We start from the raw sequence: 72,089 nt of genomic DNA, 5'->3' as shown, positions 1-72,089 counted from the left end.
GGTGAGCTGCTGGATGATGGCAGTAGGAACATATGGTATATTATTGATGAATGAGGTGACTGTGAAGAATCTCCGGAGGAGGACACGGGAGAGCACAATGACATGAGTGATTGTCCTGCTTGGTTAGGAAAGGGAAATGTAACGTTGTGAAATTCTGTTGATGATGGATGTGAGAGTGGTGAAGCCCTGCGGGATGATGTAGAGTACTTCCACATCCCTGGTGGGGAGCTGACCCTTGGGTCTGAGTTTCTGGGAGGGGAGAGGGAGAAGCTGGGTGAGGCGGGCATGAATCCTGAGGCGTCAGGGACGGGGGACCGCTCACAATCTCCCGAAACCTGTGAGTCTCTGGGGGACTCCTGGGTGCATGGGGCTGACTCCCGCAGAAACCTGGGGATGGCTGGAGAGTAAGTGGGAGACACGGGAGAGTCCCTGAGGCCTGGGGTTGAAGAGATGAAAGACATAGGGGAGGAGCACCGTGAGGCCCGTGAGTTTGTAGGTGATTCCTGGGTGTGGGGGGCTGACTCCAGCTGAAATCTGGGGTTGTTTGGAGAGTAGCTGGGAGACACAAGAGTCTCCCCGAGAGCTGCTTGTGAGCTGCTGGGTGATGGCAGTAAGAACATGTGGTATATTATTGATGAACCTGGTGACTCTAAAGAATCCCCAGAGGAGGACACGGGAGAGCCCAAAGGCTTCATTGATTGCCCATCATGGTGAGGAAAGGGAAATGGGAGCTTGTGGGATTCTGGTGATGACAGAGGTGAGTGTGGTGAAGCCCTAGGGGATGGTGAATGGTAGCTCCGGATCCCTGGTGAGGAGCTTCCTCTTAAGTCTGAGTTTCTGAGAGGGGAGAGGGAGAAGCTGGGTGAGGCTAGCATGGATCTTGGGGAGTCCGGGCTGGGGGACCGTTCATAAGAAGAGGCAGACAAGACCCTACTGTTCTTAGGTGCAGACATGACTAGGAAACCTGTAGCTCCCACGGACCCCTACCAATTTACTAACCCGCAGAATGAACGAGTGTGTGTGTGTGTGTGTGTGTGTGTGTTTGTGTGTGTGTTGTGAGGTATGTGCTCCTCAAGAAAATGGAAATAAACCAACCAATGAGACAGACAGACAGACAGACAGACAGACAGACAGACAGAGATACACTTACCCAAGTGTTCTGTCCTGTCCTCTGAATCCGCTTCCAGGTCGCAAGACGCTGTAAGCTCCAAGTCCACGCAGAGCCCGCAAAACGCTCCGGCCGCTGCTCCGCTCTGCGAAGATCTGAGTACAGGCCCGCCAGGGTGGGTTTCAATAGCCTCGGGCGCAGCCTAGCAGCGGAAAGGGCGGAGCTTCGCTCCTCCTTTCCATCAGTCACCTCCAACTTTCCCAGGCTACACCTCCTAGGAAACTCTTCTCCTGATTCGATTTCATGCGCCACATTTGGGACAATCTAAGAACTTACAAGTTTTCTTGGCCAAATATATTATGAATTAAATGCACTGAAACACTGAAAACCAACTAGTGGTTCTGTGGTTCTCACCTTGTGGTTTTGACACCAGCAGCGTCCTTGCAACCCTCAAACCCCGGAGATCCACAGGTCTGTGTTGTAACAAGCCCTCCCCCTGACCCTGATGCATGGCAGTTGAAGAATTACCCGTGGAAGCGAAAAGACTTTGAAGAAAACGTGGAGATATGCCTTGTATAAACATTCCTTTGCTCTGGAACCACGTAGAGACTTGGGAGCCAGTTGGGTGGAGCATTCGTTGGATGAGGGTGCTCGGGTTAGGAACATCAAGGTGTGGCTCCGGATAATTCAATCACCTAATTAAGTTTCCAGCTATGCTAATCTCTTTTAAAATTCCGTTCATGTAAATTCCTTTACTCAGACTGAGAATGGGAAAGCCTCAACCCCAATTTCCAGGGAGGGTTGAGAGCCTCAGGTTGAGTTGCTCACCAATAGCCTATGGTTTAACCCATCATGCCTATAGAATGAGGTCTCCATAAAAACCCGAAAGGACTGGGTTTAGAGGGCTTCTGGATAACACTTCCTGGAAGGTAGTGCGCCCCTCCCCACATGCCGGGCCCAAAGTCTTTTTTCTGAATTTTTGGCAACATCCGCTATAATAAAATGGTAAATGTAAGTGTTTCCCTGCGTGCTGTGAACTCTTCCAGCAAATTAATGCAACTAAAACTGCGAGTGGTGGAAACCCGATTTATAGCCAGTTGCTAAGAAGCAGAGGTAAAACAACGCTGGGCTTCCCATTGTTAATAGAGTGGGAGGCCAGTCTTGCGGGACTGAGCCCTTTGGAATCTAATGCTGTGTCCCGGTAGATAGCGTCATCCTTGAATTAGAAGACACACATATGTTGAGAATAACTTTTCTAGTCATTTGCTGTATGTCTTATTTACAATATGTAACCAAATTCTTTATCCTGACCTTATGGCACCTGGGTTGAGAACCATGATTTGAACCAAAGTGGGTCCGTCACATTCTGAGTTTGAAACTTTAGTTTGCCGCTAGCCTTTTGTTATTGTGTTTCCGTTTCGTTTCGTTTCGTTTCTAAGTTCTGGGGTATATGTGCAGGATGTGCAGATTTGTTACAAAGGTAAACGTGTGCCATGGTGGTTTGCTGCACCTGTCAACCCATCACCTAGTTATTAAGCCCGGCATGCATTAGCTGTTTTTCCTAATGCTCTGCCTCCCGACAGGCCCCAGTGTGTGTTGTTCCCCTTCCTGTGTCCATGTGATCCCATTTTTCAGCTCCCATGATAAGTGAGAATATGGTGTGTGGTTTTCCTTTCCGGATTACTTTGCTGAGGATAATGACTACACATCACAAGTGTTTTTTTTCTTTTTCTTTTAAAAAATAGTATTTTATTGAATAAGATTTACTCGCAGAAAAATAAGCTTTAATCTACAATGAATGCCAGACTCTACAGCAGAAAGTAATTTTCTCAGCTTTCCGCACACAAAGGTTCCTACTAAGTGAAAAAAGCCATAAAATTTCGTTCACAAATGTACTACTCTGTCTCAAAACATTTCACATAATCATTCACCGTGCTAATACAATTAGATCAGATATTCAGTCAGGTTAAAGTATCCCTCTAATAACTGTTTTTTAAAGTGCTATCAAAATCCACTCCCCAACAGTCTGCCACTGTTAATGGTGTACAGCATTATTGAATACAATGGAATTGATGAAGCCCATATCCACGGACAAACCGTGACTTATGATGGTTTGATTTATGATTTTTCAATTTTGTGATGGGTATATTGGGATATTAGATGAGTTTTTGAGTTACACAGTGTTTTTGAGTATGTGACCCTGTACTCCAGAAATGGCTGTAGAAAGAAAAACAGGCGTACCTAATTAAAATATACTTAGTGACTCGGGAAAAACCAATAGAGGTTTACAATTGATGGAGAATCATGAATGAGAGACAGCGGTAAATAGTAACAATAACACAATTTTCCGGAAACTGCCGAGGATTTCCCAAAAAAAACGCAGAACGTAGGATGCAGCTAAGGCCTATGAAGCAGAGAGGGCAGAAAGTGTAAGAGAGAAATAGGAGGAAGGAAGGAAGGAAGGAAGGAAGGAAGGAAGGAAGGAAGGAAGGAGAGAAGGAAGGAAGGAGAAAACACCCGGTGTTACTAAAACCAAAAAGAAAGAAAATGGTTTCCCACTGTGGGTATGGCTAGAATGTGGATGAATCTTGAAAATATTGTGCTAAGTGTAAAGTCAGCCACAAAAGCTCACATATGGTGCAATTGTGTTTATATGAAATGCCCACAATATGGAAATCTATGGATATGGGGTTGATCGCTCTATGTAGTTGTTACCTAGGGCTGAGGGTCAGGGAGAGGGTTTGAGAGAGAATGAGGAGTGACCAATGTTTACAGGGTTTTTCTCTGGTCGGTGGTGATAAAATGTTCTAAAATGGATTGCGAATTAAAATGGAATGTGCACAACCAGAAATACAGTAAAAGCCACTCAATTCATGACTTTTAATGGGGGAATCTTATGTGGCACACTCTCATCGAGACCACGGCAGACATAGTGAAAGAGAAAAAGGTGAGTAAATATCTGAAACGGAGGCAGAAACAGAGAGAATGAATAGCCCTGTGAATGGAAGAGAGAGAGAAAAGGGGAAACGGCCTTACGTACAAATGACAGATCTGCGAGTGGGGCTCACATCAACAGTGCCACTGCCAGGGAGGAGGGTCATGCTAGCCATGTCACCGGTAGTGTCGCCCGCAGGGACGCCGACACGCTGGAGGTTCGTGTCCGCATGGGCTCTGGCAGCCAGGTGGGCCAGCAGGAGGGTCCCGCTGCACAGCTGTGGGGTGAGGATAGCCTGGGTGGTGATATCGGCCAATACAGGGGCCTCTTCTGCTGGCAAGAGTGTGACAGTAGCAAGTAGATGGACAGGCCTGTGTGTGAGGACGGAATGCAGGAGAGGCTCTTCTGCGGCTGGGTGTGGGGCCCGCACCAGAAATGTGGAGAAATGGCCAGGTAACTGCGTCATGTTGGCTAGTAGATTGGCCAGGGCTTCGAACTGAAGGACAATAACGGGGAGTAGCTGTCAGGCCCTGGGAGTGTCTGAGTGTAAGTGGAGATGGGTTTGGGGTCACTGAGGGATAGGTGGGAGCCATCCCTGTATAGATACAGGTCATAGGGAGATAGTCTCGTGAGGCCTGTGAGTGTCTAGGGTTCTCCTGGGTGCCTGGGGCTGACTGCGGCAGAAATCTGGGGAAGGCTGGAGAGAAGCTGGGAGACGCAGGAGAGTCCCTGAGGGCTGGGAGTGAAGAGGTGAAGGAAATGGGGGAGGGATGCAGTAAGGTCCGTGAGTCTGCAGGTGATTCCTGGGTGTGGGAAGCTGACTCCAGGTGAAATCGGGAGATGGTTGGAGAGTAGCTGAGAGAGACAGAAGAGTCCCTGAGGGCTGGAGGTGACAACATGAGCGAGAATGGGGAGTAAGTCAGTGAAATTGGTGAGTTTGGTGTTGTGTCCTGGGTGCCTGGAACCGACTCCAGCTGGAATCTAGAGAACTTTTGAGAGTAGCTGAAAGAGACACAAGAGTCCCTGTGGGCTGAGGGCAAAGACCTGAGAGAGACCAGGGAGGATCTCAGTGAGGTGTGTGAGTCTGTAGGTGACTCCGGAATGCAGGAGGCTGACTCCCGCTGGAATCTGGGCGTGGCAGGAGAGTAGCTGGGACAGACAGGGGAGTCCCAGGGGGCTGGGGGTGAAGACATGAGAGAGACCGGGGAGTAACTCAGTGAAACTGGTGAGTTTGGTGGTGACTCCGGGGTGCCTGGAACTGACTCCCGCTGAAATCTGGGCGTGGTTGGAGAGTAGCGGGGACACACAGGAGAGTCCCTGAGGGCTGGGGGTGAAGACATGAGAGAGACCGGGGAGTAACTCAGTGAAACTGGTGAGTTTGGTGGTGACTCCGGGGTGCCTGGAACTGACTCCCGCTGAAATCTGGGCGTGGTTGGAGAGTAGCGGGGACACACAGGAGAGTCCCTGAGGGCTGGGGGTGAAGACATGAGAGAGACCGGGGAGTAACTCAGTGAAACTGGTGAGTTTGGTGGTGACTCCGGGTTGCCTAGAACTGACTCCAGCTGACATCTGGGCGTGGCTGGAGAGTAGCTGGGACAGGCAGGAGAGTCCCTGAGGGCTGGTGAAGACATGAGAGAGACTGGAGAGTAATTGAGTGAAACTGGTGAGTTTGGTGGTGATTCCGGGGTGCCTGGAACTGACTCCCGCTGAAATGTGGGCGTGGTTTGAGAGTAATTGGGACCCACAGGAGAGTCCCTGAGGGCTGGTGAAGACATGAGGGAGACTGGGGAGTAATTGAGTGAAATTGGTGAGTTTGGTGGTGATTCCGGGGTGCCTGGAAGTGACTCCCGCTGAAATGTGGGCGTGGTTGGAGAGTAGCTGGGACAGGCAGGAGAGTCCCTGAGGGATGGTGAAGACATGAGAGAGACTGGGGAGTAACGCAGTGAAATTGGTGAGTTTGGTGGTGATTTCTGGGTGCCTGCAACTGACTCTCGCTGAAATGTGGGCGTGGTTGGAGAGCAGCTGGGACAGACAGGAGAGTCCCTGAGGGTTGGGGATAAAGACGTGCTAGAGACTGGGGAGTAACTCAGTGAAAGTGGTGAGCTTGCTGGTGATCCCTGGGTTGCTGGAACTGACTCCCGCTGAAATGTGGGCGTGGTTGGATAGTAGTTGAGAGAGACAGGAGGGTCCGTAAGGGCTGGGGGTGAAGACGTGAGAGAGACTGGCGAGGATCTCACTGAAGTCTGTGAGTTTGTAGGTGCTTCTGGGGTGTGGGAGACCGACTCCCGCTGAAATCTGGGCGTAGTTGGAGAGTAGCTGGGACAGACAGGAGAGTCATTGACGGCTGGGGGTGAGCTGCTGGATGATGGCAGTAGGAACATATGGTATATTATTGATGAATGAGGTGACTGTGAAGAATCTCCGGAGGAGGACACGGGAGAGCACAATGACATGAGTGATTGTCCTGCTTGGTTAGGAAAGGGAAATGTAACGTTGTGAAATTCTGTTGATGATGGATGTGAGAGTGGTGAAGCCCTGCGGGATGATGTAGAGTACTTCCACATCCCTGGTGGGGAGCTGACCCTTGGGTCTGAGTTTCTGGGAGGGGAGAGGGAGAAGCTGGGTGAGGCGGGCATGAATCCTGAGGCGTCAGGGACGGGGGACCGCTCACAATCTCCCGAAACCTGTGAGTCTCTGGGGGACTCCTGGGTGCATGGGGCTGACTCCCGCAGAAACCTGGGGATGGCTGGAGAGTAAGTGGGAGACACGGGAGAGTCCCTGAGGCCTGGGGTTGAAGAGATGAAAGACATAGGGGAAGAGCACCGTGAGGCCCGTGAGTTTGTAGGTGATTCCTGGGTGTGGGGGGCTGACTCCAGCTGAAATCTGGGGTTGTTTGGAGAGTAGCTGGGAGACACAAGAGTCTCCCCGAGAGCTGCTTGTGAGCTGCTGGGTGATGGCAGTAAGAACATGTGGTATATTATTGATGAACCTGGTGACTCTAAAGAATCCCCAGAGGAGGACACGGGAGAGCCCAAAGGCTTCATTGACTGCCCATCACGGTGAGGAAAGGGAAATGGGAGCTTGTGGGATTCTGGTGATGACAGAGGTGAGTGTGGTGAAGCCCTAGGGGATGGTGAATGGTAGCTCCGGATCCCTGGTGAGGAGCTTCCTCTTAAGTCTGAGTTTCTGAGAGGGGAGAGGGAGAAGCTGGGTGAGGCTAGCATGGATCTTGGGGAGTCCGGGCTGGGGGACCGTTCATAAGAAGAGGCAGACAAGACCCTACTGTTCTTAGGTGCAGACATGACTAGGAAACCTGTAGCTCCCACGGACCCCTACCAATTTACTAACCCGCAGAATGAACGAGTGTGTGTGTGTGTGTGTGTGTGTGTGTTTGTGTGTGTGTTGTGAGGTATGTGCTCCTCAAGAAAATGGAAATAAACCAACCAATGAGACAGACAGACAGACAGACAGACAGACAGACAGACAGAGATACACTTACCCAAGTGTTCTGTCCTGTCCTCTGAATCCGCTTCCAGGTCGCAAGACGCTGTAAGCTCCAAGTCCACGCAGAGCCCGCAAAACGCTCCGGCCGCTGCTCCGCTCTGCGAAGATCTGAGTACAGGCCCGCCAGGGTGGGTTTCAATAGCCTCGGGCGCAGCCTAGCAGCGGAAAGGGCGGAGCTTCGCTCCTCCTTTCCATCAGTCACCCCCAACTTTCCCAGGCTACACCTCCTAGGAAACTCTTCTCCTGATTTGATTTCATGCGCCACATTTGGGACAATCTAAGAACTTACAAGTTTTCTTGGCCAAATATATTATGAATTAAATGCACTGAAACACTGAAAACCAACTAGTGGTTCTGTGGTCCTCACCTTGTGGTTTTGACACCAGCAGCGTCCTTGCAACCCTCAAACCCCGGAGATCCACAGATCTGTGTTGTAACAAGCCCTCCCCCTGACCCTGATGCATGGCAGTTGAAGAATTACCCGTGGAAGCGAAAAGACTTTGAAGAAAACGTGGAGATATGCCTTGTATAAACATTCCTTTGCTCTGGAACCACGTAGAGACTTGGGAGCCAGTTGGGTGGAGCATTCGTTGGATGAGGGTGCTCGGGTTAGGAACATCAAGGTGTGGCTCCGGATAATTCAATCACCTAATTAAGTTTCCAGCTATGCTAATCTCTTTTAAAATTCCGTTCATATAAATTCCTTTACTCAGACTGAGAATGGGAAAGCCTCAACCCCAATTTCCAGGGAGGGTTGAGAGCCTCAGGTTGAGTTGCTCACCAATAGCCTATGGTTTAACCCATCATGCCTATAGAATGAGGTCTCCATAAAAACCCGAAAGGACTGGGTTTAGAGGGCTTCTGGATAACACTTCCTGGAAGGTAGTGCGCCCCTCCCCACATGCCGGGCCCAAAGTCTTTTTTCTGAATTTTTGGCAACATCCGCTATAATAAAATGGTAAATGTAAGTGTTTCCCTGCGTGCTGTGAACTCTTCCAGCAAATTAATGCAACTAAAACTGCGAGTGGTGGAAACCCGATTTATAGCCAGTTGCTAAGAAGCAGAGGTAAAACAACGCTGGGCTTCCCATTGTTAATAGAGTGGGAGGCCAGTCTTGCGGGACTGAGCCCTTTGGAATCTAATGCTGTGTCCCGGTAGATAGCGTCATCCTTGAATTAGAAGACACACATATGTTGAGAATAACTTTTCTAGTCATTTGCTGTATGTCTTATTTACAATATGTAACCAAATTCTTTATCCTGACCTTATGGCACCTGGGTTGAGAACCATGATTTGAACCAAAGTGGGTCCGTCACATTCTGAGTTTGAAACTTTAGTTTGCCGCTAGCCTTTTGTTATTGTGTTTCCGTTTCGTTTCGTTTCGTTTCTAAGTTCTGGGGTATATGTGCAGGATGTGCAGATTTGTTACAAAGGTAAACGTGTGCCATGGTGGTTTGCTGCACCTGTCAACCCATCACCTACTTATTAAGCCCGGCATGCATTAGCTGTTTTTCCTAATGCTCTGCCTCCCGACAGGCCCCAGTGTGTGTTGTTCCCCTTCCTGTGTCCATGTGATCCCATTTTTCAGCTCCCATGATAAGTGAGAATATGGTGTGTGGTTTTCCTTTCCGGATTACTTTGCTGAGGATAATGACTACACATCACAAGTGTTTTTTTTCTTTTTCTTTTAAAAAATAGTATTTTATTGAATAAGATTTACTCGCAGAAAAATAAGCTTTAATCTACAATGAATGCCAGACTCTACAGCAGAAAGTAATTTTCTCAGCTTTCCGCACACAAAGGTTCCTACTAAGTGAAAAAAGCCATAAAATTTCATTCACAAATGTACTACTCTGTCTCAAAACATTTCACATAATCATTCACCGTGCTAATACAATTAGATCAGATATTCAGTCAGGTTAAAGTATCCCTCTAATAACTGTTTTTTAAAGTGCTATCAAAATCCACTCCCCAACAGTCTGCCACTGTTAATGGTGTACAGCATTATTGAATACAATGGAATTGATGAAGCCCATATCCACGGACAAACCGTGACTTATGATGGTTTGATTTATGATTTTTCAATTTTGTGATGGGTATATTGGGATATTAGATGAGTTTTTGAGTTACACAGTGTTTTTGAGTATGTGACCCTGTACTCCAGAAATGGCTGTAGAAAGAAAAACTGGCGTACCTAATTAAAATATACTTAATGACTCGGGAAAAACCAATAGAGGTTTACAATTGATGGAGAATCATGAATGAGAGACAGCGGTAAATAGTAACAATAACACAATTTTCCGGAAACTGCCGAGGATTTCCCAAAAAAAACGCAGAACGTAGGATGCAGCTAAGGCCTATGAAGCAGAGAGGGCAGAAAGTGTAAGAGAGAAATAGGAGGAAGGAAGGAAGGAAGGAAGGAAGGAAGGAAGGAAGGAAGGAAGGAAGGAGAGAAGGAAGGAAGGAGAAAACACCCGGTGTTACTAAAACCAAAAAGAAAGAAAATGGTTTCCCACTGTGGGTATGGCTAGAATGTGGATGAATCTTGAAAATATTGTGCTAAGTGTAAAGTCAGTCACAAAAGCTCACATATGGTGCAATTGTGTTTATATGAAATGCCCACAATATGGAAATCTATGGATATGGGGTTGATCGCTCTATGTAGTTGTTACCTAGGGCTGAGGGTCAGGGAGAGGGTTTGAGAGAGAATGAGGAGTGACCAATGTTTACAGGGTTTTTCTCTGGTCGGTGGTGATAAAATGTTCTAAAATGGATTGCGAATTAAAATGGAATGTGCACAACCAGAAATACAGTAAAAGCCACTCAATTCATGACTTTTAATGGGGGAATCTTATGTGGCACACTCTCATCGAGACCACGGCAGACATAGTGAAAGAGAAAAAGGTGAGTAAATATCTGAAACGGAGGCAGAAACAGAGAGAATGAATAGCCCTGTGAATGGAAGAGAGAGAGAAAAGGGGAAACGGCCTTACGTACAAATGACAGATCTGCGAGTGGGGCTCACATCAACAGTGCCACTGCCAGGGAGGAGGGTCATGCTAGCCATGTCACCGGTAGTGTCGCCCACAGGGACGCCGACACGCTGGAGGTTCGTGTCCGCATGGGCTCTGGCAGCCAGGTGGGCCAGCAGGAGGGTCCCGCTGCACAGCTGTGGGGTGAGGATAGCCTGGGTGGTGATATCGGCCAATACAGGGGCCTCTTCTGCTGGCAAGAGTGTGACAGTAGCAAGTAGATGGACAGGCCTGTGTGTGAGGACGGAATGCAGGAGAGGCTCTTCTGCGGCTGGGTGTGGGGCCCGCACCAGAAATGTGGAGAAATGGCCAGGTAACTGCGTCATGTTGGCTAGTAGATTGGCCAGGGCTTCGAACTGAAGGACAATAACGGGGAGTAGCTGTCAGGCCCTGGGAGTGTCTGAGTGTAAGTGGAGATGGGTTTGGGGTCACTGAGGGATAGGTGGGAGCCATCCCTGTATAGATACAGGTCATAGGGAGATAGTCTCGTGAGGCCTGTGAGTGTCTAGGGTTCTCCTGGGTGCCTGGGGCTGACTGCGGCAGAAATCTGGGGAAGGCTGGAGAGAAGCTGGGAGACGCAGGAGAGTCCCTGAGGGCTGGGAGTGAAGAGGTGAAGGAAATGGGGGAGGGATGCAGTAAGGTCCGTGAGTCTGCAGGTGATTCCTGGGTGTGGGAAGCTGACTCCAGGTGAAATCGGGAGATGGTTGGAGAGTAGCTGAGAGAGACAGAAGAGTCCCTGAGGGCTGGAGGTGACAACATGAGCGAGAATGGGGAGTAAGTCAGTGAAATTGGTGAGTTTGGTGTTGTGTCCTGGGTGCCTGGAACCGACTCCAGCTGGAATCTAGAGAACTTTTGAGAGTAGCTGAAAGAGACACAAGAGTCCCTGTGGGCTGAGGGCAAAGACCTGAGAGAGACCAGGGAGGATCTCAGTGAGGTCTGTGAGTCTGTAGGTGACTCCGGAATGCAGGAGGCTGACTCCCGCTGGAATCTGGGCGTGGCAGGAGAGTAGCTGGGACAGACAGGGGAGTCCCAGGGGGCTGGGGGTGAAGACATGAGAGAGACCGGGGAGTAACTCAGTGAAACTGGTGAGTTTGTAGGTGATCCCTGGGTGCCTGGAACTGACTCCCGCTGAAATCTGGGCGTGGTTGGAGAGTAGCGGGGACACACAGGAGAGTCCCTGAGGGCTGGGGGTGAAGACATGAGAGAGACCGGGGAGTAACTCAGTGAAACTGGTGAGTTTGTAGGTGATCCCTGGGTGCCTGGAACTGACTCCCGCTGAAATCTGGGCGTGGTTGGAGAGTAGCGGGGACACACAGGAGAGTCCCTGAGGGCTGGGGGTGAAGACATGAGAGAGACCGGGGAGTAACTCAGTGAAACTGGTGAGTTTGGTGGTGACTCCGGGGTGCCTGGAACTGACTCCCGCTGAAATCTGGGCGTGGTTGGAGAGTAGCGGGGACACACAGGAGAGTCCCTGAGGGCTGGGGGTGAAGACATGAGAGAGACCGGGGAGTAACTCAGTGAAACTGGTGAGTTTGGTGGTGACTCCGGGGTGCCTAGAACTGACTCCAGCTGACATCTGGGCGTGGCTGGAGAGTAGCTGGGACAGGCAGGAGAGTCCCTGAGGGCTGGTGAAGACATGAGAGAGACTGGAGAGTAATTGAGTGAAACTGGTGAGTTTGGTGGTGATTCCGGGGTGCCTGGAACTGACTCCCGCTGAAATGTGGGCGTGGTTTGAGAGTAATTGGGACCCACAGGAGAGTCCCTGAGGGCTGGTGAAGACATGAGGGAGACTGGGGAGTAATTGAGTGAAATTGGTGAGTTTGGTGGTGATTCCGGGGTGCCTGGAAGTGACTCCCGCTGAAATGTGGGCGTGGTTGGAGAGTAATTGGGACCCACAGGAGAGTCCCTGAGGGCTGGTGAAGACATGAGGGAGACTGGGGAGTAATTGAGTGAAATTGGTGAGTTTGGTGGTGATTCCGGGGTGCCTGGAAGTGACTCCCGCTGAAATGTGGGCGTGGTTGGAGAGTAGCTGGGACAGGCAGGAGAGTCCCTGAGGGATGGTGAAGACATGAGAGAGACTGGGGAGTAACGCAGTGAAATTGGTGAGTTTGGTGGTGATTTCTGGGTGCCTGCAACTGACTCTCGCTGAAATGTGGGCGTGGTTGGAGAGCAGCTGGGACAGACAGGAGAGTCCCTGAGGGTTGGGGATAAAGACGTGCTAGAGACTGGGGAGTAACTCAGTGAAAGTGGTGAGCTTGCTGGTGATCCCTGGGTTGCTGGAACTGACTCCCGCTGAAATGTGGGCGTGGTTGGATAGTAGTTGAGAGAGACAGGAGGGTCCGTAAGGGCTGGGGGTGAAGACGTGAGAGAGACTGGCGAGGATCTCACTGAAGTCTGTGAGTTTGTAGGTGCTTCTGGGGTGTGGGAGACCGACTCCCGCTGAAATCTGGGCGTAGTTGGAGAGTAGCTGGGACAGACAGGAGAGTCATTGACGGCTGGGGGTGAGCTGCTGGATGATGGCAGTAGGAACATATGGTATATTATTGATGAATGAGGTGACTGTGAAGAATCTCCGGAGGAGGACACGGGAGAGCACAATGACATGAGTGATTGTCCTGCTTGGTTAGGAAAGGGAAATGTAACGTTGTGAAATTCTGTTGATGATGGATGTGAGAGTGGTGAAGCCCTGCGGGATGATGTAGAGTACTTCCACATCCCTGGTGGGGAGCTGACCCTTGGGTCTGAGTTTCTGGGAGGGGAGAGGGAGAAGCTGGGTGAGGCGGGCATGAATCCTGAGGCGTCAGGGACGGGGGACCGCTCACAATCTCCCGAAACCTGTGAGTCTCTGGGGGACTCCTGGGTGCATGGGGCTGACTCCCGCAGAAACCTGGGGATGGCTGGAGAGTAAGTGGGAGACACGGGAGAGTCCCTGAGGCCTGGGGTTGAAGAGATGAAAGACATAGGGGAGGAGCACCGTGAGGCCCGTGAGTTTGTAGGTGATTCCTGGGTGTGGGGGGCTGACTCCAGCTGAAATCTGGGGTTGTTTGGAGAGTAGCTGGGAGACACAAGAGTCTCCCCGAGAGCTGCTTGTGAGCTGCTGGGTGATGGCAGTAAGAACATGTGGTATATTATTGATGAACCTGGTGACTCTAAAGAATCCCCAGAGGAGGACACGGGAGAGCCCAAAGGCTTCATTGATTGCCCATCACGGTGAGGAAAGGGAAATGGGAGCTTGAGGGATTCTGGTGATGACAGAGGTGAGTGTGGTGAAGCCCTAGGGGATGGTGAATGGTAGCTCCGGATCCCTGGTGAGGAGCTTCCTCTTAAGTCTGAGTTTCTGAGAGGGGAGAGGGAGAAGCTGGGTGAGGCTAGCATGGATCTTGGGGAGTCCGGGCTGGGGGACCGTTCATAAGAAGAGGCAGACAAGACCCTACTGTTCTTAGGTGCAGACATGACTAGGAAACCTGTAGCTCCCACGGACCCCTACCAATTTACTAACCCGCAGAATGAACGAGTGTGTGTGTGTGTGTGTGTGTGTGTTTGTGTGTGTGTTGTGAGGTATGTGCTCCTCAAGAACATGGAAATAAACCAACCAATGAGACAGACAGACAGACAGACAGACAGACAGACAGACAGAGATACACTTACCCAAGTGTTCTGTCCTGTCCTCTGAATCCGCTTCCAGGTCGCAAGACGCTGTAAGCTCCAAGTCCACGCAGAGCCCGCAAAACGCTCCGGCCGCTGCTCCGCTCTGCGAAGATCTGAGTACAGGCCCGCCAGGGTGGGTTTCAATAGCCTCGGGCGCAGCCTAGCAGCGGAAAGGGCGGAGCTTCTCTCCTCCTTTCCATCAGTCACCCCCAACTTTCCCAGGCTACACCTCCTAGGAAACTCTTCTCCTGATTTGATTTCATGCGCCACATTTGGGACAATCTAAGAACTTACAAGTTTTCTTGGCCAAATATATTATGAATTAAATGCACTGAAACACTGAAAACCAACTAGTGGTTCTGTGGTTCTCACCTTGTGGTTTTGACACCAGCAGCGTCCTTGCAACCCTCAAACCCCGGAGATCCACAGATCTGTGTTGTAACAAGCCCTCCCCCTGACCCTGATGCATGGCAGTTGAAGAATTACCCGTGGAAGCGAAAAGACTTTGAAGAAAACGTGGAGATATGCCTTGTATAAACATTCCTTTGCTCTGGAACCACGTAGAGACTTGGGAGCCAGTTGGGTGGAGCATTCGTTGGATGAGGGTGCTCGGGTTAGGAACATCAAGGTGTGGCTCCGGATAATTCAATCACCTAATTAAGTTTCCAGCTATGCTAATCTCTTTTAAAATTCCGTTCATGTAAATTCCTTTACTCAGACTGAGAATGGGAAAGCCTCAACCCCAATTTCCAGGGAGGGTTGAGAGCCTCAGGTTGAGTTGCTCACCAATAGCCTATGGTTTAACCCATCATGCCTATAGAATGAGGTCTCCATAAAAACCCGAAAGGACTGGGTTTAGAGGGCTTCTGGATAACACTTCCTGGAAGGTAGTGTGCCCCTCCCCACATGCCGGGCCCAAAGTCTTTTTTCTGAATTTTTGGCAACATCCGCTATAATAAAATGGTAAATGTAAGTGTTTCCCTGCGTGCTGTGAACTCTTCCAGCAAATTAATGCAACTAAAACTGCGAGTGGTGGAAACCCGATTTATAGCCAGTTGCTAAGAAGCAGAGGTAAAACAACGCTGGGCTTCCCATTGTTAATAGAGTGGGAGGCCAGTCTTGCGGGACTGAGCCCTTTGGAATCTAATGCTGTGTCCCGGTAGATAGCGTCATCCTTGAATTAGAAGACACACATATGTTGAGAATAACTTTTCTAGTCATTTGCTGTATGTCTTATTTACAATATGTAACCAAATTCTTTATCCTGACCTTATGGCACCTGGGTTGAGAACCATGATTTGAACCAAAGTGGGTCCGTCACATTCTGAGTTTGAAACTTTAGTTTGCCGCTAGCCTTTTGTTATTGTGTTTCCGTTTCGTTTCGTTTCGTTTCTAAGTTCTGGGGTATATGTGCAGGATGTGCAGATTTGTTACAAAGGTAAACGTGTGCCATGGTGGTTTGCTGCACCTGTCAACCCATCACCTACTTATTAAGCCCGGCATGCATTAGCTGTTTTTCCTAATGCTCTGCCTCCCGACAGGCCCCAGTGTGTGTTGTTCCCCTTCCTGTGTCCATGTGATCCCATTTTTCAGCTCCCATGATAAGTGAGAATATGGTGTGTGGTTTTCCTTTCCGGATTACTTTGCTGAGGATAATGACTACACATCACAAGTGTTTTTTTTCTTTTTCTTTTAAAAAATAGTATTTTATTGAATAAGATTTACTCGCAGAAAAATAAGCTTTAATCTACAATGAATGCCAGACTCTACAGCAGAAAGTAATTTTCTCAGCTTTCCGCACACAAAGGTTCCTACTAAGTGAAAAAAGCCATAAAATTTCATTCACAAATGTACTACTCTGTCTCAAAACATTTCACATAATCATTCACCGTGCTAATACAATTAGATCAGATATTCAGTCAGGTTAAAGTATCCCTCTAATAACTGTTTTTTAAAGTGCTATCAAAATCCACTCCCCAACAGTCTGCCACTGTTAATGGTGTACAGCATTATTGAATACAATGGAATTGATGAAGCCCATATCCACGGACAAACCGTGACTTATGATGGTTTGATTTATGATTTTTCAATTTTGTGATGGGTATATTGGGATATTAGATGAGTTTTTGAGTTACACAGTGTTTTTGAGTATGTGACCCTGTACTCCAGAAATGGCTGTAGAAAGAAAAACAGGCGTACCTAATTAAAATATACTTAGTGACTCGGGAAAAACCAATAGAGGTTTACAATTGATGGAGAATCATGAATGAGAGACAGCGGTAAATAGTAACAATAACACAATTTTCCGGAAACTGCCGAGGATTTCCCAAAAAAAACGCAGAACGTAGGATGCAGCTAAGGCCTATGAAGCAGAGAGGGCAGAAAGTGTAAGAGAGAAATAGGAGGAAGGAAGGAAGGAAGGAAGGAAGGAAGGAAGGAAGGAAGGAAGGAAGGAGAGAAGGAAGGAAGGAGAAAACACCCGGTGTTACTAAAACCAAAAAGAAAGAAAATGGTTTCCCACTGTGGGTATGGCTAGAATGTGGATGAATCTTGAAAATATTGTGCTTAGTGTAAAGTCAGTCACAAAAGCTCACATATGGTGCAATTGTGTTTATATGAAATGCCCACAATATGGAAATCTATGGATATGGGGTTGATCGCTCTATGTAGTTGTTACCTAGGGCTGAGGGTCAGGGAGAGGGTTTGAGAGAGAATGAGGAGTGACCAATGTTTACAGGGTTTTTCTCTGGTCGGTGGTGATAAAATGTTCTAAAATGGATTGCGAATTAAAATGGAATGTGCACAACCAGAAATACAGTAAAAGCCACTCAATTCATGACTTTTAATGGGGGAATCTTATGTGGCACACTCTCATCGAGACCACGGCAGACATAGTGAAAGAGAAAAAGGTGAGTAAATATCTGAAACGGAGGCAGAAACAGAGAGAATGAATAGCCCTGTGAATGGAAGAGAGAGAGAAAAGGGGAAACGGCCTTACGTACAAATGACAGATCTGCGAGTGGGGCTCACATCAACAGTGCCACTGCCAGGGAGGAGGGTCATGCTAGCCATGTCACCGGTAGTGTCGCCCACAGGGACGCCGACACGCTGGAGGTTCGTGTCCGCATGGGCTCTGGCAGCCAGGTGGGCCAGCAGGAGGGTCCCGCTGCACAGCTGTGGGGTGAGGGTAGCCTGGGTGGTGATATCGGCCAATACATGGGCCTCTTCTGCTGGCAAGAGTGTGACAGTAGCAAGTAGATGGACAGGCCTGTGTGTGAGGACGGAATGCAGGAGAGGCTCTTCTGCGGCTGGGTGTGGGGCCCGCACCAGAAATGTGGGGAAATGGCCAGGTAACTGCGTCATGTTGGCTAGTAGATTGGCCAGGGCTTCGAACTGAAGGACAATAACGGGGAGTAGCTGTCAGGCCCTGGGAGTGTCTGAGTGTAAGTGGAGATGGGTTTGGGGTCACTGAGGGATAGGTGGGAGCCATCCCTGTATAGATACAGGTCATAGGGAGATAGTCTCGTGAGGCCTGTGAGTGTCTAGGGTTCTCCTGGGTGCCTGGGGCTGACTGCGGCAGAAATCTGGGGAAGGCTGGAGAGAAGCTGGGAGACGCAGGAGAGTCCCTGAGGGCTGGGAGTGAAGAGGTGAAGGAAATGGGGGAGGGATGCAGTAAGGTCCGTGAGTCTGCAGGTGATTCCTGGGTGTGGGAAGCTGACTCCAGGTGAAATCGGGAGATGGTTGGAGAGTAGCTGAGAGAGACAGAAGAGTCCCTGAGGGCTGGAGGTGACAACATGAGCGAGAATGGGGAGTAAGTCAGTGAAATTGGTGAGTTTGGTGTTGTGTCCTGGGTGCCTGGAACCGACTCCAGCTGGAATCTAGAGAACTTTTGAGAGTAGCTGAAAGAGACACAAGAGTCCCTGTGGGCTGAGGGCAAAGACCTGAGAGAGACCAGGGAGGATCTCAGTGAGGTCTGTGAGTCTGTAGGTGACTCCGGAATGCAGGAGGCTGACTCCCGCTGGAATCTGGGCGTGGCAGGAGAGTAGCTGGGACAGACAGGGGAGTCCCAGGGGGCTGGGGGTGAAGACATGAGAGAGACCGGGGAGTAACTCAGTGAAACTGGTGAGTTTGTAGGTGATCCCTGGGTGCCTGGAACTGACTCCCGCTGAAATCTGGGCGTGGTTGGAGAGTAGCGGGGACACACAGGAGAGTCCCTGAGGGCTGGGGGTGAAGACATGAGAGAGACCGGGGAGTAACTCAGTGAAACTGGTGAGTTTGGTGGTGACTCCGGGGTGCCTGGAACTGACTCCCGCTGAAATCTGGGCGTGGTTGGAGAGTAGCGGGGACACACAGGAGAGTCCCTGAGGGCTGGGGGTGAAGACATGAGAGAGACCGGGGAGTAACTCAGTGAAACTGGTGAGTTTGGTGGTGACTCCGGGGTGCCTAGAACTGACTCCAGCTGACATCTGGGCGTGGCTGGAGAGTAGCTGGGACAGGCAGGAGAGTCCCTGAGGGCTGGTGAAGACATGAGAGAGACTGGAGAGTAATTGAGTGAAACTGGTGAGTTTGGTGGTGATTCCGGGGTGCCTGGAACTGACTCCCGCTGAAATGTGGGCGTGGTTTGAGAGTAATTGGGACCCACAGGAGAGTCCCTGAGGGCTGGTGAAGACATGAGGGAGACTGGGGAGTAATTGAGTGAAATTGGTGAGTTTGGTGGTGATTCCGGGGTGCCTGGAAGTGACTCCCGCTGAAATGTGGGCGTGGTTGGAGAGTAGCTGGGACAGGCAGGAGAGTCCCTGAGGGATGGTGAAGACATGAGAGAGACTGGGGAGTAACGCAGTGAAATTGGTGAGTTTGGTGGTGATTTCTGGGTGCCTGCAACTGACTCTCGCTGAAATGTGGGCGTGGTTGGAGAGCAGCTGGGACAGACAGGAGAGTCCCTGAGGGTTGGGGATAAAGACGTGCTAGAGACTGGGGAGTAACTCAGTGAAAGTGGTGAGCTTGCTGGTGATCCCTGGGTTGCTGGAACTGACTCCCGCTGAAATGTGGGCGTGGTTGGATAGTAGTTGAGAGAGACAGGAGGGTCCGTAAGGGCTGGGGGTGAAGACGTGAGAGAGACTGGCGAGGATCTCACTGAAGTCTGTGAGTTTGTAGGTGCTTCTGGGGTGTGGGAGACCGACTCCCGCTGAAATCTGGGCGTAGTTGGAGAGTAGCTGGGACAGACAGGAGAGTCATTGACGGCTGGGGGTGAGCTGCTGGATGATGGCAGTAGGAACATATGGTATATTATTGATGAATGAGGTGACTGTGAAGAATCTCCGGAGGAGGACACGGGAGAGCACAATGACATGAGTGATTGTCCTGCTTGGTTAGGAAAGGGAAATGTAACGTTGTGAAATTCTGTTGATGATGGATGTGAGAGTGGTGAAGCCCTGCGGGATGATGTAGAGTACTTCCACATCCCTGGTGGGGAGCTGACCCTTGGGTCTGAGTTTCTGGGAGGGGAGAGGGAGAAGCTGGGTGAGGCGGGCATGAATCCTGAGGCGTCAGGGACGGGGGACCGCTCACAATCTCCCGAAACCTGTGAGTCTCTGGGGGACTCCTGGGTGCATGGGGCTGACTCCCGCAGAAACCTGGGGATGGCTGGAGAGTAAGTGGGAGACACGGGAGAGTCCCTGAGGCCTGGGGTTGAAGAGATGAAAGACATAGGGGAGGAGCACCGTGAGGCCCGTGAGTTTGTAGGTGATTCCTGGGTGTGGGGGGCTGACTCCAGCTGAAATCTGGGGTTGTTTGGAGAGTAGCTGGGAGACACAAGAGTCTCCCCGAGAGCTGCTTGTGAGCTGCTGGGTGATGGCAGTAAGAACATGTGGTATATTATTGATGAACCTGGTGACTCTAAAGAATCCCCAGAGGAGGACACGGGAGAGCCCAAAGGCTTCATTGATTGCCCATCACGGTGAGGAAAGGGAAATGGGAGCTTGTGGGATTCTGGTGATGACAGAGGTGAGTGTGGTGAAGCCCTAGGGGATGGTGAATGGTAGCTCCGGATCCCTGGTGAGGAGCTTCCTCTTAAGTCTGAGTTTCTGAGAGGGGAGAGGGAGAAGCTGGGTGAGGCTAGCATGGATCTTGGGGAGTCCGGGCTGGGGGACCGTTCATAAGAAGAGGCAGACAAGACCCTACTGTTCTTAGGTGCAGACATGACTAGGAAACCTGTAGCTCCCACGGACCCCTACCAATTTACTAACCCGCAGAATGAACGAGTGTGTGTGTGTGTGTGTGTGTGTGTTTGTGTGTGTGTTGTGAGGTATGTGCTCCTCAAGAACATGGAAATAAACCAACCAATGAGACAGACAGACAGACAGACAGACAGACAGACAGACAGAGATACACTTACCCAAGTGTTCTGTCCTGTCCTCTGAATCCGCTTCCAGGTCGCAAGACGCTGTAAGCTCCAAGTCCACGCAGAGCCCGCAAAACGCTCCGGCCGCTGCTCCGCTCTGCGAAGATCTGAGTACAGGCCCGCCAGGGTGGGTTTCAATAGCCTCGGGCGCAGCCTAGCAGCGGAAAGGGCGGAGCTTCTCTCCTCCTTTCCATCAGTCACCCCCAACTTTCCCAGGCTACACCTCCTAGGAAACTCTTCTCCTGATTTGATTTCATGCGCCACATTTGGGACAATCTAAGAACTTACAAGTTTTCTTGGCCAAATATATTATGAATTAAATGCACTGAAACACTGAAAACCAACTAGTGGTTCTGTGGTTCTCACCTTGTGGTTTTGACACCAGCAGCGTCCTTGCAACCCTCAAACCCCGGAGATCCACAGATCTGTGTTGTAACAAGCCCTCCCCCTGACCCTGATGCATGGCAGTTGAAGAATTACCCGTGGAAGCGAAAAGACTTTGAAGAAAACGTGGAGATATGCCTTGTATAAACATTCCTTTGCTCTGGAACCACGTAGAGACTTGGGAGCCAGTTGGGTGGAGCATTCGTTGGATGAGGGTGCTCGGGTTAGGAACATCAAGGTGTGGCTCCGGATAATTCAATCACCTAATTAAGTTTCCAGCTATGCTAATCTCTTTTAAAATTCCGTTCATGTAAATTCCTTTACTCAGACTGAGAATGGGAAAGCCTCAACCCCAATTTCCAGGGAGGGTTGAGAGCCTCAGGTTGAGTTGCTCACCAATAGCCTATGGTTTAACCCATCATGCCTATAGAATGAGGTCTCCATAAAAACCCGAAAGGACTGGGTTTAGAGGGCTTCTGGATAACACTTCCTGGAAGGTAGTGTGCCCCTCCCCACATGCCGGGCCCAAAGTCTTTTTTCTGAATTTTTGGCAACATCCGCTATAATAAAATGGTAAATGTAAGTGTTTCCCTGCGTGCTGTGAACTCTTCCAGCAAATTAATGCAACTAAAACTGCGAGTGGTGGAAACCCGATTTATAGCCAGTTGCTAAGAAGCAGAGGTAAAACAACGCTGGGCTTCCCATTGTTAATAGAGTGGGAGGCCAGTCTTGCGGGACTGAGCCCTTTGGAATCTAATGCTGTGTCCCGGTAGATAGCGTCATCCTTGAATTAGAAGACACACATATGTTGAGAATAACTTTTCTAGTCATTTGCTGTATGTCTTATTTACAATATGTAACCAAATTCTTTATCCTGACCTTATGGCACCTGGGTTGAGAACCATGATTTGAACCAAAGTGGGTCCGTCACATTCTGAGTTTGAAACTTTAGTTTGCCGCTAGCCTTTTGTTATTGTGTTTCCGTTTCGTTTCGTTTCGTTTCTAAGTTCTGGGGTATATGTGCAGGATGTGCAGATTTGTTACAAAGGTAAACGTGTGCCATGGTGGTTTGCTGCACCTGTCAACCCATCACCTACTTATTAAGCCCGGCATGCATTAGCTGTTTTTCCTAATGCTCTGCCTCCCGACAGGCCCCAGTGTGTGTTGTTCCCCTTCCTGTGTCCATGTGATCCCATTTTTCAGCTCCCATGATAAGTGAGAATATGGTGTGTGGTTTTCCTTTCCGGATTACTTTGCTGAGGATAATGACTACACATCACAAGTGTTTTTTTTCTTTTTCTTTTAAAAAATAGTATTTTATTGAATAAGATTTACTCGCAGAAAAATAAGCTTTAATCTACAATGAATGCCAGACTCTACAGCAGAAAGTAATTTTCTCAGCTTTCCGCACACAAAGGTTCCTACTAAGTGAAAAAAGCCATAAAATTTCATTCACAAATGTACTACTCTGTCTCAAAACATTTCACATAATCATTCACCGTGCTAATACAATTAGATCAGATATTCAGTCAGGTTAAAGTATCCCTCTAATAACTGTTTTTTAAAGTGCTATCAAAATCCACTCCCCAACAGTCTGCCACTGTTAATGGTGTACAGCATTATTGAATACAATGGAATTGATGAAGCCCATATCCACGGACAAACCGTGACTTATGATGGTTTGATTTATGATTTTTCAATTTTGTGATGGGTATATTGGGATATTAGATGAGTTTTTGAGTTACACAGTGTTTTTGAGTATGTGACCCTGTACTCCAGAAATGGCTGTAGAAAGAAAAACAGGCGTACCTAATTAAAATATACTTAGTGACTCGGGAAAAACCAATAGAGGTTTACAATTGATGGAGAATCATGAATGAGAGACAGCGGTAAATAGTAACAATAACACAATTTTCCGGAAACTGCCGAGGATTTCCCAAAAAAAACGCAGAACGTAGGATGCAGCTAAGGCCTATGAAGCAGAGAGGGCAGAAAGTGTAAGAGAGAAATAGGAGGAAGGAAGGAAGGAAGGAAGGAAGGAAGGAAGGAAGGAAGGAAGGAAGGAGAGAAGGAAGGAAGGAGAAAACACCCGGTGTTACTAAAACCAAAAAGAAAGAAAATGGTTTCCCACTGTGGGTATGGCTAGAATGTGGATGAATCTTGAAAATATTGTGCTTAGTGTAAAGTCAGTCACAAAAGCTCACATATGGTGCAATTGTGTTTATATGAAATGCCCACAATATGGAAATCTATGGATATGGGGTTGATCGCTCTATGTAGTTGTTACCTAGGGCTGAGGGTCAGGGAGAGGGTTTGAGAGAGAATGAGGAGTGACCAATGTTTACAGGGTTTTTCTCTGGTCGGTGGTGATAAAATGTTCTAAAATGGATTGCGAATTAAAATGGAATGTGCACAACCAGAAATACAGTAAAAGCCACTCAATTCATGACTTTTAATGGGGGAATCTTATGTGGCACACTCTCATCGAGACCACGGCAGACATAGTGAAAGAGAAAAAGGTGAGTAAATATCTGAAACGGAGGCAGAAACAGAGAGAATGAATAGCCCTGTGAATGGAAGAGAGAGAGAAAAGGGGAAACGGCCTTACGTACAAATGACAGATCTGCGAGTGGGGCTCACATCAACAGTGCCACTGCCAGGGAGGAGGGTCATGCTAGCCATGTCACCGGTAGTGTCGCCCACAGGGACGCCGACACGCTGGAGGTTCGTGTCCGCATGGGCTCTGGCAGCCAGGTGGGCCAGCAGGAGGGTCCCGCTGCACAGCTGTGGGGTGAGGGTAGCCTGGGTGGTGATATCGGCCAATACATGGGCCTCTTCTGCTGGCAAGAGTGTGACAGTAGCAAGTAGATGGACAGGCCTGTGTGTGAGGACGGAATGCAGGAGAGGCTCTTCTGCGGCTGGGTGTGGGGCCCGCACCAGAAATGTGGGGAAATGGCCAGGTAACTGCGTCATGTTGGCTAGTAGATTGGCCAGGGCTTCGAACTGAAGGACAATAACGGGGAGTAGCTGTCAGGCCCTGGGAGTGTCTGAGTGTAAGTGGAGATGGGTTTGGGGTCACTGAGGGATAGGTGGGAGCCATCCCTGTATAGATACAGGTCATAGGGAGATAGTCTCGTGAGGCCTGTGAGTGTCTAGGGTTCTCCTGGGTGCCTGGGGCTGACTGCGGCAGAAATCTGGGGAAGGCTGGAGAGAAGCTGGGAGACGCAGGAGAGTCCCTGAGGGCTGGGAGTGAAGAGGTGAAGGAAATGGGGGAGGGATGCAGTAAGGTCCGTGAGTCTGCAGGTGATTCCTGGGTGTGGGAAGCTGACTCCAGGTGAAATCGGGAGATGGTTGGAGAGTAGCTGAGAGAGACAGAAGAGTCCCTGAGGGCTGGAGGTGACAACATGAGCGAGAATGGGGAGTAAGTCAGTGAAATTGGTGAGTTTGGTGTTGTGTCCTGGGTGCCTGGAACCGACTCCAGCTGGAATCTAGAGAACTTTTGAGAGTAGCTGAAAGAGACACAAGAGTCCCTGTGGGCTGAGGGCAAAGACCTGAGAGAGACCAGGGAGGATCTCAGTGAGGTCTGTGAGTCTGTAGGTGACTCCGGAATGCAGGAGGCTGACTCCCGCTGGAATCTGGGCGTGGCAGGAGAGTAGCTGGGACAGACAGGGGAGTCCCAGGGGGCTGGGGGTGAAGACATGAGAGAGACCGGGGAGTAACTCAGTGAAACTGGTGAGTTTGTAGGTGATCCCTGGGTGCCTGGAACTGACTCCCGCTGAAATCTGGGCGTGGTTGGAGAGTAGCGGGGACACACAGGAGAGTCCCTGAGGGCTGGGGGTGAAGACATGAGAGAGACCGGGGAGTAACTCAGTGAAACTGGTGAGTTTGGTGGTGACTCCGGGGTGCCTGGAACTGACTCCCGCTGAAATCTGGGCGTGGTTGGAGAGTAGCGGGGACACACAGGAGAGTCCCTGAGGGCTGGGGGTGAAGACATGAGAGAGACCGGGGAGTAACTCAGTGAAACTGGTGAGTTTGGTGGTGACTCCGGGGTGCCTAGAACTGACTCCAGCTGACATCTGGGCGTGGCTGGAGAGTAGCTGGGACAGGCAGGAGAGTCCCTGAGGGCTGGTGAAGACATGAGAGAGACTGGAGAGTAATTGAGTGAAACTGGTGAGTTTGGTGGTGATTCCGGGGTGCCTGGAACTGACTCCCGCTGAAATGTGGGCGTGGTTTGAGAGTAATTGGGACCCACAGGAGAGTCCCTGAGGGCTGGTGAAGACATGAGGGAGACTGGGGAGTAATTGAGTGAAATTGGTGAGTTTGGTGGTGATTCCGGGGTGCCTGGAAGTGACTCCCGCTGAAATGTGGGCGTGGTTGGAGAGTAGCTGGGACAGGCAGGAGAGTCCCTGAGGGATGGTGAAGACATGAGAGAGACTGGGGAGTAACGCAGTGAAATTGGTGAGTTTGGTGGTGATTTCTGGGTGCCTGCAACTGACTCTCGCTGAAATGTGGGCGTGGTTGGAGAGCAGCTGGGACAGACAGGAGAGTCCCTGAGGGTTGGGGATAAAGACGTGCTAGAGACTGGGGAGTAACTCAGTGAAAGTGGTGAGCTTGCTGGTGATCCCTGGGTTGCTGGAACTGACTCCCGCTGAAATGTGGGCGTGGTTGGATAGTAGTTGAGAGAGACAGGAGGGTCCGTAAGGGCTGGGGGTGAAGACGTGAGAGAGACTGGCGAGGATCTCACTGAAGTCTGTGAGTTTGTAGGTGCTTCTGGGGTGTGGGAGACCGACTCCCGCTGAAATCTGGGCGTAGTTGGAGAGTAGCTGGGACAGACAGGAGAGTCATTGACGGCTGGGGGTGAGCTGCTGGATGATGGCAGTAGGAACATATGGTATATTATTGATGAATGAGGTGACTGTGAAGAATCTCCGGAGGAGGACACGGGAGAGCACAATGACATGAGTGATTGTCCTGCTTGGTTAGGAAAGGGAAATGTAACGTTGTGAAATTCTGTTGATGATGGATGTGAGAGTGGTGAAGCCCTGCGGGATGATGTAGAGTACTTCCACATCCCTGGTGGGGAGCTGACCCTTGGGTCTGAGTTTCTGGGAGGGGAGAGGGAGAAGCTGGGTGAGGCGGGCATGAATCCTGAGGCGTCAGGGACGGGGGACCGCTCACAATCTCCCGAAACCTGTGAGTCTCTGGGGGACTCCTGGGTGCATGGGGCTGACTCCCGCAGAAACCTGGGGATGGCTGGAGAGTAAGTGGGAGACACGGGAGAGTCCCTGAGGCCTGGGGTTGAAGAGATGAAAGACATAGGGGAGGAGCACCGTGAGGCCCGTGAGTTTGTAGGTGATTCCTGGGTGTGGGGGGCTGACTCCAGCTGAAATCTGGGGTTGTTTGGAGAGTAGCTGGGAGACACAAGAGTCTCCCCGAGAGCTGCTTGTGAGCTGCTGGGTGATGGCAGTAAGAACATGTGGTATATTATTGATGAACCTGGTGACTCTAAAGAATCCCCAGAGGAGGACACGGGAGAGCCCAAAGGCTTCATTGATTGCCCATCACGGTGAGGAAAGGGAAATGGGAGCTTGTGGGATTCTGGTGATGACAGAGGTGAGTGTGGTGAAGCCCTAGGGGATGGTGAATGGTAGCTCCGGATCCCTGGTGAGGAGCTTCCTCTTAAGTCTGAGTTTCTGAGAGGGGAGAGGGAGAAGCTGGGTGAGGCTAGCATGGATCTTGGGGAGTCCGGGCTGGGGGACCGTTCATAAGAAGAGGCAGACAAGACCCTACTGTTCTTAGGTGCAGACATGACTAGGAAACCTGTAGCTCCCACGGACCCCTACCAATTTACTAACCCGCAGAATGAACGAGTGTGTGTGTGTGTGTGTGTGTGTGTGTTTGTGTGTGTGTTGTGAGGTATGTGCTCCTCAAGAAAATGGAAATAAACCAACCAATGAGACAGACAGACAGACAGACAGACAGACAGACAGAGATACACTTACCCAAGTGTTCTGTCCTGTCCTCTGAATCCGCTTCCAGGTCGCAAGACGCTGTAAGCTCCAAGTCCACGCAGAGCCCGCAAAACGCTCCGACCGCTGCTCCGCTCTGCGAAGATCTGAGTACAGGCCCGCCAGGGTGGGTTTCAATAGCCTCGGGCGCAGCCTAGCAGCGGAAAGGGCGGAGCTTCGCTCCTCCTTTCCATCAGTCACCCCCAACTTTCCCAGGGTACACCTCCTAGGAAACTCTTCTCCTGATTTGATTTCATGCGCCACATTTGGGACAATCTAAGAACTTACAAGTTTTCTTGGCCAAATATATTATGAATTAAATGCACTGAAACACTGAAAACCAACTAGTGGTTCTGTGGTTCTCACCTTGTGGTTTTGACACCAGCAGCGTCCTTGCAACCCTCAAACCCCGGAGATCCACAGATCTGTGTTTTAACAATCCCTCTCCCTAACCCTGATGCATGGCAGCTTAAGAATTACCCTTGTAAGTGAAAAGGCTTTGAAGAAAAATTGGAGATATACATTGTATAAAGATTCTTGTACTCTGGATCTCCGTAGAGACTCCGGTGCCAGTTGGGTGGAGCATTCATTGGATGAGTGTGCTCGGGTTAGGAATATCAAAGTGTGGCTCCTGATAATTCAATCATCTATTTAAGTTTTCAGTTATGGTAATTTGTTTTAAAATTCAGTTTGTGTAAATTCTTTTACTCAGGCTGAGAATGGCAATTGCTCAACCCCAATTTCCAGGTAAGGTTGAGATCCTCAGCGTGAGTTGTTCACCAATAGCCTATGGTTTAACTCTTGATGCCTGTATAATGAAATCTCCATAATAACTGAAAAGGACTGGCTTTTGAGAGCTTCTAGGTAAAACTTCCTGAAATGTAGTGCGCCCCTCCTCCCATGCCGAGCCCCATGAATCTTTTTTCTGAAATTTTTGCCATTTCCGCTATAATAAAATGGTAAATGTAAGTGTTTTCCTGCTTGCTGTGAGGTGTTCGAGGAAATTTATGCAGCTAAATCAGGAGTGGTGGAAACCTGATTTATAGCCTGTTGGTCAGAAGCACAGGTAAAACAACCTAGGACTTGCCGGTTGTATCAGATTGGGTGGCCAGTCTTGTGGAACCGAGCCCTGGGGAATCTAACGCTATGTCCAGGTAGATAGCCTCATAATTGAATTAGAAGACACCCAACTGATGTCGAGAGCAGAATGCATTGTGTGCTTGATTGACCGAGAGTAATCCCCAGACCTGTTGACACAGAAATCTTTGTTAATTGTGATATGAGAGTGGAGGAAATACAGTTTTTGTTTTTTTCACTCAGCCTAAAATGTAAACGGGTCTATTTTCTCACACTATTGAGGTTCACTTGATTTACAATAAAAATGTTTAATCTTTGATATATAAAACGGATTTTTTTTTCATTTTATTGCTAACAATCAAGGTGATCATATTTGATGTCTTTTTCTCATTTTTCTTTTCACTGCCTTGTCACGTCTTTCACCCACTTTTTAATTATTTAATTTTTAATTAAAAAAATCTTTTGTGCCGGGCGCACTGGCTCACACCTGCAATCCCAGCACTTTGGGAGGCCGAGACGGGCGGATCACGAGGTGAAGATATCGAGACCATCCTGGCCAACATTGCGAAACCCCGTCTCTACTAAAAATTCAAAAATTACCTGCGTGGTAGCTTGCGCCTGTTGTCCCAAGTACTCAAGTGGCTGAGGCAGAAGAATAGCTTGAACCTGGTAGGCAGAGGTTGGAGGGAACCGAGATGGCGGAATTTCACTCCAGCCTGGCTACAAAGCTAGACTCCGTCTCAAAAAGAAACAAAAAATTAGAGACAAGGTCTTGCTGTGTCATCCACGCTGAACTGTAGTGGTCCAATCACAACTTACTATAGCCTCCAAACCCTGGGCTCAAAAAATTCCCCTGCAACAGCCTCTTGAGTAGCTGGGACCACAGGCACACACCACCAGACCTAGCTGTTCGTCCATTTTCAAGTGTTCATTGTCCCCCATTCATTGTTTTATGACCATTTCCTCTTAAGGAAATTAGCTACTAACCGTCATATGTGTTGAGAATAATTTTTCTAGTCATTTGCTGTATGTCTTAATTGCAATATGTAATCAAATTCTTTGTCTTTACTTTATGACACCTGGGTTGAAAACCATTATTTGAACCAAAAATTGGTCTGTCACTTTTTCATTTTGAGACTTTATTTTACCACTAGCGTTTTGTTTTATTTTTAAGTTCTGAGGTACATGGGCAGGATGTGCAGATTTGTTACATAGGTAAACGTGTGCCATGGTGGTTTGCTGCACCTGTCAGCCCATCACCTAGGTATTAAGCCCAGCATGCATGAGCTATTATTCTTAATGCTCTCCCTCCCCCAACCTCACCCCATGACAGGCCCCAATGTGTGTTGTTCCCCTTCCTGTGTCCATGTGTTCTCATTTTTAAGCTACCACTATAAGTGAGAACGTGGTGTTTGGTTTTCTGTTCCTGGATTTGTTTGCTGAGGATAATGACTTCACATCAGTAGTGTTTTCTTAAATGTCGGCATATTTCTGGGACTTCATTTCTCTTTTTGCTAATGCAAATTACATGCATGTTTAAGATAATATTTGCTTATGTTTTAATTTTTTTAAGTTAAAATGGATGTCCCCATTGCTATATCAACCTCTTCTATCTTGTTACTTTCTTTTTCCTCCCAAAATCACTGTTATTAACAATTTCACCTCAGTTGTTTCAGATCGGTTTCTATATATTTACACACATATTTGTGTATAGTTAGGAATAGAGCTTGGGGTTTGTGTGTTTGTTTTTGCTTAAGTGGTGGACGCCTGTCATCCCAGCTACTTGGGAGACTGGGGCAGTAGAATTGCCTCAACCTGGGAGGTTGAAGTTGCAGTGAGCCAAGATCACATGCCACTGCACTCTATCCTGGGTGACAGAGCAAGACTCCATCTCAAAACAAAAACAAACAAACAAAAAAACCTGGCTCTTATTAATCCTTTTAGTCTTTTTCCATCAAGCGAACAATTATGGCATTACATTATGTTAATTTTTCCAGGTAGGAGATATTGGCCATCCTCTTATTTTTTGAGACAGGATCTCACCCTGTCTCCCAGGCTTGACTACAATGATACAATTAGAGCCTCAGGCGATCCTCAGTCTCTTGAGTAACTAGAACTACAGGTGTGCACCACTGCACCTGATAATTTTCTTTTAAATTTTTTGTAGAGTCGAGGTCTCACTATGTTGCCCAGGCTTGTCTCAAACTCCTGGGCTCAAGCTCTCCTCCTGCCTTGGCCTTTCAAAGTGCTGGGATTACAGGTGTGATTCATCTCTCCCTGCCTCTTCATCCTCTTATAAGCTTATTCCTTTGTATTCCCCTTGCTATTTACTCCTTGTTTCTTTCTGTTTAGGTATTCATCTTATTTATGAACGCTTTGTGTGTATTTTTTTCTAGGTTTTGATCTTTTTTCTTCTGTTATATGTATTAACAAGAAATTTACTTTTTACCTGTTGATTGACATTTGTTTTCATGGTGATATGTTTTAGAAAGTAATATTTCTTAATAAGATGAATTATATTGCTAAATGAAGTAATGATGAATTTCCATGCATTACTGTTGTACTGTAATAATTTTAATATGTTGATGGATTTTGTTTGCTGCTTTTCATAAAATTTTTCAGTTCTATTCATTGAGACATTTTCCTTTAGTTTTCTGGCTTTTTTTGTTGTTATTGTTGTTGTTATTGTTGTTTTGTTGTTGCTCTGTTAGGGTATAATTTGATTATCAAGATTATACTAGGATTTGTGGAAGTAATATAATAAGTTAAGAAGCTCCTAACACGTTCTGCTCTCTGGAAAAGTTTATTCTAATAATCACCTCTTTGTAGGTTTGTGTTATTTATCTCTTAGAGCATTCAGAATGGATTTCCTATTTGGGGATGAACCTTAGGTTTCTTCTGAGGTTGTTGTTTTATTTAGCCTTTATACTGATTCTTAAATATATTTGCATTCTCTATATATTCTCTGAGTATTATATTCTTCATTTCACCTCTGTTTCTTCTGTATTATCTGCTTTCCACTTTCTCTGGTTTTGTTTTGCTGCTGTATATCTGAGACATAGGTAGTTCTGTGTTAAGAGCATGGGGCCAGATGCAGTGGCTCATGCCTCTAATCCCAGCACTTTGGGAGGCCGAGGCAGGTGGATCACGTGAGATCAGGAGTTCAAGACCAGCCTGACGACCTTGGTGAAACCCCATCTCTACTAAAATCAAAAAATTAGCGGGGTGTGGTGGCTCAGGCCTATAATCACAGCTAATTGGGAGGCTGAGGAAGAAGAATAGCTTGAACCCAGGAGGCAAAGGTTGCACTGAGCTGAGATAGTGCCATTGCACTCCAGCCTGGGCAAAAAGATCAAAACTCTGTCAAAAAAAAAAAAAAGCTTGAGCTCTGGAAACTTCCTCTCAGTTTGTTGTACTAGATTGTTTAGTAATTGGTCTGTCTTTTACTAGACATGCTGTTCTCTGTACCTCAGTGTCCTCATCGATAACCTAGCAATATAAAAGTGCCTATTTTATAGCGTGACATGAGAATTAAATGAAGTAATACACATGAAAGGCTTAGAACACACAAACCCTCAATGCATATCAGCTACCACTGTTATTACCACTTTCTTGAAGTGGAAGTTAAGTTAATTTATTTTCACTCTTGTGTTTCATAAATTTAACCAATGTTACAAGTTTTCCTCTGAGTATGATTTTAAGCTATTTTCCATTGTTTTGGATATGTACTTCTTTTGTTTTTATTTATTTTCAATAGTATGTGACTATTATTTTGATCTCCTCTTTAATCCAAGCCTGCATTTAAAGAGTGTCCTCAGGTTCCTTTCAATCTTGAGGTGAATAAATAACTTACAGACCACTCTTTATGTCCTTTTGTGAATTTAATTGCATTATGATCAATGAATGTGACCTACATGGTTTCTGTTCTGGGACATATGTTATCTATTGCATTCAAAAACTACCATTTGAGCCAAGCGAGTTGGCTCAGGCCTTTAATCCCAGCAGTTTGGGAACTTAGGCAGTGGAGGACGAGACCGGTCTGGGAAACATGGCAAAACCCTGTCTCTACAAAAAATACAAAAATTAGCTGCATATGGTGGCATGCATCTGTAATCCCAGCCACTTAGGAGGCTGAGACAAGAGATTCCTTGTCTCAAAAACAAACAAACAAACAAAAAACAAAACCTACTATGTGTTTAACTCATGATTCTATAAATCAGTAGTTTGAGTGTGCCTCAGCCAGGCTCACGCATGCATCTGAGTCCACTTCTAAGTTAACACTGCATAAAATAGAACTCACGCATCCTTGTCAACTGCACCAGCTGGGTCCTGGGATGGGGTGGGGCCCTCAACTGGGATCTCTGCCCCACTTGGTCTTATTCTCCAGCAGGTTACATGCTCACGAAGTCATAGCAGTCACAATGGCCCAAGAGACTGAACAGAGGTGTGCATTCTCTCAGATAAAGCAAGTCACAATGCCAGCTTTCAAGGGATAGGGGAATAGACTTTAGCTCTTGAAGAAATAAGGGGCTACAATGTCACATTGTCAAGAGTGAAGGATTTGGTCACTTCTGCAATCTCCCACAGAAAATAATTCTTGAGCTGTCATATGTAGTCTATATTTTGTTCTTCATCTTAGTTTCTCAGTGCTTTTTAATGCATGTTTGAAATCTATATTAGTTTCCTCAGGCTGCTGTAACAAAGTACCAGAAACTGGGTGGCTTCAAACACAGAGATTAATTATCTCACAGTTCTGAAGAATAGAAATCTGAAATCAAGATGTCAGCAGGGCCATGCTCTCCCTAAAAGCTCTAGAGAAGAATTCTTCCCTGTCTCTTCCTAGCCTCAGTTTCCAGCAATCTTTGGCATCCCCTGGCTTGTATCACTCCAGTTTTTGCCTCCATCTTAAAGTGGCAGTTTTCCCTCTGGGTGTGTCTGTGTCCAAAGTTTCTTCTGTTTTTTAGGACAGAAATCATTACATTAAGGTCCACCCTAAGCTAATGTGGTCTCATCTTAACTTGATTATATCTGCAAAGATCCTGTTGGTCAATAAAGTCATGTTCATTGGTACTGGGTGTCAGGACTTGAACATATTTTTGGGATGGGAGGGCACACGATTCAACCCACAACAAAAGCCATACATTTTTTTCTGGTCTTTGTGATATAAAAATTACATATACATGAATATTTACAGCATTTTGTATTTCAAAACCTTTGTATCCTTTCATTTTATGTCAATGTCTCTGTCACTTTTGGAAAGCAAATGATGTTCTTCATTCTATCGCATTCATCCTACTCCACGGCCATTCACTAGTCCTTATTTAAAAAAAAATCAATACCTCAGTTTCCATGATCAATCTGCAACCCCATACCTGAAGTTTATGCATCCTTCCCTCTAGTATCCCAACTCCAGCAATACCTTGTCCTGAGGGAAACTTCAGTTCATAAACCCATGAATTTCTATGACTTTATCACACACCTCATGTTCACATTTTTTTCTCCATACCCAATCCATGGTGCATTATAACCACAACATTTTATATATCCTGAGTTTTGTTTCCATTATCTCTGTTGCTCTTGTCGCAAAACTCTTATCCTTATTAAATGCAAATTTTTATAACAAACTTGTTGGACATGGTGGCTCATGCCTGTAATCCCAGCACTTCTGGAGGCTGAGGTGGGTGGATCTCCTGAGATCAGGAGTTCGAGAACAGCCTGGCCAAAATGGTGAAATCCCATCTCTACTAAAAATACAAAAATTAGCGGGGCATGGTGGTGGGCACCTGTAACCCCAGCTCCTCAGGAGGCTGAGACAGGAGAATGGCTTGAACCCAGGAGGCAGAGCTTGCAGTGAGCCGAGATCACAGCATTGCACTCCAGCGTGGGCAACAAGAGCAAAACTCTGTCTCAAAAAATCAAAATAAACTACAACAGCAAGAAAATGTATCACAAGCTTACCTGAGCAGTGGCCGGAGAAAAAAACACACAATTGTGCTACCTGGTCTTCCTCTAAATTTCAGGGCACAGACAATGAGCCAGTGCTCACTGCTTCCAGGCAATCTCCCTTCTAGCTCATGACCTTGCTTCTCCTTTCACTGAGAAAGTAAAATCAATCAGGAAAAATATTCCACCTTCTACCAAGAAATCTAGCAAATTTCTTGCACTGAATCCCCATATGCCTTCATGTCACCATGGCTGGGCTGTGCCTCCTTCTAACTGTAATCCCCTCAGCTTGTGCCCAATATCCTATCTCTTCTTGCCTGCTCAAGTACTCTGTTCCTGCTGCTGCCCCTTCGATTCTCCAGCATCAACAGCTTCACTCTCTTTCAGTGCATTCCCATCAACTTAGGAACTTGGTTAACATCTCCAGTCTTGGTAGGCATGGAATGGTATTTGATTCCATTAGCCTTCCTAGCTACCCTCCCTCCTTTCACTGCTGTTCTTGACCACAAGTTGTCAAGAGACACTGCCTCAGCTTCTCTCATCCAATTCTTTTAAAACTCACTCCATTCATGCTTCCCACAACCTCCGCATCATCTTATCGGGCACACACATTTCCCCATAGCTGCTCTAGTTAAGATTACATCGCCAAATCCAGCAGTCAGTTTTCAGAGTCTCTCATCTTACTTCACCTACGAGTAGCATATGACACCACTTGTATCATTAGTGTGGATGATTGTCTTCATTAGTATAATGCAGCATTGTCTCAATCAGTATAATTATATTAATATGCATTAATATAAATTCTATTAATATTATTCACTATAAAACCATGTGGGAGGTTATGATTCTACTACCACTCATACAGTTTTTGTTTTCCTGGTGTTTCTAAATGCTTTTTGGTACATTATATATAGTTATTATTTCTCCGAGTTTTCAGTGTTTCAAATATGCTCTATAATGTATGGAGTCTACTTTGTCCAGATTCCAGCTTCCTGGATCCCCCATCTTTATCCTTCCTTGAGGGCTGATTACCATCTTGGCCTGATTACTGTCTGGTTCAGTCTCCTGGGACTTCCTTTCGCTGTGATCCAGCAAAAAATCCAGGGTCGAATTTCCCACTCCCTAGATGCTAAGTCTTCCTCTTTATTAAATTATTACCTCATTTGCTGCAGCACACAATCAAGTAACAGCATGAGGGTTACTTCTCCTAAGAGTACATAAAGAGTACATAGGAAGTACGTTTTCTGAATCCCAGTATTTTTCCATTTAGGCAATTTATAGTTTGCATAACTATTACTGGGTCTAAGTTGACAATCATTTTATTTCAGAATTTTAAACAAAAATATGAATTGATGGGCAGAATAATGGATGCATATTGCTGAATGTGCAAATTAGTGAGCTGGAAGATTAGGCAAGGGATTATTCCAGAGAGTAATGCAAGAAGATGGCACATTAGTATATATGATGGGTATATGATGGATATAAGGAGACATGAAAAAAGGAACCAACATATTGATAATTAGAGTATCACAAAGGTAGCGAATATACAATAATGGGGAGGAAAACCTCAAAAGAAAAAATAAAATAAAATATCCCAGAGCTGGAGGAGAGATTTGAGATTCTTATTGAAATTTCGTGCTGAGTGCTTAACAGGAAGAAGCAAAAACCTCATCAAATTAAATTATGGTAAAATTTCAGCTGATAAAGAAAAAAATCCTAAATGCCTCAAGAAAAAAAGTAAAACCCAAATATTACCTATTAGAGATTGAAGAATTAATTTGGTATCATAGTATTCATCAGTAATAAAAACTAAAAGAGAGAGAGATAATGTTTCAAAGTTATGAAGAACTGTAACTTGTGTCTAAGTATTATATGCCCAGGCAAGCCAACATTTGCTGTGAGGGAAGAATGAAGACATAAGACAAAAGGACGCAATGAACTTACCAACTTCAAACTGTCTGAAAAAACTTCTTAAGAATACTGTCCAGAAAAATAAATAAATTCAAGTTAGAGGAAGATGTACAGTATGTACAACAAGCAAGAATACACAGTACATCTTAAGGTTAAATCTAAATAATTGTTATATGTGAGGAAAAAAGAAAATTTAGTGTTAAGATTCTAGGAGACATAAATATGGGAGATGAGAGGGGAAGAAAGGAAGAAAGCTTATTAAAAATAATTTTCTGGGCCAGGCCTGGTGGCTCACACCTGTAATCGCAGCACTTTCTGAGGAGAAGGTGGGCGGATCACGGGGTCAGGAGATTGAGACCATCCTAGCTAACACGGTGAAAACCCATCTCTACTAAAAATACAAAAAATTAGCCGGGCGTGGTGGCAGGCACCTGTAGTCCCAGCTACTCGGGAGGCTGAGACAGGAGAATGGCGTGATCCTGGGAGTCGGAGCTTGCAGTGAGCCAAGATTGTGCAATTGCACTCCAGCCTGGGCAAAAGAGCAAGAGACTCTGTCTCAAAAAAAAAAAAAAAAAAAAAAAGAAAGAAAAAAATAAGGAAAAACACTTCTGGCCAGACAGGATGGCTTGTGCCTGTAATGTCAACATTTTTTCAGTCCAAGGTGGGAGGATTGTTTGAACACAGATGTTTCAGACCAGCCTAGGCAACACAGTGAGACTCTATAAGAAAATTTTTAAAAATCAATTAGGCATGGTGGTGCACACCTGTAGTTCCAGTTACCTGGGTCACTGAGGTGAGAGGATTACTCATGCCCAGGAAGCTGAGGCTGCAGTAAGCAAAAGAGCAAGACCATGCATCAAAACAAACAAACAAAAACCAAAACAACGAACAGAAAACATTTTTTTTTTAATTTGGAAAGATGATATCAACACTGATGAACAATAATAAACTTTTAATTGAGGAATTTTATCACTTATATTTATAAAACATCATATTATGTTGCTATAAACGTGTGTACAGCTATCTTTTTCATATAATGACTTCTTTTCCTCTGGGTAGATACCCAGTAGTGGGATTGTAGAATCAAATGGTAGTTCTACTTTTAGTTCGTTAAGGAATTACCACACTGCTTTCCATAGTGGTTGCAGTAGTTTACATTCCCAGCAGAAATGTAAAAGTGATCCCTTTTCAGCACATCCCAACTAACATCTATTATTTTTTAAATTTTTTATTATGGGCATTCTTGCAGCTGTAAGGTGGTATTGCATTGTGTTTCTCATTTGCATTTCCTTGATCATTCGTGATGTTGAGCATTTTTTTCATATGTTTGTAGGCATTTGTATATTTTCTTTGTAGAATTGTCTATTCATGTCCTTAGACCATTTTTTGATGGGATTCTTCATATTTTTCTTGCTAATTTGTTTGAGTTCCTTCTAGATTCTGGATATTCATCCTTTTCAGAGGTATGGATTGTGAAGATTTTCTCCCCCTTTGTGGGTTGTCAGTTTAATATGCTCAGTGTTTCTTTTGCTGTGCAGAAACTTTTTACTTAAATTAAGTCTCACCTATTTATCATTTTTTCTATTGAATTTGCTTTTAGGTTATTGGTCAACAAGTCTTTGCCTAAGCTAATGTTTTGAAGGGTTTTTCTGATGTTATCTTCTAGAATTTTTATGGTTTCAAGTTTTAAGTTTTTGTTCCATCTTGAGTTGATTTTTGTATAAGGTGAGAGATGAGGATCCATTCACATTCTTCTACATGTGGCTTGCCAATTACACCAGCAACATTTGTTTGAATAGGGGGCGTTTTTTTTTTTTTTTTTGAGATGGAGTCTCGCTCTGTCACCCAGGCTGGAGTTCAGTGGTGGGATCTCGGCTCACTGCAGGCTCTGCCTCCTTGGTTCAATCCATTCTCCTGCCTCAGCCTCCCGAGTAGCTGGGACTACAGTCCCACGCCACCACGCCAGTCTAATTTTTTGTATTTTTAGTAGAGACGGGGTTTCACCGTGTTAGCCAGGATGGTCTCCATCTCCTGACCTTGTGATCCACCCACCTCGGCCTTCCAAACTGCTGAGATTACAGGCGTGAGCTACTGCACCCGGCCTGAATAGGGGGTCTTTTCCTTACTTTATGTTTTTGTTTGTTTTGTCAAATATCAGTTGGCTGTAAGTATTTGAATTTATTTCTTGGTTCCGTATTCTGTTCCATTGGTCTTTGGTCTATTTTTATGCCAGTACCATGCTGTTCATGTGACTATAGCCTTATGGTATAGTTTGAAGTCAGGTAATGTGATGCCTCCAGATTTGTTCTTTTTGCTTATTCTTGCTTTGGCTCTGTGGGTTTTCTTTGGTTCCATACGAATTTTAGAATTGTCTTTTCTAGTTCTGGGAACAGTGATGGTGTTATTTTGATGGAACTTGCATTGAATTTGTAAACAGCTTTTGGCAGTATGGTCATTTTTACAATGTTGATTTACCCATTCATGAACATGGGATGTGTTTCCATTTGTTTGTGTCACCTATGATTTCTTTCAACAGTGTTTTATGGTTTTCCTTGTAGAGGCCTTTCACCTCCTTGGTTAGAAATATTCCTAAGTATTTTTTTTTTGCAGCTATTGTAAAAGGCATTGAGTTCTTGATTTCATTCTTAGCTTGGTTGCTGTTGGTGTACAGCAGAGGTATGATTTGTGTACATTATTTTTGTATCCTGAAACTTTGCTGAATTCATTTATGAGTTCTAGAAGCTTTTTGAAGGAGTCTTTAGGGTTTTCTAGGTATATGATCATATCATCAGCAAACAGCAGCAGTTTGACTTTCTCTTTACTGATTCGATCGTTTCTTTCCCTCCTTTTATTTGACTGAGGTTGTTGTTTTTCATTTTCTTTCCTTTAGAGCAATGATTTTCAAGGGGTTACTGTTGGGTGTTCTGAATGGATGACTTCTTTGTTGAGAGAATTAATTTACAGAAGCAATATGTTTAGCATTCCTTACCTCTGCATACTAAACTCATATCCCAGTCACTGGAGCAAGCAAAGATCACTCACACAATTCAAAGGAGTCTTAGGGAGGCTATTTCCTTCCTCTTTGAGGGTCACTGTCCTACTTTTTCATTTTCTTTTTCTTTTTTTAGACATAAAATCTCATGCTGTCACCCAAGCTGGAGTACAGTGGCACCATCATAGCCCACTGCACCCTGAACCTTCCAGGCTCAAGCCATCCTCCCACCTCAGCTGCTTGATCAACTAGGATTACAGGCCAGAGCCACTGTTCTATAGTTGGGAAATAGGAGAAGCTCCTAGATCAATTATACAAGCACTTTCTCCTTTGTTCCTAACACACCCATTTAAGTGTGTATTTTCAGACTAAAGACAAGCTCTTAGATTAGGGAAAACTAACATTTAAAAATAACTATAATAATAAAGAGTATAAAAATAACAAGGTAAAAATGCTAATTTTAGGACAAAGTGAAAAATAAATACTAGATGAAATCTAATGAAAAGAAAGCACGTACAGTCAGCAATGAAAAGTAAACTCAAGGTGAAAATTAAAAGTACTTAAAATTTTAATGAAATTTTTGGTCCATCAAGAAGATATGACCATTATGAAACTTACACAGGGTCAGCATCACTAAATTTAAAAATCCAAAATATTCCACAATCTGAAACTTTTGAAATGTGAACATGACACCAAAAGAGGAAATTTCCACACCTGAAATATTTGCTTTCTTCCTCTTCTTTTCATTAATTGATTTTTCTTTGATCATACGATGAAGGCAATCTTTGCTTCTGATGGTTCAATGCACACAAATATTGTATACAAACCTTGTGAGCAAAATTAATCAAATAATTCTATAAAATTAATTTCAGGGAAAGTGTATAAGGTGTATAGGAAACACAAATGAATTTTGCTTTAGACTTGGGTCTGATCCTCAAGATATCTCATTGTGCATATGCAAATATTTCAAAATCTGAAAAAAATAAAAAATCTGAAACTCTTCTGGTCCCAAGTGTTGCAGATAAGGAACAGGCCACTTCCATACCTAATAACACGACTTTTGAAAAGTAAAGCCGCTTGTATACCTAATAACACGACTTTTGAAAAATGAAGTAGGCTGGGTGCGGTGGCTCACGCCTGTAATCCCAGCACTTTGGGAGGCAGAGGCGGGCAGATCACAAGGAGATGGAGACCATCCTGACTAACACGGTGAAACCCTGCCTCTACTAAAAATACAAAAAAATTAGCCGGGCATGGTGGCGGGCGCCTGTAGTCCCAGCTACTCGGGAGGCTGAGGCAGGAGAATGGCGTGAACCTGGGAGGTGGAGCTTGCAGTGAGTTGAGATGGCGCCTCTGCACTCCAGCCTGGGTAACAGAGCGACACTCAGTCTCAAAAAATAAATTAAATAAATAAATAAAGCAAATTCTATAGAGAGGAAAATGACAAATTTACCATTATAGACTTTTTTTCTTTATTCCTTTTTTTTTTTTTTTTTGAGACAGAGTCTTGCTCTGTCGCCGAGGCTGGAGTGCAGTGGCATGATCTCGGCTCACTGAAACCTCCGCCTCCTGGGTTCACGCGATTCTCTTGTCTCAGCCTCCCAAGTAGCTGAGGCTACATGTGCTTGCCACCATGTCTGGCTAATTTTTGTACTTTGAGTAGAGACGGTGTTTCACCATCCTGGCCAGGGTAGTCTTGAACTCCTCACCGCATGGTCTACCCACTTCGGCCTCCCAAAGTACTGGGATTACAGGCTTGAGCCACCACGCCCAGCCTGGGTGACTTTTTGACATGAACTTCTCAATCATTGACAGATGCATAATGAAAAAATCTAAGTAAGCACAAATAAGCACGTACGAAATTTAAATAGAAACAATTAACAAGTCTGGTGAAAATATAAATGTATGCTTATCCCTCTGATAGAGAACACACATTGTTTTCCAATACACACAGATGTCACAAAAATTAACCTTGTATTAGGTCAAAAATAAAAATGTTCCTGAACTCGTTTTTTAAAATTCAAGTATGTGAAATTAAATCAAGTAATCCTTCAACTTAGAGCAATATATAAGAACATCAAACATGTAAACATCAAAAGACAGAGATAAGCCCAAAAATGGCACTCTCCCTTTATGTGCCCAAAGTTGCATTGTCAAGCTATAGTTGGATATTATTCAACCATTTCCTGCCCATTGCCTAGATGTGGGGGTCTTCACTTCCCTGTCTATTCTAGGACTGGAACTGCCTCACGACCCCTACAGCTTGAGGATGAGTGGAAAACGGAATGCCAGCCAGATATTCTAAGCAGAGCCTCCGCCAGCAGAACCAGGTGACCATTCCTAGGACAGAGATTGTTCTCACCCATTATCAAGGCTTTCCTCCAGGCTAAAACTGTGGGTCTCTAATGGAATTCTTATTCAATTTTCTTACCCCATTAGGGTACCCAAAATTTTCTTTAATAGAAATCTTAAATTTTTAAAATTTTATTACTATTATACTTTAAGTTGTAGGGAACATGTGCGCAACGTGTAGGTTTGTCACATATGTATACATGTGCCATGTTGGTGTGCTGCACGCATTTAGCATTAAGTATATCTCCTAATGCTATCCCTTCCCCTTCTCCCCACCCCACAATAGACCCCGCTGTGTTATGTTCCCCTTCCTGTGTCCATGTGTTCTCATTGTTCAATTCCCACCTATGAGTGAGAACATGTGGTGTTTGGTTTTTTGTCCTTGCTATAGTTTGCTGAGAATGATGGTTTACAGCTTCATCCATGCCCCTAAAAAGGGACATGAACTCATCATTTATTATGGCTGCATAGTATTCCATGGTGCATATGTGCCACATTTTCTTAATGCAATCTATCTTTGTTGGACATTTGGGTTGGTTCCAAGTCTTTGCCATTGTGAATACTGCCGCAATGAACATACGTGTGCATGTGTCTTTATAGCAGCATGATTTATAATCCTTTGGGTATATACCCAGTAATGGAATTGCTGGGTCAAATGGTATTTCTACTTCTAGATCCCTGAGGAATCGCCACACTGACTTCCACAATGGTTGAACTAGTTTACAGTCCCACCAACAGTGTAAAAGTGTTCCTATTTCTCCATATCCTCTCCAGCACCTGTTGTTTCCTGACTTTTTAATGATCTTAAATCTTAAATGCAATAACATAAAGTAAAATAAAGCCTAAGTCCCAACAAGGGGAAATTTTCAGAAAGAATCTGAAAACTTCCCGCGTTTTCTTGTTATGTTGTAACAAGTGCTCCTGTAATTCCCCTATTAAGGATTCAGACAATGGTGGTTAATTCATTCTGCTTCTTCTGAGACTAGGAAACAAATTACAGGGTATGTTATATTGCAAATGTAGATTATGCAGTCTTCATCAACAGAAACAAAACATGATGGGGGGCGGGGATGGAAATATTTAAGTGAATTTTAATTGAAAAGTTTCGTGGTTTTAACATTAAAAGACATGCCTATAAAATAAGAACCCATAAAAGTCTTCACTAAAATGGTAAAGTGCTCATTTCCAAGTGGTAAAATACTGAAACTTTTTCTTTTCATCGTTGATAGTGATTTATTTAACATTTCAATATTTTATCGTTATTACGATTGTCATTGTTTTAGACGAATGCACGGAAGTCAAAGGACTTCCAAACGCACGGAAGTCAAAGGCTACCTTCACCCTGGTAGCCTTGCGAATGTCCACTGCTGCGCGCGGGGCTTTCTGGGGATTGTAGTCCATAGGCCTCCTTGCCCATGCGCCGTGGTACCAGACGCTAGCTGAGGGCGACGTTTGGGATGCTGGGGTGAGTCCCGCGTGGACCGCGCCCCTCTCGGAAGCGTAGCCAGGAGTAGGGCTGCAGGATGTGCAGCTGTGACCCGTCCCTGTGGACTGAAGTAGGAGGAGTGGAAGAGGGGACTGGTGACCAATGATAAGGCCTCGTGGGTGGGGTAGGCTAGGGAAGTTCAGCGGCCCCTACCTACCCGGGGCGGGATGGGAAGCGCGTGGGCTCGGTTTGGGGAGCAGCCCTGGGTTTGACAAAACGTGCATCTTCACGTTTCGTGACAGCGACTTGCTCTGTGCCACCTTGGGTCGAGGCTTAGGGTCCAGTCTTGGAATGTGCATCTCTGGATGAGGGCAGAGGGGCGCTGGCTCAGAGTTTGGGAGTAATGGCTGGGGCTGTGCCTCCCTGAATGGGATGAGGGATTTGCTTAAGCAGCTTTTCTCTGGAGATAGAGGATGGCTTGGGCTATTCTCGCTCAGTTTGGCGCGGGCGATTCTGGCTCAGCACCCCTAGGTTCTTGGATGGGGAGTTGTCTTGGGTCTGAACTCTGGATTTTAGCAGCTCTGACTCCATTGGGGCATTTATGACTTCAGGGCAGAGGTTCCGGCTTCTGGCAATAAGGAAACAACTCAGACTGTAATAACTCAGGAGTTTAATATCACCGCATACATTTTGAAAAGAACGGTCCCAGGCCTGGCGCGGTGCCTCCCTCCTGTAATCCCAGCACTTTGGGTGGATCACGAGGTCAAGAGATCGAGACCATCCTGGCTAACACGGTGAAACCCTGTCTCTACTAAAAAAAAAAAATTTACAAAAAATTTGCCGGGCGTGGTGGCAGGCGCCTGTAGTCCCAGCTACTCCGGAGGCTGAGGTTGGAGAATGGTGTGAACCCGGGAGGCGGAGCTTGCAGTGAGCTGAGATCGCGCCACTGCACTCCAGCCTGGGCAACAGAGTGAGACTCTGTCTCAAAAAAAAAAAAAAGAAAAGAAAAGAAAAGAACTTCCCCAAATTATTAACTCCATTCTCACCTCACGTGCTGTGAGCCAGGGAGTACAGAATTTGAGTATTATAAAGCACATGAGCAAATGTAAGTGTTAAATTACACTCAACGAATTTGAAATTTGAATCCTTTCTGTATATTTGATAAAGTTAGAGATTTAGTGTTAATTATTTTACGTGTAATAGCAGCTTTTATTACATTTCTGATCGTGTTTCTGAACAATTGCAGTTCCAAATTCAGCTGCACTTTTCCTCTAGGTCTTCATTCGCTGAAGAGGTTGATATGGGCGTCTGGTCTCATTCATGATGTATTCCTCAGATCAGAGTAGTTGTCAGGTTGAGGGATGAGAAAGGCATTTGTGTGAGAGAGCTGTGTGGACTTTGGCAGATAGGGAAAAAAACAAGAGTCCTGAAGTGCCATGTGTCCCATGCCTTTGGCTCCCCACCTTTTCCACCCTGCTGTCTGCCCTGAAAGGCCGCCATTGCCTTCTGGCCTTGCTTGTCTTTGGCCAATGGGAAGTCTCAACAGGAAAGTTTGGAGAGAGGAAGAAGTGTGAGTTGGAGGATCTTGTCCCCGAGTTCTCTCTCTGCAGGATTGTCACAGATTAGCTGCCCTTCTAAACAACAGGTCATGGTTTTGGTGGTCCTGGCCACACAGTCCTCTCAGTTCCAGGCTCCAGAGACTGCTCCCTCCCCTTACCTCTTAAGGCCCAGGTAGTATAATGGCACGTCCCTGTCACTTCCCAGGATAGAGCCTTATCCTCTCTGATTTCCTTACCCCCAGCCAACACCATTGTAAGCCGTCTGTTTATTAAACTCCCCTCAAATTTGAATGTGCCATCTGGTTCCTGCCACGGCCCATAGTTCACACAGGCAGGGAGTGTCTGAAGCCAGAAATTCAGGAAACCAAACCCTCAACCATATATGTGTGACTGCATGTGTGGAGATGTGTGCTTGAAAATAAACCTGTCCCATTATTGGCTCTTAAGTGAGAACAGGTACTTGAAGTAGAGGGTGAGTTTATGTCTTTGCACGTGTATCTAATATATAATATCCAAGCCAATTCTATTTGTGCGTTTGTTAATATTAAGAAACATTGATTGAGTGCTTGTTAAATGATAAGATCCTTAGCAAGTACAGTGGATAAAAGACTACAGCTTGTTGTTGTTTTTTTTTTTTTTTTTTTTAGGATTTGTAGTTTTTTGACAGGGGAAAGGAGGAGTGTTCCTTGGTAGGTCTTAACTATTGCAAAATGATTTAATTCATGCTGTATTAATGACTTGAACATTCCTTATTTTGGCCTTTGTTGGAGCCCAAAATAAGAAGTGATTAATGATGTCTCTTAAAGGTAGTAAAGGAGAGAAAAAGAGTCCAAGGATTTACCATAAAGACATTTCGTATTCTATTAACCTCATTCTATAACCCTGTGAGCTGCAATTCAAAGGGTAGCCAACAGACCAGTGCCAATAAGTGATATTAGTCTGTGACCAGATAATTTGAGAACTTGATTGTAGATGTTTAAAATTTTGTCTTATTGATTAACATAATAATAACAATTGGGCTTTAATTTGCATACCTTCTTAATTTCCTTTTTCCAGTAATTTCTTTTTAGTGTATCTTACCAAAATATCAGTCTGTGACCGACTGAAAGTAACAGTAATAATAATAAAAAAACTAGTCCTTTATCACAGATAGTGTGAGAAGCACTATCTTAGAAGGCAGAAACCTGGTTTTTGGCTTTTATTTTTTAATCTTTGGAGTTTCCACAATGCTTAAAGTGCCAATTTTATACAGTAAGTTTCTCCACAAAGGTGAAAGGCAATTGTGTTTACAGGGTTTATCTGATGGAATCCCAATAAAAAATAAACAGAACACTCAAATGGGGTAATTTGAGAAGAGCTTAATAAAGGGACAATCTATAAAGTTTTAGGCAGGCTGTGGTAATCAACAAAGGATATGGCAATATTTCAGAGCTGGTGATAGCAGGGTAACTTACTGCCTTTTGGACTGAAGGGCTAAGGGAGGAAGCAGTCGCAAAAACCTGAAGAAATATTTATTGGATGACAGCTGCCTGATGGTGGCCATGACCTTTGGTCAATGGATATGGAACATAGCCATTCCACAGCAACCTGTAGGGAAAAACTTGGGGGAATAAATATTCTGACTTCACTCTTGTCCCTTCCCTGGATCTCTTGCTGGCTTTCCCCATTGGCTAAACCCAACTGGAAGCTAATTGGCAAGGGAATCCACTGATATAAGCAGAACAGGAAGGGGCTTTAGTGTATATGAAGTGGCAAGCTTAGAAGGTCTGTCTATCTACTTTGCTACGTGCAGTCTGAGAGCATGTATAGTTCAGTATACGATGAGCATTTCCAGAGCAGAGGATGTGTCTTATATGTCATAGGTGTGTCATCAATATTTGCAAAAGCAAGGGATAGAATGGGTGCTGGAGAGAGTTTAGGAAGCCAAGAGTCAAGGTGTATATGTTTAAAAATTTGTATTATTGATTAGCATAATAATAAAAATTGGGATTTAATTTGTATATCTTGGCTAATCGCAAGTTCTTTAGACCACATGCCTGGCCATACAAGATCAAGTCTTGCATGTGAAAGTGGAAATAGCAGAAGACCCCTGTCATCCTAAGATTGCTCTCTTTTTTTTTCTTTTTTTTTTTTGAGACAATGTCTGTCTCTTTTGCCCAGGCTGGAGTGCAGTGGTGCAAGCACAGCTCACTGCAGCTTCTGCCTCCCAGGTTCAAGTGATTGTCCTGCCTCAGCCTCCTGAGTAGCTGGGATTACAGGTGCCAACCACCGAGCCCAGCTAATTTTGTATTTTTAGTAGAGACGGGGTTTCACCATGTTGGCCAGGCTGGTTTCGAACTCCTGGCCTCAAATGATCCACCCATCTCGGGTTCCCAAATTGCTGGGGATTACAGGCGTGAGCCACTGTGCCTAGCCCTGAGATTGCTCCCTTATTCAGCAATTCTGGATCCTTTTTTCCAGCGTAATTCAGATGTAGATTATGTCAGTTCATTCACAAGTCTGAGAAAAGGAAAAGAATGTGCAGGTTTTGACCCAAAAGCTTGAGGAGAGAGATAGGAGTTACACAGTGGTCTGAGATTGAGGGACTGTGGACAAATCTAGGGAAGTCTTGAGGAGGTGGGAGTTCAGTCTGTTCAGAATGAGAAGAGATGATATCTAGGGAGAGAAAAAATTGTGAGAAATTTGTTCAGATAAGGAAGGAACCAATGTTCATTTATAACTTGTTGAATCCATGATCTCATGGATTCTTTCTTCTTTGCAGTTCTGCTTTTCCAGAATCCTGCCCTTTCCAAAAGGAACATGGTATGATTAAGTTCCAGGTAAGTGAAAGGTTTCTTTCTCTTTAAATATACTGTTCATTCTGAGGAACCAGACACTTCTGCTTTCTGAAAGGAGGTCAGCATTTTTTGAGTGACTACTATGTATTAGGTACTTCATCTTGCTAAGAATGACTTTGTGAAGCAGATGGTTTGACTCCCTTTATAGAAGTAAGAAACAAACTCACAGATTTCAAGATGTCTACTTTGGTGCTACTCTAAGTGTGGTTCATGTACCAGTACCAGTCCATGAACTGCTTATCACTGCCCCATGAGGGAAAAAGAATCAAGAGTAAGTTCAGAAACTTTTATAGCAATTTGGTGTTGCCGCAGCATCCGAGTGCATGGGCAGCATATAAATGACCATACTCTAAATGTCACTGGTCTCGTTCAATAAGTAACAAGATTTGAATGGGTATGTATTAGTCAGAGTTCAACCAGCAAGGCAGAACCACTAAGAGATATATATTAAGCGATTTATCATAAGTAATTGACTTATATGATTACGGGGGCTAACTAGGCAAGTCCAAAATCCACATGGCAGTCCCTCAGGAAGGATGGCCAGAACTCTTAGACACAGACTGAAGCCGCTGTCTATGGGTGGAATTTCTCCACCTCCCAGGGAAGCCTCAGCTCTGCTCATAAGACCTTTCAGTTTTTTGAATCAGACATACTCAGATTAGTTTGAATAATCTCCCTTAAAGTAAACTGATTATGGACTTTAATCACATCTACAAATTATCTTCATAGCAATACCTAGATTAGTGTTTGATTCAATAACTGAGGACTGTAGCTTAGCCAAGTTGTCACATTAAAAACACCATCACAGTGTGGAGGAAGGATTTTCTTTTAATCATGAAAAAAATTAATTATGAAAGTACACACAAAAAAATGGTATTATGAATCTCCACTTGCAGTACCCATCATGCAGTTTCAATGGTTAACTTTTTGCCAAAGAGATTTGCTTAATCTCTTTTTCATTTTTTTCTTTCCCAGAGTATTTTTAAGAGGCATGTTATTTTACACTGTATTGGTTTTTCTCTGAGCACATCATTTTTTATAGTACTTTATTTTATATGCAACTAAAATGAATGAGCTCACACTTTTATCCTTCTGCCTGGAAACCATCTTGCCCAAGTCCAAGATTCATTAGGTACATTTTCTATCTTCTAAATTACAGCAACAGTTTACCAAATGTTCACCACTACATCCGGGTCACCATTTTTCCAGCCTCCTATAACAGTGTCGTCAATGGTTATGGCCTGGATCTAAAGCCGATGCCATGAATATTTGGTAGGACTCTGCTGGTTTTGGTTAGCTTGGGTGTCCCCTCATAGTGAAGATGGAGGGACAAGAGAGCAAGTGAACGCGTGAGATCTGTCAAGGCCCAGGTTAGAACTGGCACATTCTCACTTCTGCTTCATTTTGGTAGCCAGAGTAAGTTACATTGCCAAGTCAAAACTAAAAGGGTAAGAAAACACACTCTGGTCCTTTAGTGGGATTAGTGAGCATGGAAGAGGATATTTCTAAACAGCAATCTAATTTACCACATCCTCTATGTATTTTAGTATGTATTTCTTAAAAATTGACTAATGAGATAATCAATAATTATTTGGGATTATCTAATACCCAGACAATAACCAAATTTCCCTGATTATCTCAAAAAATTTTTTAACAGTTGATTTGTTCAAATGGGATCTTACCAAGGTCTATACTATCATATAGTTGGCTGTTGTATCTCATAATCTCTTTTAATCTAGAGAAATCTGCCCCTGTACTTTATTCTCTCCTGCTATTGCCTTGTTGTAGAAACCAAGTTTGGTGTCCTGTGTTCTTTCCCACATTTGGAATACATTTGTTTGCTTCCTTTTCTTATCTTTCAATGTGTTATCTATCCACAGTATTTCTTGTAAGTGGAAGCACCAGATGCTTGAAGAGATTCAGGTTCAAGGTTTTACAAGAATACTTCATGGATGGTTATACAAGAATACTTCAGACAGGAAAAGGTTTATAGATTTTTGCAAGTGTTTATTCGTTGATAAATTTGGTTTCCTAATATTTTGGGGCTCTCCTTGTATCTGCATCCTATGACAATAGCTGTCTAGGCTTCCTACAAGGCATCCATCCAGCTACAAGGGTGGTGGAGAAATGAGTGTTTTGTTTTCCCAGGCTCTATAGTTGAGGCAGAGAAGGGAGAATGGGGCGAAGGCTGGGTGAACCTCTATCCCTAACCCCTTCTCCCTACATTTGAACACCCCAAGTAGACTTCAGGGTATCTGTATTTCCTGAATGATTAACTCCAATTCAATTTTGTTGCCTCCCACAGAAGAAGGTATACAGTACTGTTACTGAGAGAGTGATGCTATTAGGACAACGGTGCTGACTCCCCTAGATTTTGTTTTTAATCATTGTCAGATTTTAGTAATTGGACAATTGTTAGGAACATATTCTTTGTGAAGTCCTTTGTAACTGCTTACAACTTTCGTTTGAAAGCTCTGCGTTATTTAGAGATGCAGAGTCTGTTGAGAGAACATATCTGTAAATACTTAACTCTGAGCAGTGTGATATATGCAGCGATAGAAATATTTCATGTAAAAATTGGTTCTTGATTAGGAGATGGTTATTAATATCAGATTATTCCCCACATCCTTTTATTTTGAGAAATTTCAATTTATCAGGAAAATGAAAGAATAGCATAATGTGTAATCTTCACCTAGATTCACCAATTGTTGACAATCACCCACAAACATATGCATAATATACTTATATACACACATATCTGTATTTTATTTTGATGACCCAGTTGGGGATAAATTGCAGGCATTATTATAATTCATCCCTAAATATTTCAGCTTGTATCTCCTAAGAGTAAGAGCATGTTCCTACATTTCCACATTATTGCTAATGTACTCAAGAAATTTCACATTGATACCACTATTTTTTAATACCTAGTTGATATCCAAGTGTTCTTAATTATCCTAATAATCTCCCTTTTCTCTATTGTGTTTTTTGAATCTAGGAGCCAGGCTTTTAGTTACCCTGTCTTCTTAGTTCCTTTTAACTTGATAAGAATAGATTAATCTGCCATGAAAAAGTGAAAATACCAAATCTTGGTGTGTGATGAGAAATGAAATCATGGAACAGAACTAGACATGTGTATTGGCACAACAACTTAGTATAGATTTATCTGTGCCTATTTCCTGGGCCTTATTTTATAATTTGATTAATGTTGTCCTTTGGGAATCCCTGATCCAATAGGATTAATGTCCTTATGAGAGAGCCTCAACAGAGCTTGCTCTCATTCTCCCTCTGCCATGTAAGGACACAGTGAGACGACAGCTGTCTACAAGCCAAGAGAAGAAACCTGAATGAAATCTATCTTGGTGGTACTTGATCTTAGACTTTCCAACCTCCAGAACAGTAAGAAGATAGTTTATTTTGTTTAACCTAATCAGACTGTGGTATTTTATTGAGGCAGCCCAAACAGACTAAGGCCAGTCATTTGTGTGGATGATTGACTTGGCATGTGGTTGATGTTTTAGGAAAGGGTGACATTCAAGGACATGGCTATTGTCTTCACTAAGGAAGAGCTGGCTTTATTGGATAAAACCCAGGTAAACCTGTACCAAGACGTGATGATGGAAAACTTCAGGAACCTCATCTCACTGGGTGAGTAACTGAGCATCAGACCACTGGACCTGTGTCCTGAAATCGTCATTTCATACCAGATAGAAAACTCCAGTTAGATCACAAAGAGAAACTTTGACCACTGGAAAGAAAACTCCTAAGAGATGCATGTGCAGGTTAGAACCCTGCAGTTAATGAGTTTTTACAGATCAATGTGAGGAACTGGCCCCTTGCGATGGTTTTCTGAGGGAGCTCTCCCCAAATCTCATTCCCCTGGCCTGTGGGCATTCAATGCAGTTAGTAAGCACTCCCTCCCCTAATCACACATTTAGGCTCTCATTCTTTCCTCATATTTCTCAGAATGAGACATAAAATTCACACATCACCAAGAGCCTTGAACTATGGTTTGCTTCTGCAGAAAAATCAATGTTTATGCAATGTTTCGGATAAGCCAGTGTTAAAGGAACCAAGGGAGAACATTGGTTTGGTTGGCAGTTACAATAGCCAACACTTACTTGTATGTAGTAAGTGTAATCTAAGTGCTGGTTTATTTGATTACTTTTTGATAAATATCTAACCTCGTTTTCATTTCTCAGAGGTTCATATACAGTTATGTGTTACCTAAGTATAGTTTATGAGATAGAGATATGGTTTGGCTATATCCCTACCCAAGTCTCATCTTGAATTGTAGCTCCCATAATTCCCACATGTTGTAGGAGGGGCCTGGTAGGAGGTAACTGAATCATGGGGCAGGAGTCTTTCTTGTGCTGTTCTTATAAGAGTGAATAATTCTCATGAGATTTGATGGTTTTATAAATTGGTGTTCTCCTGCACAGGCTTTCTCTTTGCCTGCTGCCATGTAGGATGTCTCTTTGCTCTTCCTTCACCTTCTGCCATGATTGTGAGGCCTCCACAGCCACATGGAACTATGAGTCAATTAAACCTCTTTCCTTTATAAATTACCCAGTCTTGGGTATGTCTTTATTAGCAACATGAGAATGGACTAATACAGATAGTTACTGCTATTATCCCTCTTTTATGGACGTATTACTCTGTTTTCACACTGCTGATAAAGACATACCCAAGACTGGGCAATTTACAAAAGATAGACATGTTTTGGGACTTACAGTTCCACATCCCTGGGGAGGCCTCATAGTCATGGTGGAAGGTGAAAGGCACGTCTCACATGGTGGTAGACAAGAGAAGAGAGCTTACGCAGGGTAACCGCCCCCCACCCCTTTTTTTTTTTGAAAGAGTCTGGCTCTGTAGCCAGGCTGCAGTACAGTGGTGTTATCTTGAATCACTGCAACCTCCAACTACCAAGTTCAGGCAATTCTCCTGCCTTAGCCAACCCAGCATCTTGGAATACAGGCATGCGCCACCATGCCCAGCTAATTTTTGTATTTTTTAGTAGAGACGGGGTTTCACCATGTTGGCAAGGATTGTCTCAATCTCTTGACCTCCTGATCAACCCACTTTGGTCTCCCAAAGTGCTGGGATTACAGGTGTGAGACACTGCGCCCATTCAGAATCTCCCTTTTAAAAACCATCAGATCTCATGGGACTCATTCAGTATCATGAGAATAACACAGGAAAGACCCGCCCCCATAATTCAATCGCCTCCTACCAGGTTCCTCCCATGACACATGGGAATTGTGGGAGTTACAATTCAAGATGAGATTTGAGTGGGGACACAGCCGAACCATATTATCCCAACCCAGCCCCTCCCAAATCTTATGCCCTTACATTTCAAAACCAATCATGTCTCCCAACAGTCCCACAAAGTCTTAACTCATTTCAGCATTAACTCAAAAGTCCACAGTCCAGTGTCTCATCTGAGACAAGCCAAGTCTTTCCATCTATGAGCCTGTAAAATAAAAAAACAATGTATTTACTTCCTAGACACAGTGCAGGTACAGGTATTGTGTAAATGCAGCTGTTCCAAATGGGAGAAATTGGCCAAAACAAAGGGGCTACAGGCCCCATGCAAGTCTGAAATCCAATAGGGCAGTCAAATCTTAAAGCTTAATAGTGATCTCCTTTGACTCCATGTCTTGCATCCTGGTCACGCTTATGTAAGAGATAGATTTCCATGGTCTTGAGCAGCTCCATCCCTGTGGCTCTGCAGAGTATAGTCTCCCTTCCGGCTGCTTTTGTGGGCTGGTGTTGAGTGTTTGTGGTTTTTCCAGGCACACGGTGCAAGCTGTCGGATCTAGCATTCTGTGGTCTGAAGGACAGTGGCCCTCGTCTCACAGCTCCACTAGGTAGTGCCCTGGTAGGGACTCTGTGTAGGGGCTGTGACATGTGGGAATTATGGGACATGACACCTGGGAATTATGGGAGTTACAATTCAAGACGAGATTTGGGTGGGGACACAGCCAAACCATATCAATGGATGAAACAACTGAGTCACAGAATTCATAACTTGCCCATGATCACACAGCTTATAAGAAGAACTAGGATTTGAGCCCTCCTAATCTTGCCCTAGGTCCTGTGTTTTTAATAAATAACCTCGTGAAACCAAAGTGTAATCTGTAAACACAGGACCTTCTACATAAATCTGCATATCCCTGCAGTTTTTTCTCAGACTGCAGGATAAAACCCTCTTGGTGAGTCCTGAAATCAAATTACTGTGTCATAACTAGCAATTTTTAAAAAGCAAAATAGATTAATAGAACAGAAAACAAAAGAATTTATCAAAGTGCATTGCACATCGTATGTAAGTATCAGCTGATAAAACTTCTGTTTTAGTTAGCAGTCTGCGTGGATGTTCGTGCCTATTCCTACTGAATCACAGTGCTGATTTTATTGTGGGTTACAATCAGAACAATTGGGAAACCACTGCTTAAAGCCCATTTGGGGCTGCTCATGTTCTCCCTTTCCCTGATACTATCTTATAAACTAAAGTCATTTTCAATAAAACAACCCAGAAAGGACCTTAAACCAGAAGCAGTATCCAGTGGGACTTGACCATGATATTCATGCCATTTTGAAACCCATCATAGGGTCCCAAAAATATGATCATCCTCTTCTGCCTCAGCCCCCGGGTTGTTATATACCACAATCTTGCTTCCCTGGGTGCCAGGCCATTGACAATCCACAGTATGTGTTCCCCATTCTCATAGTCATGGCTGTTTGAGATTCTGCAATAACTTAAAAGGTCAGAACTTAAGGAAATGGATTATAGGATCTGAGTGGTCTCTATCTTTTCATGAAGACAAAGAACCTCGGGGAACATAAAAAGGCTGTCTCTTAGAGCTTGTCTCAGAGGTTTACATATGCATCCCCGCACAATGCCAGGACCATGTTTCACAGTGTTTATCCCTATTTCAATCCCCATTGCCTTTTTATCCCCATCCCCTTAAGGCTCACCATGTACAGTTGTGCAGTTTGTACACAAACATACATGATAGTCCTCCATATGACAGTGATGTGAAGGAAGGGAAGCCATCAAGAGATAGAACCTGTTTGTTTCTGAAACTTCTTGTGACCCTTTGTGTCCCTTACTCTGCCCAACATATGAAAAACACTCCATCAATATGTATTATTTCTATACACACATACACTACACAAAATGGGAGCCTTTCCCATACCTTTTGTAGCAAGATTATTAAAGTCTTTTTATTGACTACTCTTATAGTGGGGAGGTGAATTTCTTCCTTCATAAATTTTTCCTAAGATTTCCTTTTATTCTTTTTTGCTGTGTGGGGGTTGAAAGGTCTTGCTCTGTCACCCAGGCTGGAATACCGTGGCACAATCTTGGATCACTGCAGCCTCTGCGTCCCAGGATTAAGCAATCCTCCAACCTCAGATTTCCAAGTAGCTGGGATCATAGGCAAAACCGAGCCAATTTTTAATTTTTTTGTAGAGATGGGCTCTCACCATACTGCCCAGCCTGGTCTTGATCTCCTGAGCTTGAGTGATCCTCCCACCTCAGCCTCTGAAAGTGTTGCTATGACAAGCATAAGCCGCTGCACCTGGCCAAGATTTCTCTTAATTTCCCTACAATACTTGATTTCTAATTAGCAGCTCAGGTTAGAATTACTGTGGCTCTGTTTCACATGTCAATAGAAGCCAGGGACAACTTCCCACCCCATCATATTTCATTTTCTCAAAACCTCTGGACAGGTGATTCACAAATTCTCTTTCTTCTCATGAGAGACAGGATTAAAAACAACATTTTGAATCTTCAGGAAAAGGGGTTAAGTTACCTTTCTCAAGAAGTGCTTCATTGCTGGCAGATTTGGAAACAAAGGATCCAGGATTTAAGTGTGAGTCAGGATTATATCATGAACCTTAAAGAACAGTGTTCCCCACATTTAGAAGATGTTTCCCTCTGTGAAGAGTGGGCAGGCATGTCTCTTCAGATTTCTGAAAACGGAAACTATGTAGTAAATGCCATTATCAAAAATCAAGACATCACAGCACGGCAAAGCCTGACACACGTTCTTACCCCAGAATCTTGGAGGAAAGCCAACATAATGACCGAGCCCCAGAAATCTCAGGGAAGATATAAGGGAATTTACGTGGAAGAGAAATTGTACAGACGTGCTCGGCATGATGACAGCCTCAATTGGACCTCACGTGATCATCATGAGTCCCAAGAACGTAAAGGGGAGGACCCTGGTAGACACCACAACTGTGGGAAAAACTTGAGTATGAAATCAACAGTTGAACAACATCATGCGGCCCATGTTTTACCACAGCCTTTCACATGTAATAACTGTGGGGTGGCCTTTGCAGATGATACAGATCCTCGTGTCCATCACAGCACTCACCTAGGAGAAAAATTTTATAAATGCGACCAGCATGGAAAGAACTTAAGTCAGAGCCAATATCTTATCGTTCATTGTAAAACCCACTCAGGAGAGACTCCCTATAAATTCTACGAATGGCCTACAGGCTGCTAACAGAGCTCAGACCTTCCCAGATGTCAGAAATTCTCCTCAGGAGACAATCCCTGCAAATGTAAAGAATGTGGCAAGGGCTTCAGGTGCAACTCCTCCCTTCACAGCCATCATGGAGTCCACACAGGTGAGACGCCCTACAAATGCGACGTATGTGGGAAAGCGTTTGGATTTAGGTCACTTCTTTGTATTCATCAGCGAGTACACACAGGGAAAAAGCCCTACAAATTGTGAAGAGTGTGGGAAGGGCTTTGAACAGAGCTCCAAGCTTCTTATCCATAAGAGAGTCCACACTGGAGAGAAGCCTTACAAATCCAGTGAGTGTGTCAAGTGCTTTAGTTCAAGCTCCGTTCTTCAACTCCACTGGAGGTTTCACACAGGGGAGAAACTTTATAGGTGTGGTGAGTATGGAAAGGGCTTCAGCCAAAGTACACAGCTTCACATTCACCAGAGAGTCCACACAGGGGAGAAACCATACAAATGCAATGTGTGTGGAAAGGATTTTGCTTATAGCTCTGTTCTTCACACTGATCAGAGAGTTCACACTGGAGAAAAACCATATAAATGTAAAGTGTGTGGAAAGTGCTTTAGTTATAGTTCATATTTTCAATTCCATCAAAGTGACCCCACCAGAGAGAAACCATATAAATGTGATGAGTGTGGTAAAGGCTTCAGCTGGAATTCAGATCTTCATGTTCATCTCAGAGTCCACACAGGACAGAGGCCCTATAAGTGTAAGGCATCTGGTAAGGGCTTCAGTCGTAATTTGCACCTCCTTGCCCAACAGAGAGTGCATATAGATGAGACACAGTACACACATTTTGAGCATGGCAAAGACCTTCTGACTCATCAAAGACTACATGAGCAGAGAGAAACATTATAAACGTAGTAAGCCAGGGTTAAATTAGGAAAACAGAAGTCACACTGTATTCCAGATAATAGAAGCTTACTCAGCCTGTGGGAGGGCTGGGAGAGCAAAAGACAGGGACATTGCCATCGATAATGTCAGCCCACAGCACTGGAGTTTGCCAGGCAAGGCTTGTGGATTTCAAGAACTTGTGTATGCTACAATGGCAAAGTAGGTTACTCCTGACAAATGGGTGGTTTGTGGTAGTGTTTGTAGTTAGAGGTCAAATTTCCATTAAAGGGTGTGTCCAGAAAGAAAATTCTAATTGGGATGATTATGATAAGGTCTTCAGTTTAGCCAAAGTCCTTAGTTTTTTTTAGTCCCCAACAAAACAATACTCTCTGTATGAAGAACCTTCCAAAGTGTGCTCAGAAATGAAACCGGTGCTCTTACTATGAAAGAATATTAGTACTCAGGTTTTCCATGAGATTCTCTGCACAGGCGAGAAGCTCTACAAAAGTGGCATTTGAAGGGTGTGGCAAAGGCAGTGCTGTGTTTATCATACTGGTTCCATTTCCTTGCAAATAATAAGACTCTATTTCTCAGTAACTCTTGCAGTTAAGAGTGTGCCCATGTTTGAGTTCTAGCCAATGGAGTGTGAGCAAAAGTGATAAAAACCACTTTCAGGTCTAGCCATTATAAACAAACTCAGGCTTCTCTATCCCTGCCAAGGTGACCTTGGAGGCTGCTTATTCCAGACTGGGTCATTAGAAGGTCGCTATCTGATCTGTGTTGGATTTCTTTTTAGAGTAAGAAATAAAAATTCATTGTGTCTCACCACTGAGATTTTTGGTGGTTTATTTGTTACTGCAGCATTGCCTAGGCCATCCTGACTAGCATGGAGGGATTTCATAGCAATATGCTTCATTGTCATACAGAATGTCAAACATATTGTTATAGCAATATGTTTCATTGTCCACATACAGAAGCAACATTGTAATTCAGAGTTCAAAGCTTTTAAGTCTTTACGGCTTGATGTGGCAGTGCAACCATCTAAAATGGTATGGATGGGACTTCTCCAGTGATAACCTTCATTCTTTAGTGTGTACACCAAAGAGAAATGTTCAAGATGATATAACTGTGGTAAAACTTTACTGAAAAGTACAACCCGCAGATGTAAGAAATCTCATACAATAAAGAAACTCTGTAGTGTGGGAGCTGAATAAATTTGGCAGCTCACACCTTAAATGCGATTAAAAATTAACTAGAATAGGTGTTCTGTGGTTAGTCTTAATAAAATTAATTGAATAAAACTAACATTTACTAAAGTGAGCAATAACATGTAAAAAACCAACAGTGTTCATTGCAGACTGATGCAGTCTTCTTCTCAGCAGACTTGTATAATAATGGGTTTTTAAAGGATGCTCTTTCTGTCAACTTCCTCCCAAAATTGTCATTTAATGGGAGATAATAGATGAATTCGAGAGGGGATCTCTTTGCTTTTTTTTTTTTTTTTGGAAACAGGGTGTTGCTCTGTCACCCAGGTGGCTGGAGTGCAGTGGCCTGATCATGGCTCGCTGCTATAGCCTTGAAATCCTGGGCTCCAGTGATCCTCGTGCCTCAGCCTCCTGAGTAGCTGGGACTACAGGCATATACCACCATCTTCAGCTAATGTTTTCTTTAAAAAATTTACTTGTAGAGATGGGGTCTTGCTTTGTTTCCCAGGTTAGTCTCATTCTGGTTTCAAGTGATCCTCCTACCTCAGCTTCACAAAGTGCAGGGATTACAAGTGCGGGCCACTGCACTCAGCCCACAATGTCTTTTATTTTTTTTCAAAAACAATCTCCTTTTTTGTTTTAATTGACTTATAGGTTTCTTCATTTGGATCATGGTTTATTCCTAGTTTTTCCTTCATTACATTTTCCTGCCAGTTATAGTTTGTAAATAGAATAGCCATTCAAGTGCAAATAAAACCATCCCTGAAGCGTCATTTTCTTACTGATCAGGTGGATAAGAGTGAAATATTTTAAAAATTCTGTGTCAGTAGAAATGAGGAAATGAGTGTTCTTACATAAGTTGGTGGGGAAAAAAAACAGGTACAAAGTTGCTGGAGAGGATCTTGTCTATATGTATCAGATGTACAATTTGCATTGTCTTTGAGCCAATGATCCTGCTTCTCAGAATGTATTTTTAGGATGAAATTACATGAGTGGAAAAATACGGTTTCAGAAAGAAATATATTCTAAGAATTTTGCAATGAGAAGACTGTAAACAACCTGAAGCTTCATGTATAAGAGATTAAGTAAATTAAGGCATCCCATATAATGGAATAACATGGCTCCATCAACAATGATCTAGATCTATAAAAATGTCCACATATTATTGTCCATGTCCACCACATACTCCAGTCTTCCTACTTGCAAACAGTAGGTTAGAGAAAAAATCTGGGATACACATTTTCCCAGGAAGCTTTTGGGGTTTACAAGGGGTGCAACATTCCCTCATGACAGAATCAGCCCTCAGTCTTGGTGGAGGTGTCCCAGGCAATCCTCCAGTTTGGTCAGGAGCAGCCCTTGCATATCACATTAAGGTTTTTAAATAAATGATGCTAACAGGATTGTCTCCCTACTTCATAACATTGTTTGCTTTTCCTCTTGTAACAAAGTAGCATGGAAAAAGCAGAAATTAGTCTAGCTCCCAATCAGTGGTAGCCAAACTCATTTACAAATGTAGATTCAGAGATCCTAAATAAATATGAGCATGTCAAATCCAATGATTTGATAAAAGCATAACAGACTCTGCTTATGTATAATTTATCCTAAATATGCGTATCAGCTTCTGCCTCATAGCCCACACAAGAACTGAGTAGCTCTAAATACAAATTTATTTAGCTCATGATGTGTGAGCTGGCAAGTTCAGTTGGCCTTAGCTGGGCAGTTCTGTTGTGGGACATGCTAGATTATATTAACTGGGCTTTGTGCATGCATCTGCATTCAGCTGATGGCTCATCTGGGCCTGGCTGTTTTATGATGGTCATAGATGAGACAACGAAGTTCTCTCTGTCATCATGGTTTCTCATCCTCCAGAAGACCAATCTAGTGTTGGTCCTATAGTGCCAGGGTTTCAAGAGCAAAAGCTGTTATCTCTTAAGGCCTCATCAGAGAACAGGCTCAATGATACTTCCACCACACTCTAAGATTAAAGCAAGTCACAACACTGGCCCAGATTCATGCAGTGGGATTAAGACAAGATAAAAAATGTTGAGACGTAATCGTTGGAAGGAAAAAGAAGGTACTATTTTTATGTTAGAGAATAATGTTATTTACTTATAAAATTCAAATCTGCCTGTAAAATTTGACCAATTGCAGTCTGTTTTAAAATGATCAGGTCAAAAAATTGGTTTCACACAAAATTGGCACATGAAAATTCATAGCATTACTATGTAAGAGTCTTTTATAAAATGTAGCCAAAATGTTTCATTCACAATAACAATTGTGTGCAAAGACCAGAATTGTACAAAGGTAATTCTGGGAGTTCCCTTTGGGATGCCTAGATGAGGAGCTCTCTGGAGCCTCAGACTCCCACATTCCTCAGTGGGAAGGGCTTTACATGAGCTCAACTTCCCAGTGGCTTTCTCTTTCTGATGGGAGGTGTTAGAACCTGGCTTTCTCATGCAACTTCTGTGAAGCTCTGACAATTAAAGCCAGATTGTCTGCTTTAGTTAAGTATTCCAGATTACCTGCATAGTCAATTTGTTTCCTCACCAACATGGATGCCTTCACAATTGCTCTTTAAGAAGGATAAAAAGATAGGGGTGAGGTGTGGTCTATCTCCTGCTTCACCCAGGCCCTGGTGCTTCTTCAAGTGGTGTGAGAAATTATGGTCCTGTGCGTTCTCTTCCAGACCCGTGGCTTATATGTTTTCCCTATAAAACTTAGTCCTAATCCCAGCACTTTGGGAGGCCGAGGTGGGTGAATCATGAGATCAGGAGTTTGAGACCAGCCTGGCCAACATAGTGAAACCCCGTGTCTACTAAAAATACAAAAAAATAGCTGGGCATTGTGGCAGGCACCTGTAATCCCAGCTGCTCAGGAGGCTGAGGCTTGAGCCCAGGAGGTAGAGGTTGCAATGAACCGAGATCGCAACACTGCACTCCAGCCCAGGTGGCAGTGAGGGACTCTGTCTCCAAAAAAAAAGAAGTCCCTTATGTGTGATGATAAAATTTGATGAAGAGCAACATTGGTGGACTTACACTACCAGAGATCAACATTTATTATAAATGTTCTATAATTAATACAGTGTAGTATTAGCTCAGGAGAGAAAAAATAGATCAATGGAAGAGAATAAGGAGTACAAAAACAAATCCACATGTATAGAGTGAGTCAGTTTATCAGCCTTGAAATATGTTGGAAAAATAATAGTCATTTTAATAACTGATGCTGGGTTCACTGGCTACTTAACACTAGTTCTTCATACAATTGCAGGCAATAAATACAAATAGCATGCAGCTGGCAGAGTGGGATCAGTGGCTATGCCTCCACTAGACTGCCCATAGAAGCACATAGTAACAGCTACCAAAGGTGTCTGATCTGTCTTGTCTTTTTTTTAACTCATTTTGTTTAGGTATAATTTACATAAAGTGCAGACTTTAACTACATTTGTTTTAACAAATGTACATATCCTTGTAAATAATGCCCATTCAACATGTTAAACATTTTCTTTGCCCCCAAATTTCCCTTTTGCCCCTTTCCCTTCATTTCTTTCCAAAAAAGGATATAATCACTGTTTTGCTTTCTATCACCATATGTTGGTTTTGCCTATTCTTGAACTTTATATAAATGAAATCATACTGTAATATACTGTTGTATTTGGCTTTTTTTTTCATTCAACATGGTTTTCTAAATTAGTAATTTATAATAAAGATTATTGCATATTTTATTATTGTTTATAAATTGTGTTCTAAAAGCATTCTATGTTAGTAAAATTTATAGTAAACTTCTATAATGTACATACTTTTCTTTCTGGAGAGCCATTTATTAAACATTTATTAGTATACCACTCACAGAGGAGATGTAAACCCAGAATTGGGCTTTTCCCTTTGAAGTCAACTGGCTTTGAATTAGAATGTAACATTAGTTATTATTCCTCACTCCCCACTCATTCTCTGTATCTACTTTCCCTATTTTTTTCTTTTATTTTTCTGCAGACACTATGGTTACTTAAGTGTCTACTTCTCTTTTTCTGCATGTGTTTCAGTGGAGACACCGGTCACCTTTGTTCCCCACTGTCTTTTCAAAGGTGCATGTTAGGGAAAAAAAATATAGTGTCTCCCTCTAGAGCAGTAGATTTGTTTATGGCCCACTCTAGTGAAGGCAGTGTCTCCCTCCAGGGTGAAGGACAGTGGTTTTTTTCCCACGGGCTATCATAAAAGATTCAGGTTTCCTAAGCTTAGGGTTCTATTCCACAGCCCGCTAGGCCTGGGGCACCTGGCCTTCCATGTCACTCTATGGGATTAGAATGCCAAAAACCATTACAAAGAATGACACTCTGGCTACTGCTGTGGTTGTGACTAATAAAGTCCTTTGTCTCAGAGCCAGGAGTCTCTTGTCTTGTGCCAGCATCTGTGAGACTGTCAGGCTAACTTGTGAGCTCACAAAATGGTTACTTTCAGATCCTTGGTTTTTGATGCAAATAAATGTCTCTTAATCTTAGATGCAAACTAGAGCTACCTGGAATGCTTTCAGCTTTTTACAATTTTTTACTGGTGAAATATACATAACATGAAATTTACCATCTCAACCATTTTTAAGTGTATAGCTTAGTAGTGTTAAGTACATTTACATTGTTGCAAAACCAATATCTCCAAAACTCATTTTATCTTGCAAAACTAAAACTCTATCCCATTCAAGAGCAACCCTCAATTTTCCCCTGCTCCCAGCCACTGGCAACCACTATACTTTGTTTCTCTATGCATTTGAATTCTCTCAGTCACATAAATGGAATCATACAGTATTTGACATTTTTTTTTTTTTTTCTTGAGACGGAGTCTCCCTATGTCGCCCCGGATGGAGTGCTGTGGTTCCATTTTGGCTCACTGCAGGCTCCGCCTCCAGGGTTCACGCAAGCCATCTTCCTGCCTCAGCCTCCTGAGTATCTGGGACCACAGGCACATTCCGCCAAGCCCAGCTAATTTTTTGTATTTTTAGTAGAGACGGGGTTTCCCCATGTTAGCCAGGATGGTCTTGATCTCCTGACCTTGTGATCCACCCACCTCGGCCCCCCAAAGTGCTGGGATTACAGGCGTGAGCCACCACGTCCTGTCCAGTATTTGCCTTTTTGTGACTGGCTTATTTAACTTACCATAATGTCCTTAAGGTTTATTTGTGTTGTAGAATGTGTCAGAATTTTCTTCCTTTGTACACTTGGATTTCTTCCACTTTTTGGCTACTGTGAATAATGCTGTTATGAACGTAGGAGTACAAATATCTCTTCAAGACCTTGCTTTCAATTCTTTTGGACACATACCCAGAAGTGGAATTGCTGGATCATATGGTAATTGTATTTTCAATTTTTTCAGGATCTGCCATTTTGTTTTCTATAGAAGCTGCCACCATTTAACATAATGTATTTAAGTTCGTTTATATTATTATGCTGTCAGTCCTCTTTTTATGTTCAGAGTAATCAGGAAATTACCACAGTTTGCCCATTCTCATCTTGGTGAACATTTGTTTCCAGGTTTTGGAAATTTTGTATAAAGCTACTAAAAATATTCTTGTATTCGCGTTTTTGCAGACATGTGCTTTGATTTCCCTTGGGTAAATACCTAGGAGTTGAATTGCTGTCATAAGCTAAGTGTATGATATCTTTATGAAGAATTGCCTGTCCTTGTCTATTAACATAAAGAATGAGATAGTTTATTGTTCACTTAAAATCTTTATGTGGTTGGGCTGTGTGGGGCGGCACATACCTGTAACATACCTGTAGTCCCAGCTACTTGGGAGGCGGAAGAATCACTTGAGGGCAGGAGTTTGAGGCTATTGGGTGCTACAATCGTGCCTGTGAATAGCCACTGCACTCTAGCCTGGGCATCTTAGCTAAAAAAAATTTATGTGGTTAAAATTTTAATGTGTTTATGAAATTTTTGTATAATGATTTTTTAAAAGAAAACTTTCCCACACTCCCAGGCACTAATTATTTTCAAAACATGAAGAATATGTTTTAAGTGGTGTCAGGCACAAATCTAATTTTAATTTTTTCCAGTTGGATAGTCAAGGCTTTCAACATTTATTGATGAGTCCTTTTTTTATTTACTGATCTTAAAGGTCACATTTATACTACATTACGTATATCTATTCCTAGAGTCTCATATCTTTTATGTTTATTACTGAAATCTCTGACCATTTTTTTTTTTTTGAGATAGAGGCTTGCTCTTTCACCAGGCTGGAATGCAGTGGCACGATCTTGGCTCACTGCAACTTCCACTTCCTGGGTTCAAGTGATTCTCCTGCCTCAGCCTCCTGAGTAGATGGCATTACAGGCGCCAGCCACCATGCCCAGCTAATTTTTGTGTTTTTAGTAGTAGAGAGGAGGTTTCATCATGTTGGTCAAGATGGTCTCCTGACCTCAGGATCCACCCACCTTGGCCTCCCAAAGTGCTGGGATTACAGACATGAGCCACCACACTCGGCCCATTTTTGTTTATTCTCAAACCACTATCTCATATCTTTAAGAATGATACTTTTTGTACAAGGCAAGTAACAGTGAATATGCTAAGTGTATGTTTAACTTTACCATTTCTAAAAATGACTATACAACTTTATACTTCCATTAGCAGCCAATGCAAGATCACTTGTTCTACATGCTAAACAACACTTGGGATTTTTAGTCATTGGGATTATTTGTAGTGTCATCTCACTTTGGTTTAATTAGCATTTCCCTGATTAGTAATGATGTGGTTATCAGTCATTTTATCATGTGATGATTGGTCATTTTATATCTTCTTTGGAAAAGAACTTTTGAAAGTTTTGCTTGTTTTTTGTTGGTTTGTTTCCTTATTTTTGAGTTGTAAGATTTCTTAATATAGCCTAGATACAAATCCTTTCTCAGATAAATACATTATGAATATTTTTTCCTAGTCTTGGCTTGCCTCTTCATTTTGTTAATGTCTTTAAGAGAGTAAGTTAATTTGATGAAGTTCTGATTTAGCTTTTTAAATTAGATTTTTTTCTCTTTTTTGCCTACCTATGAAATCTTTTTTTGCCCACCTATGGAATCTTTTTTTGCCCATCCCAAGGTTTTGAAAATTTTATCCTATATTTTCTTGTATAACATTTGTAGTTTTAGCTTTTCATTTAGGTCTGTTACTTATTTTGAGTTCTTTTTGTGTATGATGTGAGGTAAGTGTTGAGGTTCATAATATTCGAATAGGTGTCCAGTTGTTCCAGTGCTATTTTTTGAAACAACTTTCCCCCATTGAATTATGTTTGTGGCTGCACCGAAAATAAACCACTGATCATATATACTTGGCTCTATTTTCTGGAATCACTTCTGTTCCACTGATTTATATAAATATTGTTAAGCTATTACTATGTCTTGACTACAGGAGATTTAGAGCAAGTTTTGAAATCTGATACTGTTATTCCTCTAATGATGTTCTTCTTTTTCAAAACAATTTTGACTATTCTAATTTTTCTTAGTGGGCAGTTTTTTGCATTTCAATGTAAGTCTTAATATTAGTTTCTGCAAAAAGCCTGCTCTAAATTTGATTGATACTGTGTTGACTTTATAGATCAATTTGGAATTCTGGTTCTGGGTAAGATGGAGTAAGCCAGTGGCTGGGAAATTCTGGTCTAATGGTTAAATATGGTGTATTGACTGTTTTTGTATGCCCCCATGAAGTAATAATGGCTTTTACATTTTTTATTGACACAAGTTCTCACTCCATCGCCCAGGCTGGAGTGCGGTGGCATGATCTTGGCTCACTGCAGTGTCAACCTCCTGGGGTCAAAAAATCCTCTTACCTTAATTTCCTGAGTAGCTGGGACTACAAGCATGCACCACCATGTCCAGCTAATTTTTTGCATTTTTGTAGAGATGGGGTTTTACCATGTTGCTCAGGCTGGTCTCAAACTCCTGAGCTCAAGCATTCTGCCCTCCTCGGCCTGCCAGAGTCCTGGGATTCCAGGTGTGAGCTACCACACCCAGCCTACATTTTTAAATATTCAAAAAAATCAAAAGAAGAATATTTTATGACATATGATAAGTATGTAAAATCCAAATTTCAGCATTGATAAATTTTGGTTGAGACACAGTGATGCTTATTTGTTTACATATTGTCTATGGCTGCTTTCATGTTATATTGGTACAGTTGTGTATTTATGATAGAGACCATATATAATGCTCTCATCACTTCATACTGCTACTCAGGGTATCATAAATCACAGTAACACAGTTATTACAAGTTAACAGATTTTTGAGCGCCATATGTATCACTCTACTATGATATTTTATTTATTTTGCATATCCATCGTGTCAAAACAAGAAGAGAAAATCAAATTTTCAGTGTCATGCTTTTAAGGTATAGTAAAGTGTAGATTATTTTGCTATAGAATCAGACGGCTGACTATTGTGTTTGTTATACAGTGACAGCTTTACAAGAAGAAAAATTATAGCATTAATACTGCCAGATTAAAAATTTATCCCAATATTTCCAAATCACAGACAATTATGGCCAAAAATAAAAAAATTAAAATGGAATATCTTATCAAAGCATAATTACTTTTATAAAATAACTAATGAAAATGAAGCTATAACCAAAGTAAGTTTTAGAGTGGCTAATCTGTTAGTCAAGCAAGAAAAGTTATTTACTGATAATGAGTTAGTTGAATCATATTTTGCAGCAGCTGAAGAAATGTATCATATAAATTTGTCTAATACTATAAGCCTTTTGACAAGGACAGTTTCTTAAAAAGTTGAGAACATTGGGAGCAGCACTGATAGTCACTTTAAAAAGAAGATCATAAAAAATTCCCCATTATTTTTGCCAGTGATAGTGAAAATTTATCAGCCATAAGTGAACACAAAACAAAACAAAAATGAAAGACAAAAATAGAAGAAAATTAAAATGAGAAAAACAGAGGATCAACAAATTTCTATTGCCACTTTGTATTTACCTCTGGGAGCCAAGAAACAATGCAACTGGGCTTAAGACCATCACTGAGGTGTACTTTTCTGGTGACAAACATTACCTGGATTTGTTACATGAATCTATTTGGCATCTCTGTGGGACCCCCAAAGCTTTTAAAGAAATAATTTTCAAAAAATAAAATCATAATTCTTACACAGGTATGAAAAGACCAGCTAGGGAATGACAGATTATTTGCAAATCATATATGTGTAAAAGTCTTGTATAGAGAACACATAAAGACTCTCAAAACTCAATAGGAAAACAATCCAATTTTTTAAGCTAAAAGATTTAAACAAACACTTCACTGAAAAAGATATGCCTATGACAAAGGGGCACCTGCAAAGATAATCAACGTCATTAGTCATTAGGGAAATATAAATCAAGACCACAATGAAATATCACTACACATCTATTCAAACAGCTAAAATAAAAAATAGCAACAATGTCAAACTCTGGCAAGGATGTAAAGAGACTGGAAGTCTCATAAATTTCTGTTGGGAATGTAAAGTAGTATAACCACTCCAGAAAACAGTTTGGCAGTTCCTTAAAAAATTAAACATATCCTTACCATACAACCCCATAACTTCAATCCTGGACATGTACTCCAGAGAAATGAAAACTTACATACACAAACAAATGCACACAAAGCTGTACATGAATGTTCATAGTAGCTTTATTCATAATGGCAAAAAACTGGAAACAATCAAAATGTTCCCTAATAGGTAAATGTTATACAAATCGTGGTACATCCATACCGTGGAATACTACTCAGCAATAAAAAGGAATGGACTATTGATACACACACAACTTAGAGGGATCTTAAGATAATTATGCTAAGTGAAAAATGTGAATCTATTTTATGGTTCTGGTTGTATAACATTCTTGAAATGACCAAATTGTAGAGATGGAAAGCAGATTAGTTGTTTCTAGATATCAGGAATAGTGGAAGAGAGGAGACTGTGTGTGACTATCAAGATGTAGCAAGAAGGAGGGCTTTGCAGTGACAGAATAGTTATTTATCTTGATTATGGTAGTAGCTATATCAGTCTACAAGTGATAACATACAACTACACATATTCATGATGTCAATATAATTCCATGGTTTTTATGTTGTATTTTAATTAAGGACAGTATAATCATTGGGTGAAACTGGGTGAAGGGTACGTGGGACCTCTTTTTACTATCTTTTCAATTTCATATGAATTTGTGAATATTTTAAAATAAAAAGTTTAAAAAATAATTGGATGCTTAGGATCTCTATAGAGGATTTTATTTATTTCTGCCAGATTTACAAGCAATACAGGGTCAGGGATTGAGTTGACTTGGATTTGGGTTTGAATACCTGCCAGGTTGGGCCTACTTCCCTTTCAACTTTACACCTGGGATGCAGCCCTTTGGTTTTCCATACACAAAACCCAAGTGATTTTTTTTTTTTTTTTTGAAACGGAGTCTCCCTCTGTAGCCCAGTCTGGAGTGCAGTAGTATGATCTTGGCTCACTGAAAGCTCTGCTTCCTTGCTTCAAGTGATTCTCCTGCCTCAGCCTCCTGAGTAGCTGGGACTACAGGTGTGCACCAACACAACCGGCTAATTTTTGTATTTTTAGTAGAGACAGGGTTTCACCGTGTTAGCCAGCATGGTCTCAATCTCCTGACCTCGTGATCTGCCCACCTTGGCCTCCCAAAGTGCTCGGATTACAGGAGTGAGCCACCGTGCCCCAAGTGATTTTTTAAACCATGGTTATCTACCCCATCTTTAGCAGGTCCTAGACTCCAACTATCAGCTTCTCAGGTTTTTACCTTAAGGAATTGGCAAGTTCCACCTCAACTTTTTTTGAGATGAAAGTGGTCTCAAATACCTAGCTTACCTTAATGGATTTTTTGCAGAGACAAGGTCTCACAGCATTGCCCAGGCTGGTCTCAAACTCCTTGGCTCGAACAATCCTCCCATCTCAGCCTCCCAAAGTGCTGGAGATTACAGGTATGAGCCATTGTACTCAGTCTAGAATCTGATTTTTTATGATGGTTTCCATATTTTAATCTCTCTTTTTGCATATTTTCTGCTATTTATTTCTGTCTTTCTCTTCAGAGGGAAACTTGTTGAGGATTTGTATTGACTTTAGTTGAAGAGAATATGGTTTCTGTTTCCAATATTTCCAGTCCCTTCTATGAAGTATTGCAAAAACCAATAACTTGTATTTAATCTAGACTTTACATCAAATTTCTACTTTATAGAACATTTAAAAGAGCAGAGGAGAAAATATGGGGATGCCTTTAGACAAATCCAGAATTTAGACACCGAATTTGACATTTTTATTTCCCCAACAGTTCAAGGAAATAAAAAATGGTGGTGGTGGGGCTGTGTGTGGGAGGGTCGGGGTGGGGGCATTGTTTTAGAGTAAATGACTTCCTGATGAGATAACAATCAAATACAATGGATCAAAATATTCGGATAATGACTGGAATAAACCAGCTGTAAAAGTATTTTTCCCCCAAGAAACAGGATTCAAATTGGGATGCATATTAGATAATACTAAGAATTATTAATTTTATTTCATAAGGTAACAATTTTGTGGTTATGTTAAAACATCATTATTTTTAAGTGATACAGATAATATTGGGAAGGGATAAGGCTAGGGATCTGCTTTAAAATATTTCAGTAACAAAATTCAATAGTCATAGATATTGCCTGTATGGCAAAATGTTGGGAAGTGTTGAATTTAGGGTAGGCGCATTTGGTGTTTCATGTTATCATTTTCTATTTCTTTTCTTTTTTGTTTTTGAGATGGAGTCTCCTCTGTCGCCCAGGCTGGAGTGCAGTGGCGCGATCTCAGCTCACTGCAAGCTCTGCCTTTTTGTGTTAATATTGAAAGTTTCATTAAAAAAATTTTTTCCTTCCCAGAAGGAAAGTGGTAAGTACATACTTCCTGTAGTTTGACTTGTTATAGTTATCTGGAGTCCATCTCCCATCTCAACCTACCCACGTCTTCCTGAATAACCATAAATTCACATAGCTTAAACAGATTTGTAGAAAAGATACGTTCATGTTAAATATGTGAGGTCAACGGGCAACAGAGGAATAGCCAATTCCAAGCCTGATTTGAACGCAAAAAATTTCAAGACAGGAGCCATTTTCTTTTTTTTTTTTTTTTTACATTTTTTTTTCTTTTATTATTATTATTATTATTATTATACTTTAGGTTTTATGGTACATGTGCACAATGTGCAGGTAAGTTACATATGTATACATGTGCCATGCTGGTGCGCTGCACCCACCAACTCGTCATCTAGCATTAGGTATATCTCCCAATGCTATCCCTCCCCCCTCCCCCCACCCCACAACAGTCCCCAGAGTGTGATGTTCCCCTTCCTGTGTCCATGTGTTCTCATTGTTCAATTCCCACCTATGAGTGAGAATATGCGGTGTTTGGTTTTTTGTTCTTGCGATAGTTTACTGAGAATGATGATTTCCAATTTCATCCATGTCCCTACAAAGGACGTGAACTCATCATTTTTTATGGCTGCATAGTATTCCATGGTGTATATGTGCCACATTTTCTTAATCCAGTCTATCATTGTTGGACATTTGGGTTGGTTCCAAGTCTTTGCTATTGTGAATAATGCCGCAATAAACATACGTGTGCATGTGTCTTTATAGCAGCATGATTTATAGTCCTTTGGGTATATACCCAGTAATGGGATGGCTGGGTCGAATGGAATTTCTAGTTCTAGATCCCTGAGGAATCGCCACACTGACTTCCACAAGGGTTGAACTAGTTTACAGTCCCACCAACAGTGTAAAAGTGTTCCTATTTCTCCACATCCTCTCCAGCACCTGTTGTTTCCTGACTTTTTAATGATTGCCATTCTAACTGGTGTGAGATGGTATCTCATTGTGGTTTTGATTTGCATTTCTCTGATAGCCAGTGATGGTGAGCATTTTTTCATGTGTTTTTTGGCTGCATCAATGTCTTCTTTTGAGAAGTGTCTGTTCATGTCCTTTGCCCACTTTTTGATGGGGTTGTTTGTTTTTTTCTTGTAACAGTAACCAAAACAGCATGGTACTGGTACCAAAACAGAGATATAGATCAATGGAACACAACAGAGCCGTCAGAAATAATGCCACATATCTACAAGTATCTGATCTTTGACAGACCTGACAAAAACAAGAAATGGGGAAAGGATTCCCTATTTAATAAATGGTGCTGGGAAAACTGGCTAGCCATATGTAGAAAGCTGAAACTGGATCCCTTCCTTACACCTTATACAAAAATCAATTCAAGATGGATTAAAGACTTAAATGTTAGACCTAAAACCATAAAAACCCTAGAAGAAAACCTAGGCATTACCATTCAGGACATAGGCATGGGCAAGGACTTCATGTCTAAAACACCAAAAGCAATGGCAACAAAAGCCAAAATTGACAAATGGGATCTAATTAAACTCAAGAGCTTCTGCACAGCAAAAGAAACTACCATCAGAGTGAACAGGCAACCTACAAAATGGGAGAAAATTTTCGCAACCTACTCATCTGACAAAGGGCTAATATCCAGAATCTACAAGGAGCCATTTTCCATAACATATTTTCTAAATTTCCTGCCAGTACAGCTTCCTTCATTTTTCAGATACAACTTGATTTTTCTGTGCTTGATTTCAGGACTGATTTGTCCTTGGAATTCCTTGTGGATTCTTGGCATCTTGAAATAAATTGTCCTTGCCAGATAGCATAAGCAGAGGTCTAGATGACTACAGGCACTTATAAAGAGGCAATGGAGTTAAACCACATCTGAGATTCCATATTCCTTAAGGTTATGTCCAGTGGACAACCCAACTCCCTTTTAGAATCTAGTTTTTTCTCATACTCATCACTTTTCCGCTAAAGTGTGTTTCTTTTAATACTAAAACCTTCGCTTTTATCCCCAAATAGTTATATTTTCTTTATATTTCCACATACTCGTTTTTTCTTGAGAAAAAAATTACAAAAATAAAAAGCCCAAGCGCTAATCGTGCTACAGAAGTGACCTTCAGTTTGAAGGCACTTAACCAACAGAATGAGCTGTAGGCAGGTAGAAGCACTAGCCTGCTGGGTATTCTGGGAACTGTAGTCCGAAGCATTCTCGCCCAGGCTTGTGGATTCCTCATCATCGTTCCGCTTAAACATTCTGGGAAGTGTGGGTCAGACTTTTCATATAGTCTACAACAGTTCCTCTTCAGGAGTACAGGGTGTGGCCCTCTCGTGTGACTCCGGACTCTGGGAAGTGAGTAGCAGCAACTTCTGCTCCAGGGAAAGTTGCAGCCATCATGCTGCATGCGAGACTTGAGCCCCAGCGATGCTTCTGCGCCTCCTCAGCCTGGGTGAGGGACCAAAGATGGTCAAGGCTCTCTGTCTTGAGGAGGAAAAGTGGCAGCCGGTGGAGGATTAGGATTGGA

The 72,089-nt window shown here is 43.4% G+C and overlaps 1 protein-coding gene across 1 annotated transcript; it reads left to right on the top strand.

The window, feature by feature from the left end:
• Positions 1-42,787: 42,787 nt before the first annotated feature.
• LOC134760961 (zinc finger protein 285-like) lies at positions 42,788-57,075 on the top strand. Its single transcript, XM_063721487.1, is given in 4 exon segments — positions 42,788-42,850; positions 50,638-50,752; positions 54,869-55,857; positions 55,859-57,075. Coding segments are annotated over 4 exon segments (1,791 nt in total). The 5' UTR covers positions 42,788-42,817; the 3' UTR covers positions 56,513-57,075.
• The last annotated feature ends 15,014 nt before the right edge of the window (positions 57,076-72,089 follow it).

Source organism: Pongo abelii, chromosome Y (assembly GCF_028885655.2).
Source record: "Pongo abelii isolate AG06213 chromosome Y, NHGRI_mPonAbe1-v2.0_pri, whole genome shotgun sequence".
NCBI lineage: Eukaryota > Metazoa > Chordata > Mammalia > Primates > Hominidae > Pongo > Pongo abelii.
The sequence above is the reverse complement of the archived record's forward strand: the minus strand, read 5'-3'. Positions and strand labels throughout refer to the sequence as shown.